The 70,526-nt window shown below is 38.2% G+C and overlaps 6 protein-coding genes and 1 long non-coding RNA gene across 16 annotated transcripts in view; 4 read left to right on the forward strand and 3 right to left on the reverse strand.

The window, feature by feature from the left end:
- Positions 1-1,055: 1,055 nt before the first annotated feature.
- LOC116255759 (serine/threonine-protein kinase PCRK1-like) lies at positions 1,056-6,145 on the forward strand. The gene is made up of 4 exons (XM_031631735.2): positions 1,056-2,107; positions 3,626-3,886; positions 4,785-4,907; positions 5,334-6,145. Exons 1-4 carry the CDS (start codon positions 1,700-1,702, stop codon positions 5,856-5,858), a joined length of 1,317 nt encoding a protein of 438 aa, XP_031487595.1. The 5' UTR covers positions 1,056-1,699; the 3' UTR covers positions 5,859-6,145.
- A 1,747-nt stretch (positions 6,146-7,892) lies between these two features.
- On the forward strand, positions 7,893-13,229 carry LOC116255761 (serine/arginine-rich SC35-like splicing factor SCL30). The gene is made up of 8 exons (XM_031631737.2): positions 7,893-8,051; positions 8,639-8,791; positions 8,912-8,989; positions 10,012-10,176; positions 10,702-10,742; positions 12,390-12,474; positions 12,580-12,771; positions 12,865-13,229. The coding sequence occupies exons 2-8, from the start codon at positions 8,646-8,648 to the stop codon at positions 12,977-12,979; spliced, it is 822 nt and encodes a 273-aa protein (XP_031487597.1). The 5' UTR covers positions 7,893-8,051; positions 8,639-8,645; the 3' UTR covers positions 12,980-13,229.
- A 625-nt stretch (positions 13,230-13,854) lies between these two features.
- Positions 13,855-20,269, reverse strand: LOC116255760 (uncharacterized). The gene is made up of 11 exons (XM_031631736.2): positions 19,968-20,269; positions 19,762-19,837; positions 19,560-19,657; positions 18,578-18,679; positions 18,253-18,339; positions 18,035-18,151; positions 17,582-17,685; positions 15,690-15,829; positions 14,690-14,826; positions 14,382-14,609; positions 13,855-14,155 (listed from the first exon to the last, which is right to left on the reverse strand). The coding sequence occupies exons 1-10, from the start codon at positions 20,187-20,189 to the stop codon at positions 14,472-14,474; spliced, it is 1,221 nt and encodes a 406-aa protein (XP_031487596.1). The 5' UTR covers positions 20,190-20,269; the 3' UTR covers positions 13,855-14,155; positions 14,382-14,471.
- A 1,493-nt stretch (positions 20,270-21,762) lies between these two features.
- Positions 21,763-26,131, reverse strand: LOC116255807 (receptor-like cytoplasmic kinase 176). Its single transcript, XM_031631838.2, has 6 exons — positions 25,723-26,131; positions 24,073-24,404; positions 23,790-23,925; positions 23,047-23,189; positions 22,820-22,943; positions 21,763-22,724 (listed from the first exon to the last, which is right to left on the reverse strand). Exons 1-6 carry the CDS (start codon positions 25,784-25,786, stop codon positions 22,270-22,272), a joined length of 1,254 nt encoding a protein of 417 aa, XP_031487698.1. The 5' UTR covers positions 25,787-26,131; the 3' UTR covers positions 21,763-22,269.
- Positions 26,132-53,037: 26,906 nt separating this feature from the next.
- On the forward strand, positions 53,038-54,309 carry LOC116255386 (uncharacterized). The gene is made up of 3 exons (XM_031631183.2): positions 53,038-53,158; positions 53,338-53,535; positions 54,042-54,309. Exons 1-3 carry the CDS (start codon positions 53,069-53,071, stop codon positions 54,204-54,206), a joined length of 453 nt encoding a protein of 150 aa, XP_031487043.1. The 5' UTR covers positions 53,038-53,068; the 3' UTR covers positions 54,207-54,309.
- Positions 54,310-56,803: 2,494 nt separating this feature from the next.
- On the reverse strand, positions 56,804-62,214 carry LOC116255379 (triosephosphate isomerase, cytosolic). The gene is made up of 9 exons (XM_031631170.2): positions 62,055-62,214; positions 60,777-60,852; positions 60,290-60,413; positions 59,861-59,945; positions 59,328-59,460; positions 58,469-58,563; positions 58,206-58,284; positions 57,154-57,236; positions 56,804-57,050 (listed from the first exon to the last, which is right to left on the reverse strand). Exons 1-9 carry the CDS (start codon positions 62,091-62,093, stop codon positions 57,000-57,002), a joined length of 765 nt encoding a protein of 254 aa, XP_031487030.1. The 5' UTR covers positions 62,094-62,214; the 3' UTR covers positions 56,804-56,999.
- A 5,640-nt stretch (positions 62,215-67,854) lies between these two features.
- The window catches only part of LOC116256428 (uncharacterized), a 46,903-nt gene continuing 44,231 nt past the window's right edge, over positions 67,855-70,526 (forward strand). For all 10 annotated transcript variants that reach the window (XR_004173124.2, XR_007573651.1, XR_007573653.1 and 7 more), the window contains exons 1-3: positions 67,855-68,064; positions 68,844-68,934; positions 69,155-69,504. This is a non-coding gene — a long non-coding RNA (uncharacterized LOC116256428). The remainder of the gene's footprint in view (positions 68,065-68,843; positions 68,935-69,154; positions 69,505-70,526) is intronic.

Consider the following 70,526-nt stretch of genomic DNA (forward strand, 5'->3'; position numbering starts at 1 on the left):
TCTAGCCATGGCATAGCCAGGCCCTCCCCTCCCTCCGCCCGTGGTTGGAAGCAGCAGGTAACATGGTCAGCAAATACTTGACCCAGCTGTGGAAATTTTGTTTATTAATAGCGCATAATTATGATATATATATATATATATATATATATATATATATATATATATAATCAACCTTTGCAAGTATTTTTATTTGGATTAGATTTATATATCTGCCCACGTCCGTAACTGTTAGCATTAAGTAAGCAACATATAAAATGTTAGTTTTTCTATCCTCTTCAGTGACTGCTAGCATTAAGTAAGAAATATATTAAATGTTGACATGAGAAATGCTAGAACAAAAAAAGAACGCGACAATTTATCTCTTCTCTTTCATTTTCACTTTGATGTTGCAAAAAATAAAATCCTTTTAACACATCGGGAGTCCGAAGGATGCAACTTTCTCTTATTTTTTCATGAGAGAATTCTTCTTTCTCACCAACAATAACGGAGTAAGCTTCCAAGTTTTCTCACCAACAACAAAAATGATTTACAAGCTTTAGATTTGTTGGTTCAGCAAACGGATTAAATTTTTATACTTGGGGCCGCGTTCAGGTGGAAAGCGAGAATGGGGGATTTCCCAAAGAGAATTGTTTTCGAGAAAGCAGCGATCCAAGCAGACCTTTGCAAACTCAGATGCTGACAATGGCAGACTCTGTCCCCTCTGCCATCGAATCCCTTGAATTCAATCCAACTCTCTCCTTTACTTTTATTTTGGTACATTTAAAATGTTCATGTATAATTTTTTCTAAACTTGAAATAGTAAAGTTCAAAATTTGCATCCTGTACTAATCTACAGAAAATATATAATTTATCGGGAAATCAGGATCGAACAACTAGATTGTGACAAAAAAATTAGATTAAACATATCTACAGCTTTTAAGCTTGTGAAATATGATTAAAAGCATCTTCCATATGAACCGCTCCAAGAAACGGACATTATTTATTTATCGATTTTGTCGTGTGGTGTCATATTAAATACATATTCCGCTTTTTCGGATCCACTAGGATGCCTTCAGACCCTCCCTCTCTTTCTCTCACATCCTCTCTTGTACGTTGGATCAAACCGCTCAAAACGCCACCCTGACACAGTTGCAGTCTTCCTCTCTCTCTCTCTGTGTTGGTCCCATGGCGTCACGTTTCCTTGCGACTACAACATTCAGGAACGGTCTGCAGAAACACCATCTCTCTCTCTCTCTCTCTCATCCGAAAAAGAGGAAGAAACAAGACAAACCAAAGAATCTCTGGGAAGAAACCCAAAAGAGAACTCACCAAATCCCGTCCTCCCTCCCAATTCTGGTTTTCCTACTCCATTTTTTGTTAAAAATACGAACTCCCAACGTCCCTTCTTTTATTATTCCAGGAGCCAATATTCTCCCATCGTTTCTCTTCTATCTATCCTTCCCTTGTTGTTCTGTGTTATTGTTTCTCTCCGTTCCTGTGTCAATCGATAGTCCATTGGCCAACAAGCCCACCCTTCTCAGCGACCAACTTCTCCTGGTTCTTCAACGCCCCATTTTTCCTACCATCTTTCTGTATCCTGGGTTGTCTTGTTTCCTGGGTTGTCTTGTTTCCTTGCTTATCATCTTTTTCTTCCTTCTCCCGACTTGGGGCTTGCGTGGGTCTCTGCCGTTTTGAGGCTCTACTCGTCGATTTTTGTAGCATGAAGTGCTTCTACTTCTCTCATGGCGAGAGGAGGGAGGCGGAGGAGGAAGCAGCGAACTGCGGGAACAACGGCTCCGTCGTCAGCGGCGGAAGCAGCCTGGTCAGAGTTTCGTGGGCGTGGTCGATCGGAGGCGGGGCGTCGAATGCGAGCAATGTGGAGGGAAGATCGTCGGGGCTTGAATCGACGTGCTCCGATTTCAGGTGGAGGAATTTGTCCAGGAGCAGGAACGATCTCCGCGTCTTCGAGTTCGCGGAGCTGAAGCTGGCGACGAAGGGGTTCAGTCGGGCGCTGATCATTGGTGAGGGGGGGTTCGGGTCTGTGTACAAGGGCGTCGTCGGCGCCACCCATGATCCCAACGCGAAGATGGAGGTTGCCATTAAGCAATTGAATCGCAACGGCTTGCAGGCATGTTTCTTTTTCTGTTCTTCCCTGTCTTTTGATTTCTATAAGATGCAGAATATGATGAATTTGTCATACTAGCTTTTTTAATGTATGCCTGGACTGTAACGACATAGTCTTTACTGATCCAAACGCCCAGCTTAGCCGATTCCAATTCCAACACGGCCCATAGCCTGCTTCTTGTTTGCAGCTATACTTTGTGACAGCATCACCCGAACATCACCTCAATACCCACCCCGATTGATCTCAAGGCACCCCAGAGACAGTCAAGCTTTCCGTTTCTCTATCCTTTTATTTTTTCAATGTGAATTTTTAGTAAGCGAAGGTTTTAGGCTTTATTTGTTGTTCTGAGTTTCAGTTGGTAATTGGTATCATTCTAGTATTAAGTCCGAGATAGGGGCTTCATTGAGGCACACCCTCAATGGGAAGCCTTCGAGTCATAGGACTGACATGAGGTAATGCATACAGGGCAAAGATTTTCGGTCTGTGTAAAATAAGTCCAATAAGATAAATCTCATCTGATCTGCAAACATTCAGAAATAAGACTTCTGCATGCCTGCGTGTTGGAGAAACCATGCACTTTTAGTACACGCTTCCTCAAAGTCCACGCTGTTTTCTCATAATTGAAGTTCTTAAATGATTAGATACCATTTACCACCTTCAAGTACAGGTCCAGTTGCGGAGTTTCTGAAATCTAATTAAACTGTTTCTTAGCATGCAGTTTCTCACATGGTATGCGCAATTAAATTTGAGATAGGTATTGAACCAATAGGAGTTACAAGATCTACTGTTAGAAGCTTTAAAGATTTCTTTTAGGAGACACTGGTAATATAATGCCTGGTCATGGAAAAGATTAGGAAAGTTAACTCTTGTACAGACGTTGTGCTACTGTATTTTTGTCTCCAAGCACTTCCATAGACAGCATTTTCTGCTTGTGAAAGACCTTATATCTGAACAGGATGTTTCTCCTAGTGGCTGATAGGCAAGAGTTTCAAAGGCCCTAGAAGAATGAGATAGGTCTTACCTTTTAGCTATTCTAGATATTTGGCATTTTATGAAGAAGACAATCTAAGGTGCGTGAAAAGTCAGATGTTGTCTGCACTCTACATAAACCTTTCAGCAGATGATTTCCATTTTAAAATATTGAAAGTGACCTCCCTAGGTATTTAAGACATAATCGGCCTACAAAAGTTGACCCTGTTGTGAAATCAAGAGGGGTTATGCCAGTCCACAATGGCTGACATAGCACACGTCGGCCTTTTTTTTTTTTTGGCTTTTGTTTTGTTTTTGCTTTTTTAATCCCAGAGTGATAGGATGGTATTAAGCTTAGAACCACATGATCAATTTCGTCGTATGTACATTGTATGAAAATTGACTGTTTTGTTTAAGTGGTAGATAATTGAACATCAAAAATTGAACTGATGCTACATTTACGGTTTTTTTTCTTCTCCATTTGCCAGTATAAGCTTTCCTGCATTTGGTCGCTTTTTGTAGCATATTTAACAGTTCTTTTTTAGTATGCAGGGGCACAAGGAGTGGATGACAGAAGTCAATTTTCTTGGTGTGGTGAAGCACCCAAACCTTGTCAAGTTAGTGGGATATTGCGCTGAGGATGGTGAAAGAGGGATCCAAAGGCTCTTGGTTTATGAGCTTATGCCAAATAGAAGCCTTGAGGATCATTTGCTGGCTCGATTTTCAGAGCCTCTTCCATGGGTTCTTAGATTGAGAATTGCCCAGGATGCTGCTCGTGGTTTAGCATATCTACATGAGGAAATGGAATTTCAGGTAGTGCATCATTGATCATGTATTTGAGGCTTATTGGCAGTTGGTAACTCATTCACCTGTTTCCCTTATGGGAACTATCACGGGTTATTGATCACTATGCATTTTCAGGTTAGGAACAAGCAAAACATTAATCATTCTTTTGGTAGTTCAGCTTAGATACCGATCCTTAGCTTGTTGAAGAAACTTAGTTCCTAAGGGATCTTTGGCAGTGACCTTGTTTTCTCCTAGTCATGACACCTTCTTGAGTTCTTCTTAGTAAAATTTAGATAGATTTATCGTATAAAACATAATTAGTTATAGTGAATAATCTTTGACTAATAAAACCTGGGATGGGAGGAAAGCTATCTGAATTTTGAGGTGAATGTGCAAAAAAAATTTCTGCCTTGCATGGTTGAGACCCCATCTTTGTAACTAGTTTCTATTTTAGGAACATGCCAATTGCTTTATGTCAGATTGAAAGTTGTTGCTTATATATTCTTGCTTGTTCTCTCAGAATTTCTGTTATACCATTCATTGAGCAAACCATTTGGAACAGGTTGTTTGAATTCCTAGATTAAGTAACTACAAGAAAAGGCATTGACTTGTGCCACCAACTTCAAAGCAAGTATTGTTTTCTAAAACCATTTGCACTTTTTAGGAGTCACCAACATGCTATTCATAAGTTTATACTGTAAATGCAGGTTCCTTTGGAATAATAAATTAGGGTTAGTATCTCTTAAGTTCATCTCAGCTTTTGAAATTTTACACCTTATTGCTGCTTATGCTGGGAACTTTTGTCAGTTTGTTTTGATCTTATGTGCTTTTCTCTTCTTCTTTTTCTTTGCAATTCTTCTTCTTCTTTTTTGTTCCCATTGATAAACTATAGAATAGGCTTACAATATTTCTATCTTCGGTGCAGCTAATTTTTCGAGATTTCAAAGCATCAAACATCCTTCTGGATAGCAACTTCAATGCAAAGCTCTCAGATTTTGGTCTAGCAAGGGAGGGACCGGCTGAAGGTTTTAGTCACATTTCTACCGCTGTATGTATTTAATTGGTTTCTGAACAAACAAATGGCTATAGTTCTTTTAAGTTTGTGAATATGGAATTTGGGATTTTGTTCCACAATTTTTTGCTTGCATTGCTTGTAGCAGAAATAGTGGGTGACTTTAATGGTTTTTAGTAGCCTATCATCTTCTTATTTTCCACTGCTTGTGAATATTAGAAGAGACGGCTGGTGGTAATCTCTAGGAAAATATGGTCAGATGTTATTTCACATGGGTCCACGCAAAGACCTGAAGGAATTGTTTTTCGAAATTCCACACACACAAACACGTGCATCTCGTTGTCTTTTGGTGCTGTCTAAATGAATTTTGTTATGCCAAAGCCATCCATCCACTCATGTAATCCATATCCTGTGCACAGGCAGTTTTTGTTGTCCATTCTTATGCCTTCAAGTTTGAAGCAGGTTGTTGGCACCATTGGCTACGCCGCTCCAGAGTATGTCCAGACTGGGAGATTGACTGCAAAAAGTGATGTCTGGAGCTATGGAGTAGTTCTCTATGAACTGATGACCGGCAGGCGGTCAGTGGACAAAAATCGGCCAAGAAGTGAGCAGAAACTTTTGGAATGGGTTAGACCATATGCATCAGATCCCAAAAGATTTCGTATCATAATGGACGCAAGACTTGAGGGGCAGTACTGTTTAAAATCCGTGCAGAAACTAATTGCTCTTGCTAATAGATGTCTGATGAGGCAACCACGGTGTCGGCCGAAGATGAGTGAGGTGGTTGAGTCCCTAAATGAGATCATTGAAATTGCTCATATTGGAAGCCAAGAAGCAGCAGATAAATCTCTATCCTCTGTTGTGACTGGATTGGAGAAGATTCGCAGCAACTCGAAGCGAATTTTTGACTTTAAGGAGAAATTAATTCACATGAGGAATAAGGAAAATAAGGGGTTGGGTGTTCCTAAAAAACAGGAGGGAGGTTAGCAACCTTACGCACAGCAGTATTCATTGATATTGTTTCAAAGGGGTTGATTGAAGGAAAAAAGGGTTGATTTGAGGTCCAATTTCTTGGCAAGCGGCAGATAGACCATGGAATGCCCATCACTGTCATCTCTCTTTCTTCGAGGATTGAACTGAAAGATCAAGGACCCGTCCATCATTCGTGGAGATGCATTGGAGGGTGATGTAAATATGTTTTTCCAGGTACATTTGTAAATTCATTTCAGGAATGCAGCTTTTGTCATTCAAATGTATTATAAGTGCCTTATTGTCATGGTTCTGGAATTTTTTTTTAAATTTTTGCCCTCTCTCTCTCTTTATCTCTCTCTCTCTCTCTCTATCCCCTCCTACCTCTTCCCCGCCACCACCTTCCCCTCACCTTTTCCTGGGCACCAATAGTACAAAGGAAAGCTTGTGCTTGGGTCTCTGGGCAATGGCGAACCTATATTCATTCATTAGATGCATGGACACAAGGTTACTGGAATCCAATACTGAAGTTAGTAAGCACAGGACAAAGTCAAAACCTATTGATCTGTAGGGAAACTGGAAGCATTACTTGTTATGTACGTGTATACTTTTTATGGTTCTGTGTTGGTCACTCAAAAACTTTGTTGATCTAAAGCTGTGTAAGATCCTCCAATTCTTACGAAGTTCCTCATTTACTCCGGTAATTTCCATCCTTTCAGCTCGTCTTAGATGCTATACCGTTTGATTGGTCACGTTGAAGCTTCTGCACTGAGTGTTGTTTCTGATGAGTAACGTCGTGGTGTTGCTCGATTTTTCTTTTTTTTTCTTTTTTGCTCTTTCTGGTTTTTACGGTTCTCCTCTGTCACACTTGTTGGGGAATCTTTTTCATTTGAAAGACGAAAGCAGAGACCGTTCCGAGTCAAACATGGTTCTTTCACTGAAAGCCAACTCGATTGGCCTCGGCTATAGTCATTGATGGTCCTTCCAGATGACTACAAAGCACGTTTGTTTGTCGCCTCTGTGATCTGTATTCTCAAAAACAAGGTGGACCGCCCTGCTCGTTATCTATCACAGAAGTTTAAAAATGGGATCTCTCTCTCTCTCTCTCTCTCTCTCTGTGAAACAAGGTAGACTGAAACTTCTGTGCGCCATCTTATCACAGAAGTTTCGGTCTTATGAAAATGGGTTCTCTCTCTCTCTCTCTCTCTCCCTGCTGCTGGGGAGGGCAGGGGGTTAGGTCCTCCCCCGTCTCATATCAAAGAGGCAGACAGGGTAATGCTGTTCATGAGCTGAATTGAGCTCGGTCGACTTGACGCGACTCTTATATTGCTCCGTTCGAGCTCAAGTCCAAGGTCAGCCCTCGATAGACTGAGTTCCTGTTAGAGCTCAACTCGTTTAAGCTCATTTGTTAACTTTTCATTTGACTTCATCCATTTTCTTGGTTTTTGTGTTTGATTTTTTTTTTTTTTAAGATAACTTAGATTAAATAAGCTGACTTGAGTTTAACATTTATAAGATCTAGTTTTCAGTTCATCTTGAACGAGTTCGAATCGAACTCAAGTACACTTGCCTAGACTAGTTCATCCACCTCCTTGTTTGGATGCTCAATTCTGTCAAACGTCATGATATATATATATAATTTTATTATTTATTTAGTTAACGCATTATGTGTATTTCTAATTTTATTATGTATATTTCTGATTTTTTAATTTATGTGGAATGTGCATAGGTCCTACCTAGGCTGAATACTGATTTTTTTTAGTTCGATGTTTCGATTCTATAAAAAGGGTTAATATGGTATTAACACTTGTGTGAATTCGTGAAATTTCATAATCAAGCCCTGCCTTGCTATCACAAATTAACAAATAAATCAAGTAAAAACCGGGCCCTCTCCGTGCTGAGATCGAGTCGATACGAATCTCACTCCAATGTTAAACTTGTCCTGTTTTTTATTCGGATGTCGAATGCATGATCCGATACAAAACGGGTTCAACAAATCCGATACGAACGGACTTAATAAATGCGATACAACCGGGTCGTTCCGGCCACTTTCCCATTATTAAAATAAAGCCCACGAGTCTCCGCTCGTTTTCTTCTTCGTCTCCGTCTCTCCACCGCTGTCTCGAAACCCTAATCCCTGCCTCCTCCCTCTCTCTCTCTCTCGCACGCCCGCACCGGCTTTCTGCGTATCTCTGTTACTCATTTGGCACGGTATGGCTTTCTTCTTCTGCTTCGATCTAGCTTCTTCGTCTCTTCCCTTTTTGTTGTTTAGGGTTTTCGTACATGCATGCTTCTTGCTACCAGGAATTGGGGCTGATTTTTGTTGGGTTTTTCGCGTTTCTCTATTAATGTCTGCTTTTTGTAGCACTATCTTCGGTTGTTTGACGATAACCCATTACTCCGCCAAATATTTGGCTGGTTTTGGGGCTTCTCCTCCTTTCGCTTTTTACAATCATTCTGTTTCTTCTGGAGATAGAAACCCTATCCTTTTGCTTCGTCATTTTTGCAAAGCTGGCGGCAGTGTCAAATTTTAAGTGGGTACTGATGTTTCCTGTTTGTCGTCGGAATCCACGATTAATCGGGAATTGTGGATTAGCTCCTACCTCCTTTGTTCACTTTATTAGGCGACGTAATTTTATCGTTTTCTTGTCTTAGTTTTTCGTCTTTTCATTCACTTTTGTGCTCTTACATCATGAGTGCAATCTTTGTCTTTGATCCAACATCCAAAAATGATAAAGTGTCCCGTGTAGAGTTATTATTGATTATTCCCCTTTATGTATTGAGGCATCTTCTTGCAGTTCCAGTATGAGGAGGTACAGTCCCTACTATAGCCCTCCAAGAAGGGGATATGGTGGAAGAGGAAGAAGTCCTCCTCCTAGAGGGAGGTATGGCGGCCGAAAAGAAAGTAGTAGTGGAAGTCTCCTGGTCCGAAATATTCCTCTGGATTGCAGGTAATGTGATTGCATTTGCCCATATATTGGTTTATCCTAAGGTAGACACTAGACAGCATTGCATATTGTTGAACTGTTGTTTGAATAGTGTTTGAGTCTACATATTTGACTTCCTTGCAGGCAAGAAGATCTTCGAATTCCATTTGAACGCTATGGGCCTATAAGGGATGTGTATCTGCCAAAGGACTATTACACAGGGTATGGTTTCCTTGATATAAATGGGTGCTAGATGTCTACGGTCCTGCTACTAGTCATTGTCGATTATCTTCATCAACTATTTTCATGTTCCTTAATGGGACATGTACTACTGTTGAACCGCTTTTCAGAGAAAAATTTTCTACCTTTCATATGCTTTATTCTTATCCGTGGTGAAATTATTAAATGGATATTTGGCAATGGTGCCCTTGTTCACTGATAAATATATTTAATGCTGCAATTGGTCTATTTTGGCTTTCAGTGACATGCTGTGTTCTTCAAATGAATTCACAATCTTTTGTTGAAAGAGTTATATCATTGAATGAATTCTTGTTATGAGGGGAAATTTGCTTTTATTTTCAAGCACATATTTTCTCTTTTCACAGTGAGTTGTTCTTTTAACTGGTTCTCAGGGTATCTTCACTTGAAGTTGAAAACAAGCCCGTTGAGACCACTGTTTTGGGTTGCTTAACGTCTTGCTTTTTCTGAGGTGTAGCGTCAAAGTTCAAAAGAAGAAGTCTTATAATGACGAGAAATAATATAACTCACAAGAATAGAAGTTGAAGAAGATAGAAGGTTGCCAATTGAAGTCAAATGCATAAGAAGATAAATTTGGAGCAAGGTTGATATCAAGTGGTTGATGTATTCTCAAGAATGTGAAGAATTTGAAGTTTCATTCAATGTGAAGATTTTGAAGTTTCATGCATTTTTTGAAGTTGCAGTGCATACTGACTATAGATAAAGGTCAGCCACTAAGCTTGGATTGGTAGCTGCTTTTTAGTTAAGTGTGGAGTTCTTGCATTGGAAGTGTTGTTAAAGGTTTTGGAGCAAAAAACCACTAAATCATCATAATGCATATGCTATATCTGGACTGGTTGTCTTCTGCTCATTTCATTGTCACATGCTCTCTCTCTCTTTCTCTCTCTCTCTCTCTCTCTCTCTCTCTCTCTATATATATATATATATATATATATATATATATATATATATATATATATATCTAATTGGATTCTTTCTCTGTGCAGAGAACCTCGTGGCTTTGGCTTTGTGCAGTTTGTGGATCCTTTTGATGCTTCAGAAGCACAATATCATATGAATGGCCAAATATTTTGTGGACGTGAGTTAACAGTTGTTATTGCTGCAGAGACTCGCAAACGACCTGAAGAAATGAGAACCAGAGCACGAGTGAGGTATTCTTGCTGTTATATATTTGTAAATTGACGGTCTCTCTCTCTCGCTCCTCCTCTCTCTCTGAGCTTGAGTTTATGCTATGCTATCAAGTATCAGCAATAGTTCGAAACTATCACATTTTTATCATTAAAATATCTCCAAATGAAAAAATGTCACTTGTCGTATTATGGAGAAACACACACATACACACATATACGTGATTGTGATGGTTTACAACTCAAGGAATTTTTATTAATTGTTTGTCTGAATTTTTGCAAGAGAATTATTAGATAACTCTTGATTTCGTTGTTTACTTTCATTCTTTTAAAGAGTTTTTTTTTATATATAATTCATTTTTCCTTTTTTTGTATCTTAATATTTTACATAATTTGTAGATATTTTTGTCTACTTGTTTATAAATTAAATTACAAATTACTATTTTTCCCTGATTCTTTAAATTTGCGGCTGAGGTTGTGTGTGTGTGTGTGTGTGTGTGTGTTTCTCACTTCTTAGATTTCAATCTCACAAATTACTTTGTGTTTCAGAGGAGGTTCGGGATATGATGGTCGGAGGCCAACTTATTATGGTAATGCTCTTTGTCTAGTCTGGTAGCTGGAGAAACTTTTCTTATTGCTTTTGGGAAAATTATACAGTCAAGTCATCAATTTGCTTCAGTTGTTTCTTCTTGAATATGTCGCGTGTGGTCTAGTATCATTTGAGCCGTAGATAATGTGTTGAAAAGTTTCTCAATGCAAATTATATATTGTTCTTGGGGAACTAATAAGAAGGGATTGTACTCGGTGTTGTGATGTTGGACAAATGAAATAAGAATAATGGGTCTTGTAAACAGCTGCTGGGGTAGAAAATTTCCATAAAATTGTCGAAGGAATACAATGGTTGTTTAATTCATCACGATGGTGCATGGATATGCTGATGACCAGTATGGGTATTTTCTACAAATGAGAAACAAGCTGTTGGAGCCAACTAGTGACTGAAGTTATATACACCCAAGACATTGTCCACTTCGTGGAGAAACTGATAAACTGCAATAGGGTGTTTGTGAACAGAAGAGTCACCTAGGAGTCCAAAGTAATGTAATCAATGGGGATATGGAATGTTTGTTGAGCATGCTTGATCTTGCCCACAAATGGGTGGTGTCTGGGGATGCAGGTACCATCACCATTTGAAGCAACCTCGAGCATGTGATCTCTCGTTAACATCATTCATAATGTGATTGCGTGTTTGTGCGTATGAATGTGTATTTCATTGACAAAATGTTCCTTGCTGATTTATCATTTGCCATTGTGTGTGTGTGTGCAATTCATTGACATATTACTTGATTTAATGGGTAAGGAGTGTAGTAGCGTGTTGCAGAAAACCTTCGCTAATGGTGTATTTGATGCAGTAGCTTCTTAGTATTCTTAAGACTGATAAGTGATAACTGATGTTCAACTCTGAAATTGGCAAGGAGAAATCTGGTGCTTATCTACTGTCTGTTCGTTTTCTGTTTGGTATTCTATCTATAGACATCAGAATTGGTTATTATTTATTTCTCTCGACCAGGAACTAAAGTATTGTTTTGAATCTTTAGTTCCATGTTTTGTTACCTGAAAAGTTTGATGTCCACAGATGCAGAATGTTGAGAGAAGAGCCTGCGCTTTTGTGTGCATGAGAAAGAATATAGTTCTATGATATTTGACTAGTGCGATGACGTGTAGAATCTATAATATGCCTTTCAAGACTGCCATGGGATTGGAGGGTTTAGATTTATGTCAAGCTATTTTTTGTAGGCAACGGCGATCATGAATTGATCTTAGTAAACCATGATAAGAAGTAGAATTGTATCGGTTTCCTTTATGCCTCTGTACCTCAATTCTTATGTTCTTATGATTAGTGATTGCATCCACAAGTAAAAATAATAATCGTTATTCAGATCTCAAGGTTGCTTTTGTTTGGAGCGGAGCAATGTTATAGGATATCAGACTGGTCTTCTGATATTTCCTTCCTTTGTGAATTGACAGCAACCTTCACATGCTTTTTCTGTTCTAGGCTTTTAATATCATTTTTTATGCCTCTTAATGTTGAAAGAATCACATTTTTTTATCGTTGTAAAGAGATGTCCCACTTGATATAGAATATCTGGTTGTGTTGAGACTGATGTTTGGTTATGATTAGAAGGCATTCTGCTCTCATGCAAAGTTTGGACTGTAAATTTACTTTGTGGTCTGTCCAGGTCGATCACGGTCTCGATCTCGATCACCATCCCGATCCCGCTCCCCTGTAAACCACTCAGGTTCTAGGGCTAGGTACCGATCCAGGTATGTGCTTATTTAGTTATAAAGGCTGAACTTCTTGTTCTATTTTTGGGCTTCATTTTTCTTTGTCTTGTTCCTGTTTTTGTAATTAAAGTGTTTCTGGTTCAGGTCCTATTCCCCTGCGCCGAGGAGGAGACCCGAGTACTCTGTGTCACCAGAAAGGAGACAAGTAAAGGGATCAAGATCCCCCCCATATGCCCGTCCTTTAGATCGGGACGATGAATTAAACCATCGCCGGAGGTCCTACTCGCCAAAGTATGACATGGACAACCGTAGCCCGGTTGGCAACGGCTATGAAGGGTGGGTCTCCAACTCGAAGCCCCATGGTTGACTGCTTGAAGTATCTTTTTAGCCTCCTGTGTAGACGGTTTGAGTTTTGTTTAAAATTTGCAGGTCCCCACGCGGTGCGGGACGTCAGGACTGGGAATCTCCGAGACGCATTTCTAGGTCGCCACCGGGCTCTCGGTCGAGATCTGCAGACTTATCTCCGAGGCCTAGCCGCCGCTGACATATCGCAGAATACTCTAGTTATTGGTCTGTGCGTCGGGCTCCTTTCTTTTATTGTTTCAAGTGCAAGTGGATACTTCGACCTATGGAGGTGTAAAAGTTTTTGGGACTGACGTCTGTGAAGTGTGCGTTTTGTGAGCCATAAATATAGTTGTGGACTCCCATTATGTGCGACATGATGCTTGTCTTATATTAAGAAGCACTTGCAAGATGCTTTGACGCATTAAATAGATCCTTGTTTGATGCATTAAGTTGGACCCTTGTTTGATGCATTAAGTTGGACCCTTGTTTGATGCACTTGCTAGGTTGAACCATCTAATTAGATATGCTTCTGTTCGCCATGATCCCCATTGTTCTTTGGTGGTTCCAATCTGCTGACCTATAATTGAGCAGTTTAAGTACATGGTCTTATGATGACGCTTACGGAAGGGACACAACAGAGGCACATTCGCTGATCCAATCTCCTTTGACCATCGAAATGTGCCGATGAATAATTGGCAGTTGTTTTTACCATCGACGAACCGAAGCTATGAAACATGATAAACGGAAGAAAACAGTGCGAGGGGCCACGGAATTATGCGCATCATATCAAGTAAACCATTAGACTTTGGTCTTTCTCATGGTTATTGGGGGGACAGTATCTTACAGTTCCAGAGAACGCTCTGATGTGCAATAGCATGTCGACTTAAACGGATGGAAAAAGGTTTGAAGGACTACGCAATTACGTGCGTCATACCAGGTAAACCATTAGACTTGGTCTTTCTCGTGGTTATCTGGGGAGCAGTATCTTACAGCTCCAGAGAACGCGCTGATGCGCTACAGCACGTCGACTTCGGATGGAAACAGGTTTGAGGGACTACGGAATTATGTGCATCATAACAGGTAAACCATTAGAACTTGGTCTTGAAAATTTGCCCAGTTCTCGTGGTTATCTGGGGAGCAGTGTCTTACAGTTCCAGAGAACGCGCTGATGTTGCTACAGCATGTTGACTACTTGCGTGAAACCCAAAAACAAATCGGGGACAGGTCTTCGCTTTATTGTCACCCATTCCAAAAACTGTCCAGAACTGCCAGGGTTCTGAGCTGATGCATCACCCAATTGCTGCACGTGGACAAAAAATATCATCCTTTGCAAGCTTCAAGTGTGAATGGCTTCATCAGAACATCATAACATCATCTGCACGGAAGAGTTGGAGATGACATAAATCAAAACAATAGCAGGAAAGGGAAGTGCGGCGAAACTGAGTCAAGCAGCCCCTATTTCATGAATGCCTTGTGAATTAACGTTCCCTAGTCATTTCTACTCTTCATTAAAGTAACATGATATTATAAAATTAGTACGTGAAGTACATCGTTAACTGAAAAAAGAAAGGGAATCTCTGCATGTAACTTATGCCACTCACGTCTTGGCTTGATGAAAACAATTGCCACATGGGATTGGCTCGCCGCATTGTTCCGGTGTGTAGTCTTCAGGCATTGCAAGATGATTCAGCTTAATCCCCCACCGCCAAAGGGCTTTTTTGAAACTGATTGCGTAGCTGACCACATGCTGCGCTTGCATCCAGTCCTCGTGTTTGTCGAACGCTTACTGTAATGCGTCGGGACTCAAGGGCAGCAGTGAATGCTAGGACCTGTTTGACATTATAAGGAGTCAGGATACTCATATCAGGTAAAAGAGCTGATTATCACAAACGTAAAGTATAAAACATACCGCTTTCTTATATGGTCGTCTGAACTCTGAATCGTCAATTGGATTGAAGGGTATGACGTTCACATGGTGAACACGGCCCCAACCATGAAGCAGCTCGGCGAGTTCTATAGCTTGCTCAACGCTATCATTAACTCCATCTGGAAAAGAAAATAAGCAATAAAAAATTAAAAAATGAGAGAGAAGAGAGAGATTTTTCCTTCACTCTTAGGTTTGGCATCTCTGGCTCAACATTTAAGCGATAAGATTGGATAACTTTTTTGTCAGACTAATCTATTTTGCATTGATCCTATGCTTCAACTTATATCAGGTATTAAATTAGCCATTTAATAGTCTCTCTCTCCCTCTCTCTCCCTCTCTCTCTCTCTGACTGATGGTTTTCGTTTTCCAAGTTGAGTTTTGTCAAGCCATTCTACAAAAACAGTTGCATGTTTGAAATTGACAAGCACAGTTAACCGTGAATTGAGTGATAGGAAAAACAGGACATGTATTAAAGAAACCACAGTTGGGAACTCTTGACAATTTATTGTTTCTAAACAAATGTCTATATACCACACTGTTGCTCATAGTTTGTTGATGGTATTGCCAAACAAATCCTAAGCAGGAAGCCCAAAATTACATGACAACTTGTTCAAGGTAGACAAACAGCAAATGTACGGTAAAAAAGAGTTTTCTTAATATAGCCATATTACCGACAGCAGTTCATCATAACACTACCCAAAAGAAAAAAAGATTGTATCCCCTTCCCTTGATTCAAACGCCGCCGATCTTGGGAAAATTAGAAAAAGGTACCCTGTGATTGGCAAATATAAGGTTCAAATACTTAAGTGTATTGAAACAGATACAGAATATCATGTTTGTATCAGGGTCATGATTACTTACACCCAAAGGGAGAGATTTATAATCAGAAATGTTGTCAAAAGTTACCGCAGAATCCAGTTTACGAACTTTGCTCACAAGGTGATAAATGCAATTTCTAGAGGCTATCAGGAGCTAAACTTACCTAAAAGAGTGTACTCAAATGAAACTCTCCGTCCTGTTTCAAGGAAGTAATTTTTGCAATCTTGCATGATGGCATCCAGCGGGTATGCTTTTGCACTGGGAACAATTGTTTCCCTAAGCTTCTGGTTGGGAGCATGCAAACTGCAGATACAGAGAGATCAGACACTGAGATTTAGCAACTTTTATAGAAAAAACATAAAGAAAAATCAAATTGAAAGCAAGAAAATTTAATTTCTGCTGGCCCATCTTAGCTCCAGAGGGCAACCAAAAATAACCTGTCAGATGCCAGAATCCTACAACAGAATTTGGACCTAACTGCCAACAGATACTCCACTAGTGAAAGGCTTTAAACTTGCTAGCGGGAGAAAAAATCTCAATGAAATGGAGAGTCCTCAAGGTGGCACTGCAGCCTGATGCCACTTCTCCACACACACACACACACACACACACACACACACACACACACAGAGAGAGAGAGAGAGAGAGAGAGAGAGACAGACAGACAGACAAAACAGAGAGAAAGAGGCACTGAATTCTTGATGATGCATCTTTGATATGCATCCATGGTAAAGGAGAAAGTATAGAATTCGGAATATTGTCTTCTAGACAGAAATCTGATTTTTTTCACCTGATAAGAATCCAAGGGATGTGGGATTTCATACTTTACAACTATGAAGGAAGATTCAGGTGGCACTACGGCCTGATGCCTCTTCTCCACAGAGAGACAGAGAAGCACTGAATTCTTGATGATGGATCATTGATATCCATACATGGTAGAGGAGAGATTATAGGGTTCAAAATGTTGCGTCCTAGACAGAAATCGTTGTTTTTTCTCATGTGATAAGAATCCAAAGTTTGTGGGGTTTCACACTTTACAACTAAGAAGGAAGATTTAGGTAATAGAAACCTTTTGGGCTGCCAAAAAGAGAATCTTTGATCACCTTGGCTTTTATTTAGCAAGGGCAATCATCGCTACTATGTGGCTGGACACTATTAATGAGCCAAGGCCTGTTCACGGTGTTCCATGTTTTGACAGGCATCACCTTGTTAAATATTTGGAATAGGGTGTTTCCCAATTTATACATGGCTTGCTCACGCTCGGAACTGGTAAATTTCTGAGGCCTTTCAAGATAAGACGATCTATATATCAGTCCTACATATGACGATAAATATTTTTGGACCCGTGTATGCTGATCTATATGTCAGTCCTATACATCACTTTACCTCCCTCTGTCACATACTATAAATGTGTGAGAAGAAAGTTAGTAGCCACTAGAGGAATCAGCAGGAACTAGTTTCTGATTCTAACGAATTTGGACTGTAGAGTTATATTTATAAGGTAGAATCAATCAAAGAATTTATAATATGTCCAAAGAAGCATTAACATTATAATGCTGATAATTCCCGAATTCCATATGATGCATTATGGAAAAGCATGTACCACTAATCTACCAACACAGGTAATTAGAAAACCATGATTCTGGATGAGAATAGGCAAGTAAAAAGTAGCTCTGAGTAACTGAGACTCAACTGATTGCCTTACAGTCCCATTAGCTCTTCAAATTCCATTGACCAAATAAAGTTTCGCCAACATTTACATGGAGATGAATACTTTCCAAATTTGAGGTAGGACCATAAGCATCATCTAATCAGGGTACCTAATTCTCAAGGAATCTAATTTTCCTTGTTGACTGAGGTTCCGAGACCCTATATATGATTAACACGACTACTAGTGCAATTGGTTCCACTTACATGGACCAGAATTAACCATGGTTAGCTTTTGTGTTGCCACAAAAATAATTAGGTATAAAAACACAAATGACATAGCAACCTATAGTTCTACATTAATAGCTCAGATGATTACATGCTTAGCTTTTAGCAACAGGACCATACCTGACTGCCAATGTAGACTGAAGCTTGTACGTTGCTAACTTCTTGATTGTATTTGGTACACCCACTGTGGAAATTGTGATCATTCTTTGACCAATTTCTATATCCTAGGTGCCCAAAAAGTAGATTATGTGTAACCAGAATATCAGATATCAATACCAAGATAAAGAAAAAAAGTGAACATATAAGTTGCATAAATTAACATGTGTGCACGACAAATGTAGACATTCCAGAAGGAAAACAACAGAAAAAGAAAATCAGACAAACTCTTTTCATGTTACAGTCCCTACCATATTGACTATCCAGAAGCCAGGATTTATTGCCAAGCCAACAAAGGGCATTGGTAGAACAAGATACAGCTCATGAACCAGAAGCCTAATGACCTAAAGGAAGACCTCATCCAAGCGCTATATGATATCTGATAACAGCAATAATCATGTTTAGGAAATTAACGACCTTGTTCAAGCATCGGTGTGCTTCTAGAACTGAATTAAGATTTAACATCGGCTCCCCCATTCCCATGAATACGACATTTGACACCCTGTGCTTGAAGAGCTCCTCTATAGCTAATACCTGAAAACATTTTCATAAAATGGTTTCTTAAAGAAAACCTTCAATTAAGTAGAAAAAGTCCCAATCCTTCCTACAAATTATAACATGCACTGGATTTTAACCTGCTCAACAATCTCATAGGACTTAAGGTTTCTTGAGTATCCTCCCTTTCCAGTAGCACAGAACGCACAGCGCAATGGACAGCCAACCTAGGTAGTTTATCAGTAAGGAAAGTCAAGTTAGTAATTGTGGTAGCTGAAAATGTGCTAATAGCTTAAGGAAAAAAAGCAGCAATAATAAGAGCATCATAAAACGAGGAAGAATAGGATTGAAATGATTGAAGAACTAAACATAAACAAGAAAAACTAAATACAAACAAGAAATGACTCCGATCAAACCAAAAAATGTTGCATATAATGAGCTGTCTACAGGAGAGAACATACCCACCTGTGATGATACACAAGCAGTGAGCCTAATAGAACCTTTCTCATCTTCAGCTGGAATCCCAACAGTCTCAACCAGTCTTGAATCTTCCAGCTTCAGCAATACCTGTAATTGTCACCAACAGCCACATAATATTAGGGAACTAACTTCAAACTTCACAAAACATTACACACTGATAAATAAAAATTTCAAGAAATTCATTGAAGGCGGCCTCAAACTTTTCTTTTCACTAGGGAAGAGGGGGCAGTGTGCATCGGAACACCAGGGGACAGGTGTTAGGACGGAGGAAAGAACTATATTATTGATCAAAAGCTACAAAAGCCTGATAAAGAAAGACCCATATGAGCGGATGCTATCCTGACTTTGCCCTTTCACAATATCTATGTTTCCTAACCAAAAAGTATTTGTTGATGATTGACAACAAAGTGTGTTTGTAAGAGCTCATATGTGTCATTTTCTAAGGCGGCATTCCTAGCAACTTGCGCACAGAAGTGCATTTCTGGGAGTATAGGATCACCAAAAATGGATTAACCGAAGAGACACAACAAAATAATATGGGTGTTAAGGCGTCACGCTTTTACAAGTCAGATTCGCAAAAGATGCATAGTAACATATATATAGCAACTTTGTATGGGAAAAATTGTGGTCATTGCTCTACATTCTGGAGCTTTAATCTGAGAGAACTATACCTAGATATTGTACAGTAACATTTGCCTGTAAGATGGTTACTGGGGCCTTGGTGCTATCAGCACTGGACAACGAAATCAAGATAACAAAACTCCTCAATTCGTTCCCTTTTCTGATATTGTCTTTGATATGTATCTGACATACTTTCCTACTATCTTTGTTACTGCAAGAGACAGCCATTAGGCCAAGTACTGACATCGTTTTTGACAAATTGAGTGAACGACACCGTGCGCATCAACACCATGAACGAAAAACCAGAGGACATCACAAGGTGTGGAAATGAAGAAGACGGTATTACTTTGACGGTTCCATCCGATGCGGTGACGATTTTATGGATCGGCGAGCGACCAACCTTCCACCCCGCGTCCTTAAGGCTATCCCTGAATGCCTGCGGCACTATACAAGCAACTTCGTATTAACGATGAAGATTAAGCCACGAAAATTGACCCGAAACGTAATAAAGAAGGGGAACGAGTAAAATGAAGAAGCAAGAAACTTACGGTGGCTGAATTCCTGAATTTCCTTCACCTTCTTCTTGTAGAGCAGGTCGTGGAGCTGCTTTCCTCTGTAACTTTGCTGTGTGTGCGCGTGACAGAAAGGGAGAGTTGTTAAGATTTGCAAAGAGGACAATCCGAAGTTGAAATCATTTATACACAAACACACACACACACACACACACACACAGAGAGAGAGAGAGAGAGAGAACCTGGCCGAAGTCGGTGGCGAGCTGGCGAAGATCCTGCTCGGACAAGCCAAGGAGCACTCGGGAGGAAAATGCTGCTGCGGAGGAGGAAGCGGTGGCAGTGGCGGTGTCAGGAAGAGGAGCACAGCAGTAGAAGCGAGCGAGGGAAGGGCGAGGGTGCGGTGGCAGGCGGAGGCGGGAGAGGGGAGAGGCGCACGCCTGGTGCAGAAGCGGCAGCAGCGCCATTGCCACAAACCTTCTTCACTCTCTGTTCACCTCCCCTGTCTCCCACGCTTCCCTCCGTTTTTCCTTCCCAGCGGAACAGATTTTTTTGTCGGCCGCGCGTCGTTCCTTGAACGATGAAAAACAAGGCGATATTTTCAAAATATCTTTTTCTAAATGACATATAGGATATTGCTAAAAAGAAAAAACTTTCTAAAACAAATTACAGTTGAAGCTTTAGCAAAATGCATTCAAATAGCGATGCAAAGGGGGAGCTTATTACTGTTGCTGTAAAGATTGAATGGGGAGGATTCATATTAAAAACGCTCAAATTTGGGGAACTGTTAGTTTTATAGAAATAGTTTTTGTTAAGATTTCGTTTTCTAATCAATTCTTGAAACTTTGTCTGTGTATTTGGGGGCACATACCCAAAAGAACCATTTTGCATTCACTCGCTCTTGAAAATCATCCAAACACACTTCAAACGATTTTTTGGAGACATACAAAATGGAGTTCTGCAGTTTTACTCAGATGTAGGTTTATAAAAATTATGTAAGAAAAAAATTGAAATTAGTAGCAAAAAACTTTTAAATAAGAAAAAAAATCAACTTGGGTAAAAAGTAACACAAATATTGATTGAGAAATTGGATACATCCTTATAATGATATAGCACATATATTATTACAAAAATATATAAAAAATGGATCGAACAAAATACAGGATAAAACTGTTGCAGATTGACTTTGTCCAAGTGAATGCCCGATAAGCTTGAAAAAGCATGTGAATACAAACTAAGTCAAGTGGAAAATTTTGCATTGTGGCAAACAAACTCAAAAGTAGTGGGCCCTTTGAAAGTTGAGTGCAGAGCATGTATACCTAGTGGCATTAGGGCATGTTCTGGAGCGCGTTTTTAGCTCGTTTCTTTCATATGAGCGCGGTCTTTGCGTTCATAATGGTAGAACCCAATACCTAAGTTGAAAGGTACACCATTCCGAATTAATCTTAAGACGCCCCAAAAAGACCCAGAGGGACGCCCCAAAAAGACCCAGAGGAACTGGAGTGAAGGGCCATGCACGAACTTTATTCCCGATACTAAAGTTTTAGAACCTGTTAAAAATTCATGGCACACTTGTTCCCCATTTGTTTCTTCCTAATTCAATTTGATGATGGCAGTGACAATTAAAAACAAAAAAAGAAGCAAGGCCATGGCCATCCAGTTGCCATCACAGGACCATCAACTTTTTCTCATAGTGATAGCCAGAATTATTGACAACGAAGGCGAGCCAATCCGCTCCCATTATTGCCTCATCAATGGACGATCGAGCCTCAATTATGTGGAAGCAGGTCGCCATTGATGTTCAACAAACCCTTCTTTTTTTCTTTTCAAACTTACTAAGATTCGTGAAAAGCTTGCTTCTGAAACACCGAAAACTTGCTTCTCACGTTAAGCTTGTCGCTATGGCGTGACATAGATTATCCATTCGTTTAAATTTTTGTGCCCTTTTCTGATATCTGATTCTTCTTTAAGGGAAATTGTCATATTCACATGTTCCAAAACAGAGAACTCTCTCTCTCTCTCTCATCAGCATACAAAGACTGCCAAGGAAAGAACATTCTTCACAATATCGATAATAGACATGATTTTACAGAAGCCAAAAAACTTACAGATATTATACCCAAAGAGGGAAGGGAGGGGAAGGGGGGTCGATGCCTCCAAGACAGATCAGAACTAGAGACCCAGGAGCAACTACTAATTGAAGTACACAGACACCTCATAAGACAACAAATGAGACATCATACCAAGCCTCTCAATCTCCTTTGTGCCTACTATGCAAATGCTGCAAAGGAAACCCCCAACCTCGTAAATCCTTCTCACTGCTACATACCGAGTTCTAACTATATCAGCAGCATGAACCCCAGAGATGTATATGAAGAAGTAAGAACCACTCATAGTTCGTACACTGTAGCTGTCCCGCTGGTGTTTCCAAGTCCAGCAAGTAGGGAGACTCTGAGCATAGACAATAGAGGAAAAAAAACTAAAGCAGCACCGGAATTTTTCATTCTTCAGGTGCCTAAATGTTGTTTAGTATAATCTCCCTGGGCCTCATGAATACAGTGGTGAATCTGAAGGCCGAGGGTATGGAACTCTGCCACCGTTAGCGACATCAGAAGACCGTTGGTTCTTCTGAGCAGGTGCTGCGTTGTGGTGCCGCTTTTCTCTTCTGTGTTCTGACTGAGGGAGTTTGGGTGTTATTGGTTCCTGTAATTGCTCTAGATCTACCACAACTTCAGCCATGGTGGGCCTAAACTTTGGCTCCAGAGATAGGCACTGGAGTGCGAGTGCTGCAACTTTGTGAACAGACTTCATGTTGTACTGGCCTTGCAGCCGGTTATCGAAAACATGAAATAGCCTGCGCTTGCTGTTCAAATAAGGTTTGGCCCACTCCACAAGACTGTGCTCTCCAGGAGGCCGGTTCTTATCCACTGAACGTCGTCCAGATAGCATTTCTAGGATGACCACCCCGAAGCTGTATACATCACTCTTTGTAGATAGATGGCCTTGAAAATTAGATAAAGCAGGTGCATCAGAATAAGATAAAAACAGCTCTCTCTCTCTCTCTCTCTCTCGTGTGCACCAAAACAGTTGAAGGTACCTGTGGCAAGGTATTCAGGGGCCGCATATCCATATGTCCCCATGACCCTTGTTGATACGTGTGTCTTACCATCAGCAGGACCATCTTTTGCCAGCCCAAAGTCAGAAAGCTTGGCATTATAGTCCTGTATAATGTTAAATAAAGGGCAAGCAAGAATAAGAAGGATGAAACAAACGGAGAAAAGGTATAGAAGCACATAAACGGAGATCTAGATGGGCAATTCATACCGAGTCCAACAATATATTTGATGTCTTAAAATCACGATAAATTACTTTAGTTTCAGCACTATGCAGAAAGGCAAGTCCTTTTGCAGCCCCCAGAGCAACTTTCATCCGAAGGTTCCAAGGAAGTGGCTGGAAGTATGTCCCCCCTGAGCATGAACGTTCAAAATGATACAATGAGTTCCAGAAAAGGAAAAGAGACATAATCGGAAATAATGATCTATGCATTGAGCTCTTGGAATTGAATTGCTAACACTGATTTAACGACTAAAAACTAAAAAGATTTTCAACATCCACAGGTTTCTTTCATGCATCCTTAATATCATAAGATACTTTTTTCTTTTTCTCTCTGTTTGGTAGTTTTATCTTACAGCAAAAGACTCGAGGTAACTGACGGGGAAATTCTTATTCAAACTACAGTTGTCTCAGATGGAGTTATTTTTAGTTTCCGACTGTTGACTAGTGACACAAATCAGGCTAATCATTTTAAAGAAGGGTTCCCAAATTTTGATGAAGATTACAAAATCCCCACTGCAAGAACACCCATGAAGTAAAGGGAAGAATTTATAAAGCAGCTTATCTACGAAATAGTCCACGCTTTGTACCAATCAATAAAACATTCCATGCAAAACATGGAGAACAGAACTATAACTCAAAGCGCGTCCTTAATCAAACTGCAGTTGCCGGTGCTGTTATATAGAACACATAGAGGGCCGGTATTATGCACTAGAAGATGAGGAATAACTCACTCCTGAAAAGATGATTTTCCAAACATCCTCGAAGCATGAACTCGTAAACGAGTAAACGCTGATCATCTTCCAGACAATAGCCAATGAGTTTCACCAAATTTGGGTGAGAGAGCTGTCCCAAATAGTTCACCTCCGCCTGCAGGCTCGCAGACATAGCACAAATAAGAAAGCCAATTTATTTAATTACGACGTTCACTGAATAAGCAAATAGATAACAAGTAACATAATTCTTTCACGCTTTTTATGAACCCTTTGCACCATGGTCGATAATGTTTTGACTCACCAGCCACTCCCTGTGACCCTGAAGCCCCTCCTGATTAAGTCTCTTCACAGCAATGGCCAAGCCAGTTCCCGGTTTGGTTGCTGCCAAAGAATTTACATCAATCCAACCTTTGAATACTGAACCAAAACCCCCTTCTCCCAGAACAGAATCGGGCCGGAAGTTCCTGGTTGCAGCCTTCAGATCTGAGAAACTGAAGCTCTTCAAGTTTGACGCTTGCAATATCTCGCCCTCGCTTCTTGGAGTCTGAGGTGGAGCAGTAGATGCTGAGGAAAACTTGCTTAAATTGCTAACGTCTGTCCCATCTCTGCCACACGATTTTGATGAATTGGCACCTTAACAGAAAACGGCAAAACGAGAGCACTCAGTGATTAGGAAGATACACGAATGACGACCCCTACTATAAAATTAAGCCAATCCTCGACCGTTGACGTAGCAAAAAAACTAACTAAGAAACTATACTCAACCATCACCAAAAAACAAAAAACCACAGTTAGGCTAGAAAGAGATTCCGTTGAAAAGAAAAAAATGCAAAAATTGCAGGACGAAAGACAGGGTAGTGAATAAGGTTAACAAAAGAATCAGGTTATTCTTAATTCACAAAGACTCTATATATTGTTTGCGAAATGTGATTGACTTGGGGAAACAAGTACTGTATAGCCTTGCCAATTTTAAACAATACGGGAAGAGAATAAGAAGACAAAGTAGACCAAAAAGTTCAGCTCTTTATAAACGTGATCACATTGAGAAGTTTTTTTTTTTTTTTTTTTAAAGAAAAAGAAACCATAGCCGTAGCCAGTTAGGGCCACAGACAGTCGCAACTAAATCTGAACAACCATGCGTAAGATGAAGAACAAAATATTCCTCTCAGAAAATGAAGCGAGTCGATTTGAAACATAAAGCGTCTAACAAAATTCCATCAAATGCGAAACTCACGCAAGTACTTATAATCTTTTTCGACATTAACCAAAAAAATGGTACAACTGAAACGAAGAAGGATCAGCACGCGACTACCTATCTGTTAAGAAGGCGACGAAAGTGACGCTCAAGTTTTGCAGAGAAACCCGTATAGCTACATAGCAGTTCCGACGGTCCCTTTGAATGAATTGGTTAAGCAAGAAACCTAAGAAGAATTGTTTCCGTAAAGGTCTCGGAGCAAAAACTCCAAAAAAATAAATATCTACAAGAGCGGATTTTTAAGCTAATAATTTTGGTAAAAAAATCCAAGCATTTAAAAAAGGCATTTTTCAACTAGTGATCTTGCTCGAAGCTCAAAAATTTCCAAAAATAGAACAGTTATTAACTGCCGATCGTAGATTTTCACAAGAGACCAAACAGTAAACAAGCGCGCGAAGAATAAGAAGTGATTCTAGATAGAGAAACAGAATAGAGCGGAATAACACAACCAGGCAAGCACTTCCTGTCTGAAGGAAGAATCGTCGGAGATCACACAAAAAAACGGGCCAAGGAAACAAAAACAGAACAAGGGGAAAATTGTAGCCGAGAACTCATTTTGAGGCACGATCGCCAAGAAAACCACTCACAGTTCGCGCAATTAGTCCAGAAACCACATGTAATTGGGGAACAACAGCCAAAGCAAACGAAGGAAAAGTAACATTAATCCGAAGCTCGACCTAAGGCGCAGCGAATTACCTGTAGCCGGGACGCTATGGGACGGGCTCACTGCCTTGATTCTGGCAGTCCAGCAATTCCCCATCGCCGATTCACCAGCAGAAGAACATAAGAAGAAGAAGAAGAAGAAGAACGCAGGATCAGAAGAAAAAGAACAAGCGACCGATAGAAAGCCGCAGAAAATCTAGGGGCTTCGGTCCGCACAGAGGAGGAAGAAGAGCGAAAGGAGGGCGCACGGGATCCGCGAAGAGGAGAGAGAGAAGGAGACGAAGAACACGCAGGCCAACATCGAGGGCTTTAACGGTCAGAGATGGCGATGAGATCCGGATCGGACGGTCCAGAATCAGTCCCTTTGTCCATTTTTTCTACGAGAAGGAGGGGCCAGGGAGGCGAAGAAGCGAGGATTTTTCGCCTTCCACCCTTTTTCTTCTGCAAAATTTTAATACTTAAATAATTCCCGAGGAGACTGAGACAGTTGACCCGCTGATGCCATCGATGGCCGCCGGCCTCCTCTTCGGTCTACTAATCCGCCCAAAAATATCAGCTACATCCTCAAATCGTCACTTATTTCAATGTTTGTCCTTTTTTTTGAAGTATTTATACAAAGTGGACAAAAACGGAAACAATTTTTCTAAAAAGTTGTCCAAACATTAATCAAAATATATTGGTCACTTATCAAACAACATATTTTATTTGATTCTCATGGCGTTACGTCTGCTGGGTCGCATTGATGTGACGCTCAAACTCTAAGTCTAAGTCATATAGGCTGGGTCACATTGATGTGACGCTCAAACCCAAGAGAAGAGAGCAGAAGGGGGACACCGGGAGAGAGGGTGCTTCGACCTTTGCCTAGCGGCTCTTAAGCTCGCAACAAAAATGAAACAGGTTTTTTCTATATGCATTTTTTTGGCATGAATGAGCCAACTTGGGTGGCTCCTTTGACGTTAATTTTTTTTTTTTTTTTTTTTAATGTGAATGCTTTTAAGGCCGATTTGTTTAAAAAGTTCAGGCCGATCTTCAGATGCCACCTTAATCATATACTATGGAAAAGGTTGTACTTATTTATTGGAAGCAAACAGCCAAATTAACGATTATTCACATCCAAATCAACTTGTTATAAACTGGAAATATCTTCGATTGTCTCATCATGGACCCCGATTTCATGTGGTTGGTGGTCATCCAAATCACTGAAGCTCACATGGATCAATGATTTATAAAAAACAAGTTTACCAAGCTTTAGCGAGTCACAGGTGGGCGTTGGCATTAATCAACAAACCTAATCTATTGAGTGCATGCTCAAAGGTGTAAGAGAAGAATGTGGAGGATTTCAAGTTTAATTAAGACCTTAGATCGGGGTTAGGTCACGTGCATGATTCTAGCTGTCCATGATTTGTCTGGTTTTCTATTAAAATTTTCAATGAGCGAGAGGTTAACAATACACCGCCCAAAAGACACCCATTCACTAATTTTTTGCATTTTTTTTTCAATTTTGTCGACTCTCTTTCTATCTTTCACTTACACTTAATTGGTCAAGTTCCTATTCTAGAGAGCCAAATGTAGCGGTAAACAATGAGCTTGAACTCGAACTCAACTCGTTAAAGCTCAGCTCATGAATGAATTAGAGCCGAGTCATTTGCTTAAGGAGTCGAGCTCGAGTTCATGAGTCGACTCGTTCAAATGATGGAGTTGAGTTCGAGCTCAACACGTAACTGCTGAGTCAAGCTGGAGTCTTAATCAAGTCGATATATTCAATCGAGTTTACGAGTTTGACGAGCCTTAATCAAGTCAAACTCGAGCTCAATGTGTAATGATGAATATCAATTCTATTCAAACGAGTTTATCGAGCTTTAATCGAGTTGAGCTCGACCTCACCACGTAACTGTCGAGTCAAGCTCAAGCTGCTTCCGTCGAGCTATTCTCGAGCTCGAGCCAAGTCAAGCTTGGGGTTTCATTAGTCGAACCAAACTCGAGGGGACTGAACTCGGATTCGAATCGACTCGTGTTCACCTCTAACAAAATGTAGCCAAGTTGACGGATCCACTTGGCGGATTTGAACCCTTTTTGCTTACCACAAAATACAAAAAAAACATGGGGAAAGCAGGCATTGGGCATTCATTTAACATGGTTGAAAGCACGGAATGCAGGAGGTTGACATAATCTTCTTTTCTAAAAATCTGGCTTTTTTGTGGTTCAGTCTGTGCCAATCAGCCGTTCGGGTTAAAAAAAAAAAAAAAAGGCACGCAATGGAATTTTTTTTGTTCTTGGCAGCGAAGTCGTAAGACAAGAACAATGTATAAACGACAACAAATAAATAATATTTTAGAAATCTGTTTACATATCGTTTTGGAAATCTAATTCGATACAATATCTGTACGCAATCAGGGCGCATCGGCCTATATTTGTCGATTTTAAAGTTGTCTTTTTAAAAAACAATTATTTTTTGTTCATATATATATGTCACGGCTCTCTGTATCAGCGCAACAAGAACGTTTTTGAGTATTTTATGAATTTACCTCAATTTATGAAATATTCAATTAACAAAAGTATCAAACTGTTACTGTTCATATAAATCTACCCTATTAAAATAATAGCAATGTGTTACAAAATGGATCTCTTCTATTCCCTTATTAAGTTATAGAAATTAGAAACTAGTCGTTAAGTTTGCAAGTTCAATATTTCAAAAACTAAATGAAATTTTGTAGTGAAACAATAATGAGTTGAGTACTAGGAATGCACATCTTGGTGGGGATCTGCCTAACCCAAACTTATCCTATTAAGTTATTATCAAACTCAGGCTACCTACCTACCTTTTTATGATCAGTTCCGCCAGCCAACCCCACATTGTTTTGACAAGTGCCTCAATTTTATTCGCGCTCCCCTCTAGTTTTGCGTGCCATTAGCCGGAATCAAAGGCATGACCCCAGACGCCCCATTAATATACTAGAGCAGTGGTAGAGCTAGAAATTTATAAATTGAGAAAAACACACATATGCAATTTTTGAATAAATTAATTGAGGAAGAAGGGCAAAAAGGTCATTTTCATGTATATAAACATTGTTAAGATTTTCTTGCATCGAATTTTAAGCATGTGAATCCGATATTTGGATCTGAGACTCCAACCAAGGTTTCAGTTTGGTACTTAGATGAGTTTTTAAGAAGGAAAAGAGGTTCACTTTTCCCTAAGCAAGTGTTTCCTAGTCAGTTTGAATGAGATGGGTTCATGCCATGAATAATGCATAGGTTTTGATATATATATATGGTACTTAGATGAGTTTTTAAGAAGGAAAAGAGGTTCACTTTTCCTTAAGCAAGTGTTTCCTAGTCAGGTTTGAATGAGATGGGTTCATGCCATGAATAATGCATAGGTTTTGATATATATATATGGTACTTAGATGAGTTTTTAAGAAGGAAAAGAGGTTCACTTTTCCCTAAGCAAGTGTTTCCTAGTCAGGTTTGAATGAGATGGGTTCATGCCATGAATAATGCATAGGTTTTGATATATATATATATATATATATATAAACAATCTAAATCGAATGAATAATCAGGTATAATCCACCACCAGGGCGGAAGGAGGGGGGCCTGCCTAGGCCGTGACCCCGCCCCATGTTTAGTTTGACCCTATCCAAATAAGCTCGTTCGACCATTTGGCCCGCCCCTCAAAAAAAATCCTTGCTCCCACCAGTGCTTAATATGTGGATCTAGACATCCATCCAGATCCAGCCCAAAGACTTCTCCCGCTTCGCTTGCCCATGCATTTCTCCATCAACATTCCTTGCGAAGAAAACGCCCGAAGTTTAAAACACACAAAACAACTAAACAAGTGGTGAAAAGAAAAAGAAAGCAAGTCAAACGCGCTACCTTTTGAAAATCATAAAAGTTGGACCACTTTTCCAAATTTGATAAAAATTACGGTACTCTGTGAAATTTTAATAATTTAGTAAAGCAACTTGTTGACGACGCTGACGCTCCTCAATAGTGGCTTTGTCGGACCTCCAACATCGGGCTCATTCCAGCCGTTGATTTCGCCCCTCTTGTGTCGATCAGGGCCGTCCGATCTTGAAGGCTCTAGTCTCCGCTTCTTCATCGTCCAAAAGCGAGAGTGCATGCGGTTCCGAGATGAGACTGAACCGGAGCAGATCTTATCAGATAAGAAACTAAGTTCAAATCTAAGTAAAACAAAATCCAGATCGGATATCCAAATCATAAGGTCCACGATCCAATTGACCAAGTTGGTGGCGAGGGTTAGGCTCAAGACCAGGTCTCCCTTTTTGGGCTCGGTTCCAGAAAGAATTGTGGACCCATATTCGCCTGTATCGGGTCATGACAAAGTCAAGGGAAAGAAGTCAACAGCTTTTTTCTCGGGGCACATGAAGCGGGCCCCAGGGTTAGGCGAAGAATTCGGTCAAGAGGCCCACGCTCAGCAGGAGTTGGTATTCACTGGCTGGTTCTAAATCCGGACCCTACACTGGATTAGGCCATAAAGATCATGGATCCAGATCCAGATCCATAACCATAGCCATCAAAGTTTTGATCTTTTGTGACTTAAGAAGATTGAAAATAAATAGTAAATTTGCTAGGACCACCATACCTCATTCTTGTGGGAAGTACTCCAATGCTATTTCTAGAAATTAATGAAGCTTATGTTACGTTACAGGCATACATATTTTCAATTGAAATTGAATAAGAAGCAATAGTTTGAATCTTATTGAAATCAAGGAAACGATTTTACTGAGAATTATGGAACATATATAAAAGGTTCAAGATGTTACCATGTAACATTCTTGAATCAACAATGCAAAGGCATATCATTGAGAAATAATATTAATGTATCCTGGTTATGATATAAGCGGAAAAATAATGTGATACATTTAGTACAATGAATTTTGCAATTCCATCAAGTTGGCACACCATGCTTTGATTTCTTTATGATATTCAAAAAACACACTTTACATTTTACAAGCTTAACACTAATTCTACGAACTTTTGAAATTTCATCGACCATCTTAGACTTTGAGATTTATAATCGGTACATTGCAATGAACCTGAAAGTGCTGCCCTCTCAATGGAATAAAACAACTTCCTCCTAAAATTCCTCTCCAACATCAAAATTGCACTTTCTTCCGTAGAATGGTCATCTGTAGTAATAAAAGAAAAATCTTAACCGACATATATGCTACATACCCTAAAAAGTAGTGGGACATATATGATATTCTTATCACATTTTTTTGCCAAAATTGTTTCATTTTATGATGTACTTGAAGTATTTAGCTTCTTGTCATTTAATTTTAAATTTCAGACTACCCATGTTGGCATGTAAAATGGGTATGGTGAATCCATTTGGGTCAATACGAACATGACACTAAGGAATCCTCTTAGTTGTAGTTTTAATAACTTGAGGTGTTGGATTGGTGTGTAGTAAGATATGTGCCATTACAAGTGGAGAAGATGGGAGAAATCATATGTTTCCATTTGCTACATATTCTTTATTAGTAAAAAGAAAAAAGAAATACCACAATTTTCACATGATGAATGAATATATATTGCATTGTATTCCAGTCTCATGCTTGAATTTTAACCTTTCCGAAGGACATAATCGAATGTCTCAGTTCGCAGACATATTGCCGGGAAACTCGTAAGAGGGCTTTGCTCGTGAAATGACAGACCGGTGAAGCCGATGGGCAAAAAAAACAAAGGGAAAAGCAAAGCTGAAGAAGTACGTCCATTCTACTCTACTGGTTTTGTTCTTAGTAATGATGCTTTCATTTGCAGAGTATCATCTCATTAATTTTGCAGTATTATGTTGTATAGTTGAGCAAGATTATCTAAAATGAACTTCCGTTGCATTTGCATAGATAGGCTGACACGTCCAGAAGTGGTAATGAAGAGAAGCAACCTGATGGTGATGACCCCTATATTATGCTCTAGCAATGGAGCATGTGCAGTGATGTATTGCAGACACTAAATGGAGGAGCAAAATTTACGAAGTAGCAGCAGAAAACACTCATCAACACCCCGATGTGATCAAATACTGCCATCGACTTGGTAAAAGTCATCTGGTAAGAATTTCATATCTCTTTCATATATATATATATATGTTTTTGGTAGGTTAAAAATAAGATCGATTCGCGTGAGCCGAATGCATGGATGGTGCAACCAACGATTGCACCCTGTGGCCATGTCGCCTGACCGCTGCATTTCCTGTGAGATGTTTGCTGAGTTATATGCAGCAGAGGAAGGGAAAGACGAGCCTCCTCAGCAGTAGATTGATCCGATGCTTTGTCATCTCATGCTGAAGAGTTTCTCAATGACGATAGATTTGCACCGCATTTAATACGTTCCTAGTCATTTGCTTTGCTGGTTTCAGTCAAAAACCGAGAAACAGGAGTATTTCCATGAGGAAATGAACTTTGATGTGTACTGGATGTGTTTTTATTATCTTGCTCATTGACAGCGTTGCTATCAAAATTGGTTTTTCAATCGAACACGGGAAAGCCAAATGATTCAGCGAACTGGAGATCAATCGAATAGTAATTTGTGAGTCCGATTGATTGAAAGAATGTGTTATTAATTTCAAAAAGTCAAATAAATATCAGCAAAATTAGAAAGAAAAGTGCAAAAACAATGTAAAGGTTGGAACGCTTTAAAAGAGAAGAAAATACGATCAAAATAAGGTAAATTTACGCCGCTGAAAAATAATAGCTTATATTTGTGACGAAATATGGTGAGAATAATGCGATACGTACAAAAATAATGCGATGACATACGATATGGTAGACAATTGCGATAATGGCGTGCTTTTTAGAAGACGTATATGTACAAAAAATAATGCGATGATCATATACGATACGATTGATAAATTGCAATTTCCGCCGAATCATTATCTTTTATTATTTAACATATTTGGCTTCTTCTCGTTAACTTCAAATTTTGAACTTTCCATGTAAACATGTAATGGCTACACTTGGTTCGACAAAGAGAAATCAATTACTTTTTCTTCATATATATGTCACGGCTCTCCATATCAACTCAGCATGAACGTTCTTGGGTATTTTATAAATCTGCCTCAATTTATGAAATATTCAATTAACAAAAGTATCAAATTGTTATTGTTTCTAATAAATCTTCCCTGTTAAAATAGAAGCAATTTCTTAGTGTAGGCAAAATGCCCCAAAATGGATCTCTTCTATCCCCTTATTAAGTTATACAAATTAGAAACTTGTTGTTAACTTTGCAAGTACAATATTTCAAAAAGTCGGTTCATTTTTCAAATCATCTATAAAACAATTCAGCTCATTCGATCGTGAATCGGCCAAAAAGTATCTAAAACATTATTTTCCGAAAAACAAAAATATTAATAAGTTAGGAAAAACCTTAATACATTTTTTTTTTAAGAAAAGATAAAATATCACATGCAGAACCCTTGATAAGGCCGAAAACTAAGAGCCCAAATCAACCTGATTATGACGAAATCATTCAAGCTTGTCACACTGAGAGCTCAAGCCCTGAAAAAGCCCCACTAACATATTAGAGCAGTGGTAGAGATAGAAATTTATAAATTGAAGCGAGAAAAACACATATATGTAGCATATATTTAATTTATGCATAAAAAAAAAAAACAAAATAGGATGAAGGGCAAGAAAAAAGTCATTTTCATGTAAGAATTTTATCGGATCATTTTAGGCACGATTCTCTAAGCAATTTTCGTGTTGAGCTCGAGGTCGACTTGATTAAGGCTCGACAAACTTGTTTGAATAGAATTGATGTTCATCTTTACGTGTTAGGCACGAGTCTAACATGATATTGGCTCGACAAACTCGTTTGTATAGAAATAACATTCATTGTTTCGTGTTGATCTCAAGCTCGACTCGATTAAGGCTCTACAAACCCGTCTGAATATAATCGATATTCATTGTTTCTGTTGAGCTCAAGCTCAACTCAATTAAGGCTCGACAAACTCATTTGAAAAGAATTGATAAACGGGTTTCGTGTTGAGCTTGAGCTTGACTCGATTAAGGCTCGACAAACTCGTTTGAATAGAATTGAGTTTCATTGTTATGTGTTGAGCTCGAGTCTAACTCGATTAAGGCTCAACAAACTCGTTTGTATAGAAATAATATTCATTGTTTCGTATTGAGCTCGAGCTCAACTCGATTAAGGCTTGAGAAACTTGTTTGAATAGAATTGATATTCATTGTTTCTTGTTGAGATCATGCTCAACTCGATTAAGGCTCGACAAACCCATTTGAATAGAAATGATATTCATTGTTTCTTGTTGAGCTCAAACTTGACTCGATTAAGGCTCGACAAACTCGTTTGAATAGAATTGATATTCATTGTTTCTTGTTGAGTTTGAGGTCGACTCGATTAAGGCTATACAAACTCGTTTGTATAGAAATAATATTCACTGTTTCGTGTTAAACTCGAGATCGACTTGATTATGGCTCGACAAACTTTTTTGAATAGAATTGATGTTCATCATTACGTGTTGAGCTCGAGTCTAACATGATTAAGGCTCGGCAAACTCGTTTGTATAGAAATAAAATTCATTGTTTCGTGTTGAGCTCGAGCTCGACTCGATTAAGGCTCGACAAACTCGTTTGAATAGAATTGATATTCATTGTTTCTTATTGATCTCGAGCTTGACTCGATTAAGGTTCGACAAACCCGTTTGAATAGAATCGATATTCATTGTATCTTGTTAAGCTCGACTCTATTAAGGCTCGACAAACTCGTTTGAATAGAATTGATATTCATGTTTCTTGTTGAGCTTGAGCTCGACTCGATTAAGGCCCGACAAACTCTTTTGTATAAAAATAGTATTCATCGTTTCGTGTTGAGCTCGAGTTCGACTCGATTAAGGCTCGACAAACTCGTTTGAATAAAATTGATGTTCATTGTTACGTGTTGAGATTGAGTCTAACTCGATTAAGGCTCGACAAACTCGTTTGTATGGAAATAATATTCATAGTTTCGTGTTGAGCTCGAGCACAACTCGATTAAGGCTCGACAAACTCGTTTGAATAGAATTGATATTCATTGTTTCTTGTTGAGATCATACTCAACTCGATTAAGGCTCGACAAACCCGTTTGAATAGAAATGATATTCATTGTTTCTTGTTGAGCTCAAGCTTGACTCGATTAAGGCTCGACAAATTCGTTTGAATAGAATTGATATTCATTGTTTCTTGTTGAGTTTGAGGTCGACTCGATTAAGGCTCGACAAACTCATTTGTACAGAAATAATATTCACTGTTTCGTGTTGAGCTCTAGATCGACTTGATTATGGCTCGAGAAACTTTTTTGAATAGAATTGATGTTCATCATTACTTGTTGAGCTCGAGCCTAACATGATTAAGGATCGACAAACTCGTTTGCATAGAAATAAAATTCATTGTTTCTTGTTGAGCTCGAGCTCGACTCGATTAAGGCTCGACAAACTCGTTTGAATAGAATTGATATTCATTGTTTCTTGTTTAGCTGAAGCTCGACTCGATTAAGGCTTGACAAACTCGTTTGAATAGAATTGATATTCATTGTTTCTTGTTGAGCTTGAGCTTGACTCGATTAAGGCTGGACAAACTCGTTTGTATAAAAATAATATTCATTGTGTTGTGTTGAGCTCGACTCAATTAAGGGTCGACAAACTCGATTGAATAGAATTGATGTTTATCGGTACGTGTTGACCTCGAGTCTAACTCGATTAAGGCTCGACAAACTTGTTTGTATAGAAATAATATTCATTGTTTCGTTTTGAGCTCGAGCTCGACTCGATTAAGGCTCGACAAACTCGTTTGAATAGAATTGATATTCATTGTTTCTTGTTGAGCTCAAGCTCGACTCGATTAAGGCTCGACAAACCCGTTTGAATAGAATTGATATTCGTTGTTTCTTGTTGATCTCAAGCTCGACTCGATTAAGGGTTGACAAACTCGTTTGAATATAATTGAGCTTGAGCTCGACGAACTAATAAACTCGTTTAAATATATCAACTCGATTAAGGACGGCTAACTCGATTAGGCCTCGAGCTTGAATCGGCGGTTACGTGTTTAGCTTGAACTCAACTCGATTATTTGAACGAGTTGACTCGTGAACTCGAGCTCGACTCGTTAAGAAAATAATTTGGCTGGAACTTGTTCACGAGCCGAGCTTTAACGAGTCGAGCTTAAGTAGATCGACTCATTGTCCACCCCTAATTTCAGGTAACCTAGTTTTAGTGTGCATGAATTGAAGCATTTTCAATGGTTAACGCTGTTAATTATTCCTTCTTAGAGCCGTATATGTTATACCCAGTCCAGGAGCAATTGTTGAGTGTACATAACATTTAATAATCTTACTAAGAAACTTATGGTGTTGCTAGGACCACGATATCTCACTCTTGTGGGAAGTACTCGAATGTTATTTCTATATATGGGTGCTTATTTTTACAGGCTTAACACACTCTACAAGCGTAACACTAAGACTTTGAGATTTTTTAGGTATAGAAATATCAGAGATAGCATAGGCACACGAATCAAGCAATGCAATTCACATGCAAGAAGTGTAATGCCATAAATGTCATCCAATTTCACATCTTTAGCAAATGATTGTAATTTTATAAGTCGTTTAGTAGCAGAGATACTGAGTAAGTGTTTCATAAATCTGTCTTAAAAGATCAGTATGTTCATCTGACACAAGAATTATTATTTCATGAACCTATTCCAATGTTTTGGGCAGATTCATGAGATACTCGTAATGCATCCCTACCACCAGACAACCGTTTAATGTACATATAATGATATTTGAAAAGTAATTAGGGATGCCCACTTGAAAGACAATTGACATAAAACTAATCGGCGAAAATATAACCAAGAAATCAAAATTAAGATTGTTAGAGCCTATACATACCACAGGCTACTACTGCGTGCGTACTTTGGCTAATTAATTCACCATTTCCTGAACGTATATGGCGTTTCTGATTGTGGCTGGTGTTTAAAGGCTTCAAAAATGGATGTCCTTGAGATAGCTTCACCGAATTGGCAATTTACGATCAAACCATGATTGTGATCGTCCACTAACAGTCCCTGGTCCAAGCAGAGCGGAACAGTTCAAAATATTAACTTATAATATGTGATTAATTTATATGCTAAATGATCATAAATACCGTCATTGAATAGATTACATTAGTCATTGTTTTGAGACATGCGCATGGCTTCGAGAGTTTGGATTTTCTCTTGTTTCTTGTGTGCCTATGCTGCCCTCTCAATGGAATAAAACAACTTCCTCCCAAAAGTCCTCAACAGTATCCAAATTGCACTATCTTTTATAGAATGATCATCAGTAGTAATAAAAAACAATCTTGACCGACATATATGATACATACCCTAAAAGAATGTGACATACATGATACTCTTACCACAATTTTTTGCCAAATTGTTTTATTTTATGATGTGCTTGAAGTATTTAGCTTCTTGTCATTTAATTTCAAATTTCAAACTTCCCTTGTCGGCATGTAAAATGGGTATAGTGGCTTCATTTGGGTGAATACGAACACGACGCGAAGGAGTCCTCTTGGTTGTAGTTTTAATAACTTGAGGTGTTGGATTGGTGCGTAGAAAGATGTCGGCCATGACAGTATAGAAAAAGAGGGTTCCCCTTGATTTGTTTTTGTTTTTGCTTTCTTTACAAGTGGAGAAGATGGGAGGAATCATGAGTTTCCATTTGCTACCTATTCTTTATTAGGAAAAAGAAAAAAAAATACCACAATTTTCACATAATGAATGAATATATATACGTTCATTTTGTTGCATTGTATTTAAGTCTCATGCTTGAATTTTAACCTTCTTGAAGGACATAATCGAAGGTCTAAGTTCTCAAGACATATTGCCGGGAACTCGTAAGAGGGCTTTGCTCGTGACGTGACCTACCGGTGAAGCAGATGGGCAAAAAAAACAAAGGGAAAAGCAAAGCTGAAGAAGTACGTCCATTCTACTCTACTGGTTTTGTTCTTAGTAATGATGCTTTCATTTGCAGAGTATCATCTCATTAATTTTGCAGTATTATGTTGTATAGTTGAGCAAGATTATCTAAAATGAACTTCCGTTGCATTTGCATATATAGGCTGACACATCCAGAAGTGCAAACGAAGCAGCAGAACAAACCGATGAACCGCACCCCGATTTGGTCAAATACTGCCAACGACTTGCTAAAAGTCATCGGGTAAGAATTTCATATCTCTTTTATATATATATATATATGCATCATAGTTTCAAACAACGCATTTTTTTAGAAAAAAAGATCTAAAAAAGTGATAAATTAAATTGCTGTTAAAACTTCAAAAAAGAACATGTTTGTTTGAAAAAAAATTAAGAATGAAAAAAACTGTTTTTAACCCCTTTTAAACGTTTTTTTAATTTTTTTTCTTTTTTTCATTTTTTAATGTCAAACAGTTATTTTTATTTTTGATTTTTTTCATTGTTGCAAATCTATTTATTTTTTTATGTTTGTGTTATTAGTTTCTCATTTATTTTATTTTTCTTTATTTTTAGTTTTTCTTAATTACTGTATTTTTCATATTTTTCAAGTGCCGTGTTGCACCCGAAAAAAAAAACCTTCTCATTCAAAATTTTGAAATGTTATTTGTTACTATGATATATACACACCAAAGGTTGGTGCTTAGGCTTGTGACTTGAGGAACAATGTAGGAAACATTTACAAGGTTCAATCGCCAATTTTAGGGTTTTTTTTTTCATTAGTTGTGGATGGTAAGTAAAGCTGAAATGCAGCTTTAGTTTAGTTCAGGGTGGAGTTGCTACTTTTTTTTTTGTCGGGTTCTAATTATAGTTTCAAAACTTTAACATGAACTAAAATAGTCATTTTTCAAATTTATTGTATATGTTGATCCCAAAATTTTAAAATTTACATGTAAAATTTTTATTTTTTAACGCGGCCATGGCCTTTGCATATAATTTTTAAAAAATCATTTAATCTGTAAAAGAGTTTTGAAAAGTTATATGTTGATTCATGTTGAAATTTTGAAATTGCAGCTCCACTCTCCTAATAAAAAAGATTATATCTCCACCCCCTAGGTTAGATCACCATGGTTGCACTTGAGCTCGGGATCCCAGCTCAAGCATAATTAAATTTTCTTCTTAAACCTGTCTTCAAGTTATACTTTTAGCTCTTGTTCATATTATATATATATACATTTTTTTTTTGGTAGGTTAAAGATGAGATCGAATCGCGTGAGCCGAATGATTGGACGGTGCGCCCTCATATTGCACCCTGTGGTCATGTCTCCATGGCGCCTGACCACTGCGTTTCCTGTGAGATGTTTGATGAGTTATCTGTAGCAGAGGAATGGAAAAATGATTCTTCCAAGCAGTAGATTGATCCGATGCTTCTCTTCCGTTGTCATCTCATGCTGAAGACTGAAGACTTTCTCAAATTTGGTTTCTTTGCACCGCATTTAATAGATTCCTACCGAGAAACAAGTGTTTCTTTCATCATGAGGAAATAAACTTTTGGTTGTTTGCACCGCAATTAATTCATGAGCTGACTTCTGCTATATGTTGGAAATGTTTTTTTATGCTTCTTCGTCTTCCCCATTGACTGCGTTGTTGCTCTTTCAATCGAATGGGAAATCCAGACGATTCGGCGAATTGGTGATCAATCGAATCGGAATTTAAATATGTTTTTCAGTAATAGCTTATATTTGTGACGAAATATGGTGAGAATAATGCGATACCTACAAAAATAATGCGATGACATACGATATGGTAGACAATCGCGATAATGGCGTGCTTTTTAGAAGACGTATATGTACAAAAAATAATGCGACGATCATATACGATACGATTGATAAATTGCAATTTCCGCCGAATCATTTTCTTTTATTATTTAACATATTTGGCTTCTTCTCGTTAACTTCAAATTTTGAACTTTCCATGTGAACATGTAATGGCTAAACTTGGTTCGACAAAGAGAAGATACCAAGCAATTCTCCTTAATGTGGTTTTAAGTAGACAGGTGCGATGGTTGTATAAAAAATGGCATCCACCAGAGATATCTTTCGATTGAAGCAAACTTGGTTCGACAAAGAGAAGATACCAAGGAATTCTCCTTAATGTGTTTCTGTTTTTTCCTTTTATTACAAAGTAAGAAGATGGGAGGTATATAGATAGATATATATATATATATATATATATATATATATGCTTTCATTTTCTTTATATATATGCTACCAATGAAGCGTGGTTTGCAAAGCCATGAAACATATAGAAGCATGATAAAGTTGGCATATGGCAATGTTTTTTTGCCTAATGGAACATATATAAAAAGAAAATGAAAGCATATCCATATTAATACCTCCCATCTTCTTACTTTGTAATAAAAGGAAAAAAAAAATAGAAACAAATCAAGGGGAACAGATTTTGCTTCAATCGAAAGATGTCTCTCGTGGATGCCATTTTTTCTTTCCACAGTTACAAAAATAACCAATATACAACCTTGGCACCTATCTGTACGCAATCAATGCGCATCGGCCTATATTTTCTGATTTTAAAGTTGTCTTTAAACTAAAAAATCAATTACTTTTTGTTCATATATATGTCACAGCTCTCCGTATCAACTCAGCGTGAAGGTTCTTGAGTATTTTATAAATCTGCCTCAATTTATGAAATATTCAATTAACAAAAGTATCAAATTGTTATTGTTTCTGATAAATCTACCCTGTTAAAATAGAAGCAATTTGTTAGTGTAGGCAAAATGTGAAAGAAAAGATGCAAGACTAAGATTTTTTAAGTGGTTCGGAGTAAAATCCTAAGTCCACTGTCTCTCACACCTATTATAGGCGATAGATGTGAGGTTCCCTTAATGTGAGAATTTATACGTGATTTGTTGAAGAGATTGTTAAACAATCCTTCCTTGATTTTTTTGTTTCTATAATCCTTTCTTTCTCTTTTGATAAAGGGACGTTGCCACTTTTCTTGCCTTTGTGATCTTGATTGATTTCTCCAGATTTAACAAGTATAGTTGCCTTTTTGCTGGATTTGTCACGATCTTCATGATTTTCTTCAATCGCCTTGTGATCTTGATTGATTTCTTCCAATCTAGCGAGTACAGTTGCCTTGTTGCTGGATTTGTCATGATTTTCTTCATTTGTTGAACTGGCATGATCTCCACAATTTCCTTCATCCGGTGGACAGCTGTAACTATCAGCAGTTTGTGCGTTAACATCCCCCTTCAATCTCGAGCGTAGGTTGTAGCGAAGACCGAGATTGTGGCCTAGAGCTGTCAACCGATGATGGGGAAGAGGCTTTGTAAACATGTCAGCTAGCTTATGAGTGGTCGAAATATATTGAGTAACTAATGATCCAAGAGCCACCTTTTCTCTTACGAAATGAAAATCAAGCTCAATATGCTTCATCCGAGAGTGATGTGCCGTTTTGATGGTGGATTGCAGGGCAGACAGATTGTCACATAACAACAAGGGAGATTGAGAAAGAAACATTCCAAGATCTTGAAGAATAAATGTGATTCAAGTGAGCTCTGCTGTTGTCGTTGCAAGGGCATGGTATTCAGCTTCACAAGAAGATCTTGCAACACTTTGTTGTTTTTTGGATGCCCAAGAAATACAATTGGGGCCTAGAAAAGTGCAGTAGCCAATGGTAGAACGACGAGTGGAGGGGCAGCCGGCCCAATCTGCATCAGAATAAGCTCGGATTGATAATTTTCTGGGCTTAAAGAATTGCATTCCAAGAGAGATAGTGCCCTGAATATAGCGAAGAATGCGTTTCAGTAGCTAAAAATGTCGCAGGGAAGGAACGTGCATAAATTGTGACACATAATTAACAGCATAAGTGATGTCTGGTCGAGTGAAAGTAAGATATTGCAGAGCTCCAACAAGACTGTGATACAACGTAGCATTGGGATATGCTTCTTCTTCTACAGTGTTGTTGTTATAGACATTAGTAACTATTGGTGTAACAGTTGATCGGCATGATTGCATCTGAGCACGTTCTAGGATGTCTATAGCATAGCATTGCTGATTGAGAAACAGGCCGAAAGCAGTGCGTTGGACTTGAATGCCTAAGAAGTAATGTAAGTCCCCAAGATCTGTCATAGCAAAAGTACGAGATACTTCATTCTGAAAGGATGCAAGAAAAGTTGGACTGTTGCCGGTGAGAATGATATCATCCACATAAAAGAGAAGAATGGTTACAGTCGATTGTTGGAGTCTCACAAATAACGATGGATCTGAAGAGCTGGCTTGAAAATTGTGAGAGAATAAAAATTGAGCAAAGTGATCATACCAAGCTCGCGGGGCCTGTTTGAGACCGTATAGAGCACGATTTAATTTGCAAACATGGTGAAGAAACCGAGCATCTTGGAAACCTGGAGGCTGCTCAATAAAAACAGTTTCAGTCAAATATCCATTCAGAAATGCATTTTTGACATCAAGTTGTTTAAGAGGCCAGCTATTCATAAGAGCAACAGAAAGTATGATCCGAATAGTTGCTGGTTTAACAACTAGTGAGAAGGTTTCAAGAAAATCCATGCCTTCAATTTGAGTATAGCCCTGTGCCACCAGCCTGGCTTTAAGTCTGTCAATGTGTCCTTCACTATTCAATTTTGTTTTGTAAACCCATCGGCTGCCAATAATATGCATGGAGGGGTCAAGAGGTACAAAGGTCCAAGTATCATTTGCAATCAAAGCTGCCATTTCATCTTCCATAGCACGCCTCCAGCCGGGATGTTTAAGGGCAATGGAGAAATGTTTAGGTTCAGCGGGAGCAAGGGTAGTTAATATGTATTTGGGATTGGGTTTGACAATACCATGTTGAGAATGTGTGACCATAGGGTGAGACGGTCTGGTCATGGTATTAGGTAAGGCATTAGATGGGATAGGAGAAGGAGGACTAGGTGGCGATGGTGAAGGAGGAGGTGGCGAGCTAGGTGGTGATGGTGAAGGAAGAGGTGGCGAGCTAGGTAGCGATGGTGAAGGGAGAGGTGGCGAGCTAGGTGGTAATGGTGAAGAAGAACCGGCATCTCTGGTGATGGCAGAGGTAAGGGAGAAATGGCTGGTGGTGGTAGAGTAGAGGTAGAAAGGGAAGGTTCAGGTTCACTATTGTGAAGTCTGGCAACATCATGAGGGTTCACTTCAATGAGAGCAGGCTGATTAGATTGAATAGCGACCGGAGAGAAGGACACAAGATCATGAGCAAAATTGTATTTCAGTTGTGTGCTAGCCAAACCTTGATTGAAGGGAAAACATTGTTCATCAAACACTACGTGTCTGGAAATATAGACCCGATTTGTCAAGGGATAAGGGCAGCGATAACCTTTGTGTTGGTCACTATATCCTATGAAGACACATGGTAAAGATTTGGGTTCAAATTTGTGTTTATTGTAGCTTTTGATGTAGGGAAAACATCTACACCCAAAAGTCCTTAGGCAAGAATAGTCGGGAGGTTTATGAAATAAGCTTTCATATGGACTTAGCATTTGGAGCGTGGATGTCGGCAACCGATTTATGAGCCACACAGCAGTAGTGAAGGCTTCCACCCAATGTTTTGCTAGAACATTACTATGGAATAGTAGAGTTAATCCAAGTTCAGTAACTGACCTGTGTTTTCGTTCCACCAACCCATTCTATTCAGGTGTTTTTGGACAGGCCTTGAGATGTTTGATTCCACATTCTCTTAGATAAGAGAGAAAAGCATTGTTATTAAATTCACCACCTTCATCACTTTGAAAAAATTTAACAGATCTTCCAAATTGTGTACTCACCATCTTATGAAACTCCATAAACTTGGCAAAAAAATCAGACTTAGATTTTAATGGGTAGATCCAAGAATAGCGAGAATGATGATCAACAAAGAGCGCATAATATCGAAACTTTTGACATGAATCAACCGGTGCTGGTCCCCAAAGATCACAATGAATTTTTTCAAAGGATTCATAATATTCATCATCTAATGGAAAAAACGGCAAGCGTGTTGCTTTGCCCAATTGACAACTTTGACAAATGGAAAACATAGACATTTTTGCTGCTAAATTTATTCTACCCTTGGATGACAAAAAATCAATGATCTTAGCTGATGGATGCCCGAGCCGACTGTGCCAAATCTCTGAAGTTGCTATCCTGAAACGATCAGAAAAAAATACTGCCTTTGGTCTGGTCTTGAGCACATACAAATCTCCCTTTCTAGCTCCCTTGGCAATCGTCTGATTGGTTTCCTTATCCTTAATCACAAAAGAATCAGATGTACACTCAAAGACATAGCGCATAGACGGGGTAAGCTGACTCACGGAAATAAGATTTTTCTTTATAGCAGGAACAACCAACACATTATCAAGAGTAAGAGTCGTATTTCCAAGATCAAGATTAGTAGAACCAATATGAGTTATTGGTAAATGCTTCCCGTTTCCAACCATAACTGAATCAGTTCCATGATATTTAATGAGATGATTGAGAGTACCTGGATCATCTGTAATATGAGAAGTTGCGCCAGTGTCCGGATACCAGTCTGCATTATTAGGATCGGCAACTTGAACAGTGAAAAAAATTTGTAGAAGATCTTTGGGTTGATACGCCTGATTGAATCTGTGGTAGCATTTGAATGTCGTGTGGTTACTCAGTCCACAAATTTGACACGCTGTTTTAACTGAAGGCTGAGTGGTACTTTGATCGGCGTTGGCTGGAGTATTGGTGGGACGAGATTGAGAAGCATGTGGAAAACCACGTCCTCGCGAGTTGAAGCGAGGGTTGCTGTTTTTCCTGGTATACTGAGCACGTCCTCTGTAGTTGTGAAAGTAGGAGGGTTGAGCTGGAACTTGCTGGCTTATGAACGCAACATTTGGATTAAGTTGAAACCCATGGATGTTTTTCATGTTGTCATGGCTTTCAAGCAGAGAGACAACATCAATATATGCAGGAATAGGAGGCCGAAGTATCGACATCATAAACGATTCATAACCTGCTCCAAGCCCATTTATGAGCCAATAAACTTTGTCTTGATCCGACAGAGGTTTCCCAATGGCTGCCAATTCATCACATATGGTTTTGAAACTTGTTACATACTCAGTAACAGTTTTTTCTTGCTTTTGAAACGTCTGCAATTTTCTGTTTAACAGAAATTCTCGGTCTTTGGATTCTCTAGCAAAGACCTTTGAAAGAGCAGTCCAAACTTCGGAAGAAGTTTGGAGTCCGACCACAAGACCTAGCACTTCTTCAGATAGTGATCCAGTGATCTACCCTCTAAGGAGTCGGTCTGATTTTTTCCAGGCAAGAAATTCTGGATTTGGGACAGAACGGGCCTCGCCATTTTCAATAGTTTCAATGGTGGAGGTCGGTTTGGAGATTTGTCCTTCTATAAATCCCATCATGTCTTGGCTTTGAATGAGTCCAAGCATTTGGGTCTTCCAAAGCAAGTAATTCTTGTGGGAGAGTTTGATAGAGACAAAATTTGCAACATTAATGTTGGAAGGATATGGATACTTAGCTGCCATGATAAGCGAAGGAGATGCTCCGGTCGAAGAGGATGCACTGGAAGCCATGGAGAAAACGAAAATCCTCACGGAGATAGCTCTGATACCATGAAAGAAAAGATGCACGACTAAGATTTTTTAAGTGGTTCGGAGTAAAATCCTACGTCCACTGTCTCTCACACCTATTAGGCGATAGATGTGAGGTTCCCTTAATGTGAGAATTTATACATGATTTGTTGAAGAGATTGTTAAACAATCCTTCCTTGAATTTTTTGTTTCTATAATCCTTTCTTTCTCTTTTGATAAAGGGATGTTGCCACTTTTCTTGCCTTAGATTCTTGCCTTTGCGATCTTGATAGATTTCTCCAGATTTAACAAGTATAGTTGCCTTTTTGCTGGATTTGTCACGATCTTCATGATTTTTTTCAATCGCCTTGTGATCTTGATTGATTTCTTCCAATCTAGCGAGTATAGTTGCCTTGTTGGTGGATTTGTCATGATTTTCTTCATTTGTTGAACTGGCATGATCTCCACAATTTCTTTCATCCGATGGACAGCTATAACTATCAGCAGTTTATGCGTTAACATCCCCCTTCAATTTCGAGTATAGGTTGCAGCGAAGACCGAGATTGTGGCCTAGAGCTGTCAACCGATGATGGGGGAAGAGGCTTTGTAAACATGTCAGCTAGCTTATGAGTGGTCGAAATATATTGAGTAACTAATGATCCAATAGCTAGCTTATATATGTTATTTACGAATAAAAAAAAAAAACAAAATAGGATGAAGGGCAAGAAAAAAGTCATTTTCATCTAAGGATTTTATCGGATCATTTTAGGCACAATTCTCTAAGCAATTTTCGTGTTGAGCTCGAGTTCGACTTGATTAAGGCTCGACAAACTTGTTTGAATAGAATTGATGTTCATTTTTACGTGTTAAGCTCGAGTCTAACATGATATTGGCTCGACAAACTCGTTTGTATAGAAATAATATTCATTGTTTCGTGTTGTTCTCAAGCTCAACTCGATTAAGGCTCTACAACCCGTTTGAATAGAAACGAAATTCATTGTTTCTTGTTGAGCTCAAACTCGACTCAATTAAGGCTCAATAAACTCATTTGAAAAGAATTGATATTCGTAGTTTCTTGTTGAGCTTGAGCTCGATTTGATTAAGGCTCGACAAACTCGTTTGTATAAAAATAGTATTCATTGTTTCGTGTTGAGCTCGAGCTCGACTCGATTAAGGCTCGACAAACTCGTTTAAATAGAATTGAGGTTCATTATTACGTGTTGAGCTCAAGTCTAACTCGATTAAGGCTCGACAAACTCGTTTGTATAGAAACAATATTCATTGTTTCGTGTTCAGCTCGAGCTCAACTCGATTAAGACTTGAGAAACTTGTTTGAATAGAATTGATGTTCATTGTTTCTTCTTGAGATCATGCTCAACTCGATTATGGCTCGACAAACCCGTTTGAATAGAATTGATATTCATTGTTTCTTGTTGAGCTCAAGCTCAACTCAATTAAGGCTCGACAAACTCGTTTGAATAGAATTGATATTCATTGTTTCTTGTTGAGTTTGAGCTCGACTCGATTAAGGCTCGACAAACTCGTTTGTATAAAAATAATATTCACTGTTTCATGTTGAGCTCGAGTCTAACTCGATTAAGACTCGACAAACTTGTTTGAATAGAATGGATGTTCATCTTTACGTGTTGAGCTCGAGTCTAACATGATTTAGGCTCGACAAACTCGTTTGTATAGAAATAATATTCATTGTTTCGTGTTGAGCTCGAGCTCGACTCGACTGAGGCTCGACAAACTCATTTGAATAAAATTGATACTCATTGTTTCTTCTTTAGCTCAAGCTCGACTCGATTAAGGCTCGACAAACTCGTTTGAATAAAATTGATATTCATTGTTTCTTGTTGAGCTTGAGCTTGACTCGATTAAGGCTATTCAAACTCGTTTGTATAAAAATAATATTCGTTGTTTCGTGTTGAGCTCTACTCGATTAAGGCTCGACAAACTCGTTTGAATAGAATTGATGTTGATCGCTACGTGTTGACCTCGAGTCTAACTCGATTAGGGCTCGACAAACTTGTTTGTACAGAAATAATATTCATTGTTTCGTTTTGAGTTCGAGCTCGACTCGATTAAGGCTCGACAAACTCGTTTGAATAGAATTGATATTCATTGTTTCTTGTTGAGATCAAGCTCGACTCGATTAAGGCTCAACAAACCCGTTTGAATAGAATTGATATTCATTGTTTCTTGTTGATCTCAAGCTCGACTCGATTAAGGCTTGACAAACTCGTTTGAATAGAATTAAGCTCGAGCTCGACGAACTCATAAACTTGTTTAAATATATCAACTCGATTAAGGACGGCTAACTCTATTAGGCCTAGAGCTTGAATCGGCAGTTACGTGTTTAGCTTCAACTCGATTATTTGAACGAGTTGACTCGTGAACTCGAGCTCGACTTGTTAAGAAAATAATTTGGCTCGAACTTGTTCACGAGCCGAGCTTTAACGAGTCGAGCTTAAGTAGATCGACTCATTGTCCACCCCTAATTTCAGGTAACCTAGTTTTAGTGTGCATGAATTGAAGCATTTTCAATGGTTAACGCTGTTAATTATTCCTTCCTGGAGCCGTATATGTTATACCCACTCCAGGAGCAATTGTTGAGTGTACATAACATTTAATAATCTTACTAAGAAACTTATGGTGTTGCTAGGACCACGATATCTCACTCTTGTGGGAAGTACTCGAATGTTATTTCTATATATGGGTGCTTACTTTTACAGGCTTAACACACTCTACAAGCGTAACACAAAGACTTTGAGATTTATAATTGCAATGAACCTGAAATCGCTGCCCTCTCAATGGAATAAAACAACTTCCTCCCAAAAGTCCTCAACAGTATCCAAATTGCACTATCTTTTATAGAATGATCATCAGCAGTAATAAAAAACAATCTTGACCGACATATATGATACATACCCTAAAAGAATGTGACATACATGATACTCTTACCGCAATTTTTTGCCAAATTGTTTTATTTTATGATGTGCTTGAAGTATTTAGCTTCTTGTCATTTAATTTCAAATTTCAAACTTCCCTTGTCGGCATGTAAAATGGTGTTGTTTTAATAACTTGAGGTGTTGGATTGGTGCGTAGTAAGATGTTGGCCATGACAGTATAGAAAAAGAGGGTTCCCCTTGATTTGTTTTTGTTTTTGCTTTCTTTACAAGTGGAGAAGATTGGAGGAATCATGTGTTTCCATTTGCTACATATTCTTTATTAGGAAAAAGAAAAAAAAAATACCACAATTTTCACATAATGAATGAATATATATACGTTCATTTTATTGCATTGTATTTAAGTCTCATGCTTGAATTTTAACCTTCTTGAAGGACATAATCGAAGGTCTAAGTTCGCAAGACATATTGCCGGGGAACTCGTGAGAGGGCTTTGCTCGTGACGTGACCTACCGGTGAAGCCGATGGGCAAAAAAAACAAAGGGAAAAGCAAAGCTGAAGAAGTACGTCCATTCTACTCTACTGGTTTTGTTCTTAGTAATGATGCTTTCATTTGCAGAGTATCATCTCATTAATTTTGCAGTATTATCAATGTTGTATAGTTGAGCAAGATTATCTAAAATGAACTTCCGCTGCATTTGCATATATAGGCTGACACGTCCAGAAGTGCAAACGAAGCAGCTGAACAAAACGATGAACCGCACCCCGATGTGGTCAAATACTGCCAACGACTTGCTAAAAGTCATCGGGTAAGTCTTTTATGTATATATATATACATCATAGTTACAAACAACGCATTTTTTTAGAAAAAAAAAATTTTTTAAGTGATAAATTAAATTGCTGTTAAAACTTAAAAAAAACATGTTTTTTTTAAAAAAAAATAAGAACGAAAAAAACTGTTTTTAACCCCCTTTTTAACGTTTTTTAAATTTTTTTTCTTTTTTCATTTTTTTAATGCCAAACAATTTTTTTTATTTTTTATTTTTTCTTTGTTGAAAATCTATTTATTTTTTTTATGTTTGTGTTATTAATTCTCACTTATTTTATTTTTTTTATTTTTAGTTTTTCACACATTTAAAATTTTGAAATGTTTTTTGTGATTATGATATGTACACACCACAAGGTAGGTGCTTAGGCTTTGGGGAACAATGTGGAAAATGTTCAATTGTCAATTTGAGACTCTTTTTCATTAGTTGTTGATGGTAAGTAAAGTTGAAATGCAACTTAGGCCCAGGGCAGAATCACGATTTTTTTTTGTCTGATTCAAATTATAGTTTCAAAACTTTAACAAGAACCAAAATAGTCATTTTCCAAATTTATTTATACGTTGATCCTAAAATTTTAAAATTTACACGTAATATTTTTATTTTTTAACGCGGCCATGGCCTTTGCATGTAATTTTAAAAAAAAAATCATTTAATCTGTAAAAGTTTTTTGAAAAGTTATATTTTGATTCCACTTGAAATTTTGAAATTACAGCTCCACTCTCCTAATAAAAAAGATTATATCTCCCCTAGGTTAGACCACCATGGTTGCACTCGAGTAATTAAATTTTTTTCTTGAAGTTATACTTCCAGCTCTTGTTCATATTAATTATATATATATATATATTTTGTAGGTTAAAGATGTGATCGAATCGCGTGAGCAGAATGATTGGACGGTGCGCCCACATATTGCACCCTGTGGTCATGTCTCCATGGCGCCTGACCGCTGCGTTTCCTGTGAGATGTTTGATGAGTTATCTGTAGCAGAGGAATGGAAAAATGATTCTTCCAAGCAGTAGATTGATCCGATGCTTCTCTTCCGTTGTCATCTCATGCTGAAGACTGAAGACTTTCTCAAATTTGGTTTCTTTGCACCGCATTTAATAGATTCCTACCGAGAAACAAGTGTTTCTTTCATCATGAGGAAATAAACTTTGGTTGTTTGCACCGCAATTAATTCATGAGCTGACTTCTGCTATATGTTGGAAATGTTTTTTTATGCTTCTTCGTCTTCCCCATTGACTGCGTTGTTGCTCTTTCAATCGAATGGGAAATCCAGACGATTCGGCGAATTGGTGATCAATCGAATCGGAATTTAAATATGTTTTTCAGTAATAGCTTATATTTGTGACGAAATATGGTGAGAATAATGCGATACCTACAAAAATAATGCGATGACATACGATATGGTAGACAATCGCGATAATGGCGTGCTTTTTAGAAGACGTATATGTACAAAAAATAATGCGACGATCATATACGATACGATTGATAAATTGCAATTTCCGCCGAATCATTTTCTTTTATTATTTAACATATTTGGCTTCTTCTCGTTAACTTCAAATTTTGAACTTTCCATGTGAACATGTAATGGCTAAACTTGGTTCGACAAAGAGAAGATACCAAGGAATTCTCCTTAATGTGGTTTTAAGTAGACAGGTGCGATGGTGCTACCAATGAAGCGTGGTTTGCAAAGCCATGAAACATATAGAAGCCTGATAAAGTTGGCATATGGCAATGCTTTTTTGCCTAATGGAGCATATATAAAAAGAAAATGAAAGTATATCCATATGAGTACCTCCCATCTTCTTACTTTGTAATAAAAGGGAAAAAAAAAAACAGAAACAAATCAAGGGGAACAGATTTTGCTTCAATCGAAAGATGTCTCTGGTGGATGCCATTTTTTCTTTCCAGAGTTACAAAAATAACCAATATACAACCTTGGCACCTATCTGTACGCAATCAATGCGCATCGGCCTATATTTTCTGATTTTAAAGTTGTCTTTAAACTAAAAAATCAATTACTTTTTGTTCATATATATGTCACCGCTCTCCGTATCAACTCAGCGTGAACGTTCTTGAGTATTTTATAAATCTGCCTCAATTTATGAAATATTCAATTAACAAAAGTATCAAATTGTTATTGTTTCTGATAAATCTACCCTGTTAAAATAGAAGCAGTTTGTTAGTGTAGGCAAAATGCCCCAAAATGGATCTCTTCTATCCCCTTATTAAGTTATACAAATTAGAAACTAGTTGTTAACTTTGCAAGTACAATATTTCAAAAAGCCGGTTCATTTTTCAAATCATCTATAAAACAATTCAGCTGATTCGATCGTGAATCGGCCAAAAAGTATCTAAAACATTATTTTCCGAAAAACAGGAACATAAATATTAATTAAGTTAGGAAAAACCTTAATACTATTTTTTTTAAAGAAAAGTTAAAATATCGCATGGAGAACCCTTGATAAGGCCGAAAACTAAGAGCCCAAATCAACCTGATTATGACGAAATCATTCAGGTTTGTCACATGGAGAGCTTAAGCCTTGAAAAAGCCCCACTGACATATTAGAGCAGTGGAAGAGCTAGAAATTCATAAATTGAAGCGAGAAAAACACATATATGTAGCATATATGTTATTTACGAATAAAAAAAAAACAAAATAAGTTGAAGGGCAAGAAAAAAGTCATTTTCGTCTAAGGATTTTATCGGATCATTTTAGGCACAATTCTCTAAGCAATTTTCGTGTTGAGCTCAAGTTCGATTTGATTAAGGCTCGACAAACTTGTTTGAATAGAATTGAAGTTCATCTTTACCTGTTATGCTCGAGTCTAACATGATATTGGCTCCACAAACTCGTTTGTATAGAAATGATATTCATTGTTTCGTGTTGATCTCGAGCTCGACTCTATTAAGGCTCTACAAACCCGTTTGAATAGAATCGATATTCATTGTTTCTTGAGCTCAAGCTTGACTCACTTAAGGCTCGACAAACTCCTTTGAAAAGAATTGATATTCATTGTTTCTTGTTGAACTTGAGCTCGACTCGATTACAGGATCTTCGACTTCACTTACCCATACATTTTTCCGTCAACATTCCGCCCCAGTTCCTGAAGTAAAAGGAACTGTCAACTTTATCATGGTCGGAGGAGAATTAAACAGCCCAGGTAGCAAAAATAAAATTGGTTAAGTATTCAGAATATCCAGCAATTTTAGTATGAAACTTATACTACAATTGATACAAGTAGAACCATCATGACTCTTGGGAGAAGCACTCGAATGTTCCTAAGATAACAATGTTTTCCAAAATGCATTAAGTATGTTTATTTTCTTAATCAACCTAATGATGAATACAATTCCATTCAAATGAGTTTGTCGAGCACCATAAGAAATTGAATCCAAATTTATGTTCCAAATCCAGACTTGATATCCAAATCGTAAATTTGGCTCCGTTAAGAGTAACAGTTGTGTATGAGTACTCAGAATATCCAGCAATTTTAGTATGAAACTTATACTACAATTGGTAGAAGTTGAACTACCATGACTCTTGGGAGAAGCACTCGAATGTTCTTTCAATTAATGGAGCATACTGGTGCTTTATCTTTTCACACGTTTTTTCTACTACATTACAAACATACATATTTTTCAATTGAATAAAAAAAATACATTTTTAAATTTTTAAAAGTAAAATTTACTTTAAACCATTGAAATGATTTGCGAAGTATTATTATAAAAGTTCCGGAGATAATAATGTTGAACCAGATAGATAGGTGCGATGGTTGTATATTGGTTATTTTTGCAACCAAAGTGAAGGGAAAATGGCATCCACCCGAATATCTTTCGATTGAAGCGAAAGGGTTCCCCTTGATTTGTTTCTGTTTTTTCCTTTTTTTACAAAGTAAGAAGATGGGAGGTATTAATATATATGCTTTCATTTTCTTTATATATATATGCCCATTAGGCAAAAAAGTTGCCATATTGTTCACATAAAACCGCCAACTTTATCATGCATCTATATATTTCGTGTCTGTGCAAACCACGCTCGAACATTTTGATCTTTGCGAAGGAGATCATAAGAGGTCTGGGTGTGGGAACATGTCGTCTGGAAGCAAGCCGCCGCCTGCCAACGAAGCCCACAGAGGTAGAAACGAAGGACAAAGCCACATGCATCGTCAAGTTGAACACGTAAGTAAGCTTTCCCTTCTTCACCTCCCCTTTTCTTCTTGTTGATTATACTGTTTCTGTTCTTAATGGAGCCATCGTTTTCATGATATAATACCTGAGAAGGTTTGCAGTATGGATTCTTTTCTGTTGTTGTATAGTTTTAGCAAGGTTGTGTGAATGAATTTTCTTTGCATATACAGGCCGATATGTCAGGGCATGGAAATCGAGACCAGCAACGTAGTCATGACCCCTATTTTTCACTAGCCATGGAGCATATGCAGAAAAAGATTCTAGACCCTGAGTGGAGGAACTCAATATTTCAGCGTTCGTCATCCTCAGCCTCTCATCCCTCCATCCACGAAATCAATATCCACAATCGCTTTGCTAGAAGTATTGCGGTAATCATCTTATCTCTCTTTATATATATATATATTTTGTTTCTGCCGTTTGTTTTTGTACTTAGGAACTTCTTGTTCCCAAATTTTGTTATATATTTCCATTTTATCGGCTCATTCTCTCTTTTTTTTTTTTTTTCTCTCTCCCTCTCTCTCTATATATATATATATATATATATATATGTTAACTTTAGCTTTTTAGAGTCATATGTTAGCATGATGATCATGAACAGTTAAAAAAAAAAACAAGAAAAAATTTTTGCTATCTAATATCCATTTACACTTTTTTGTGTTTGTTTTTCTTTCAACCATTTATGTGTTTGATATGGGCGGTCATGAGTGATATATATATATATAAAAGAGAGAGAGAGAGAGAGAGAGAGAGAGAGAGAGAGAGAGAGAGAGAGAGAGAGAGAGAGAGAGAGAGAGTGTGTGTGGTAGATAAATATTTGTGCCTTTAGCCAAAGAGAAATTCATTGGGTTGTTGTTCCTAAAATTGATACTCGCAGCGGCTGAATAAGCTCAACTCGCGTGAGCCTAATCCGTGGACGGTGAGAGGTACCATTGCACCGTGTGGCCATATTGCCCTGTCGCCGGACCGCTGCTTTTCCTGTGAGATGATCGCCGAATTACCAACGCCAGGGTTATCGAAAGATTGGCCTGTTGAAAAGTGAACTGATCTAACACTCCCGTTGTCGTGGGGTTTGTCATTGTGGAAGACTTGGTTTTCGCACCGGGCAATACATTTGGAAATGATGTGCTTTGCTGGATTTTCTCGCAAATTAAACTGCTAATAATGGTGCATGCTTTTCTCTTTTATATAATGAAGCATTTTCCACAACAGTTTAGTTCCGAATAGTTGGTCTAAATTATTCACCTACGTGCTACGAAAGTGAAACTTATGAACCAGAAACCTGCCTTTTCTATAACATGCTTCTTACTATGGATGTAAACTGAGTCAGATTTGGGTCAGATCCATGCTTTAGGGTTTGGAGCTGACTCTTGTTAGTTGGGTTTTCGGTTCGAATGCATATATATGTTCTCTTGAAAGAAAACGGGTACCGACTTGTTTGTTTCATGTCCAGCGTTTGCAACCAAACAGGTCAATTCCTTCTTAGGCATTGATACTCAAATCTGAGATCGAATTGTTGCTGCGAGTGTAACGTGTTGCTAGTAGATCGCTACTGGCTTGTCCTGATTTATTTATTTAATGTAAGTCTTATTCCTCGATAAACCGTTAGTAAAGCTCCTTATATGTAAAAATTAATTCATTAAGTTGGTGATAAAATCCATGGACGTTCCAGTGGTCATTATGCACTTGTAACCCCTTCGGAGAAGGGCTAAGCAAGGTGGACAATGAGTAGGAGAAATGGAAGTTTGGGCTCTAGAGGGATTTGGTGTAACTCATATTTTACAAGAGATGCTCACTTATAAATCCGATCATATTAGAGCTCGTTAGGAAGTACTTGGTGCCACGATCGCTGGTGGAACAATACCTAATCTTGAGGGTGTGCCAGAATCCTTTCGATTGCTCGTTCACTGAACGAGTACGATCTTTATTTCTTGAACTGAATTATTTCCTTGTATATGAGAAAAACTTCCAGGTTAATAGGAAGGAAGTTTGATCTCATGGGATTGAAAGGCATGTAGCAAAATCTCGAGACTATCACAGTGTGTAACCTAAATGGGTACATCCTTAAAATAAATTGGACAGTATGGATTGGCTTTTGTTCACTCCTTAGAATAAATCATGTCTTTAAAAGGACAATATCTTTTGCTGGTGAACTAGTCTCCGCACATGAGTTAGAGAACTCACGCTTGTTCTACGACATTATGCAGCTAGACTTTAAGTTGGATAAGTTTAAAGTTCTGTAGTGATAGTATGAGATCTTCAAGACCAAAATATTGATATCGATGAGGCGTTTAAATCCCCATTAGCAATATCGGGCAGGACCTGTATGTATGCGTGCATTGGTGATTCTCACACGTGCCTGAAATAGTTTAACTCCAAAAAGAATCCTCACAAGGGTTGAAAAACAGATTAACCTCCTAAAGAATCCTAAAGCTCGATGCAGTTTTCAGTTATCGAGGTGCTGTAATCAAATTGTAAGTCGTGAAAGACTTACTGGAGGTTCCCGAGCGAGACCCTGTGGCTGTGAAGCCCCACGAACTCAGAATAGATTTCCTTGCAAATTAAAACTAATGAGTGCCATGAGTCTCCCTCCGTTGAGACGATGCTTCAAAGGTGATCTCTCCTCTACCATTGGTTTAATTTCTGACGACTGAGTATAAGTAAAGGAACTTCTGTTTGTACTACAGAATCCAACTTCCCAGAAAGAACAGGACAGGGAGACCCATCTCCCCGCAGGTTTCCGGAATACCTCCTGAAGGCTTCTCTATTCCCCGTCTCCGGGATCCCATTATTGAACTCCGAATCCGAGGACCCTTTAGACCCCTTAAATCTAAAAAGATGTATGGCGCAAATACATTATTTTCAGTGGAGCACCAAATATCCATCCATGAACGCCATTGTTGTGGCACACCCACAAAAATATTTCTAGTTCCTACGAGAAAGCACGGCTGTCTTGAGTGTCGTCAAGATTCATGTGAAGAGTCGAAATTGAAAGAGGATCCAACTAGCCATCTCAAATCCAAAGGGAGATCACTTCTCCAAATGCTCGTACGCTTCTGCTTCAGCTTCGACTCAGCACTCGACCTTTGTGTGCTACCAGCCTATAACGACAACGACAGGGAGTCCCTAAAACTGATTTTTAATACCCATTTCAAACACAAGAGTTCCTGCCTCATCAGTTTTTCTTCTAAAACTTGGACGCCTCCAGTTTCAACTGCGTTTTTTTTTTTACTTGGTTTTTTTTTTTTCTTCCTTTAAGATGACCATAGGTAAGCCTCTCAATTATGATCAAACAGGCACGAGTTACCAAGACGCCACCATAGATTCAGATACCCCAGTTGCGAAAGCATCTTTCCACGAAATTTTCCAAGGAAATCAAGGCCTTGTTTCTACAGTGAAGTTGTCCAGGACGCCGTCACCCAAGACAGCTTCACCAGGGCTAAAAAGCAGGCTTAATATAACGACGTGTCAAGCTTAAGATCGACTATCATCAATAGATCAAAGAGCACAGTGAAGTCATTCACAATTATAGATTATTTTTTGTAAAACAACGGCACAATTTTTTTATTTTCTTTTAAGATAGAACCGAGAAACCAAAATTGTAGGCAAAAATACAGCCCACCATCATCCTCCTAGATATTGGAAGCAAAACTTAAGGTTATTTATTGCAGGTACCAAAAGTAGGAGTTGCCAATTCATAATCTCATAGCCTGAAAACTCTACCGACATGTAAAGACAAAGGAGTAGGTCCGATTTGCCATGGCGTAATAGTCGGATACTTGAACAAAAGAACGAATCCAGCAGCTAAAAGCCGAGAAAACTTCCCAAAACTAGCTCAAGCCGCCTTATTGGTTTCTGCAGACTTGATGATGTCAACAAACTCGGGCTGTGCACCAAAGAGCGAGAATGTCAAGATACAGATATAGATGCACAAAGAACTGTAAAAATAAGAAGAAAAGCAAAATAATATCGTGAAACAGAAATAAAACCTTCAGCGATGCCCCGCCAACCAGGAAGCCATCAACATCAGGCTGGGATGCCAATTCCTTGCAGTTTGCACCATTAACTGATCCTGCAATTTTTTTAAGGGAAGCATTTTATTCCAGTTTCATATTAAGCAACCACAGAAACATGGTGAAATCCTAATCTCCCATGGAAATTTTAAAGAAACTACAACAAAAACCTACTAGAATCAGCATTGCTCGAGAGCATGGGATGTAAAAAGCGAAGGCACCGAAAGAACGCGATGAGAAATGGAACCAACCAAGATTCCTGGCGGGCCTTTTCAACAACTTGATGGAAACACGAAATTTGACAAATCTCAAACACCAAGCATTTTTGCACAACCATTCTAACAGAACCTAGGTAATACCAATAGGACTAGGCTGTAACGGTCACCCAAAACCTAAACCGTCAATAGCATCCAAACATGTCAGAGCTGAAGAGCAACGACAGGATTTCCAAATTACTCTGAAGCATTATCAGGATTCAGAACCAAAACCTAAAAGGAAGGGAGTTATACCAGTTGGACTAAGCTGAGGGCTCTGGATAAGCCTGAACCCTCAACAGCCTCCGACATGTCAGAGTTGAAGAGCAACAAATAGGATTTCAGAATAACTCTGAAGCATTATGAGCTCCATAATAATTTTCCAAATGTGTGTGTGAAATGCTAAAAGTGAAACAATTAAGCCCAAAAAGAAAACCATGCGGTACTTAGACATCATGCAACCTACATGGTAGAATGGATTTGCTTTTGTAGGATCAAACACCAAAATTAATTTTTAGTTATTAACGATAAAGAGAAAACCAGAAAACATGTAGATAGCTCATAAAAGGTGTAGTTAATTGCATGTAACGACCATATGGGACAGGCAGGCAAAGACAGCTGAGGTACATCCATCTTGAAACTCGACACCGACTAGGACAATAGCAATTTTTGCAAACGCCAACAGATTGACAAGATTAAAACATCTACGACCAATTTTTCAGATTTAATGCACAGGGACAAGAAACATAAAACCATTATATGACGAAAACTTACCACCGTAGATAATCCTTGTGGATTCAGCAACTGCAGGGTTAACATTTGCTGCCAGCCATTTCCTCAACTCAAAATGCACCTGGTTCCAGATTAAGGAATGAATTACCAAATGCAAAATGAAGGATTGTCAAAAGTAAAAGCTCATATTAGCATTCTATAGGGAAATTTTGAATAGATAGCCGCAGCATCATGCCTAATACATCGCAGAATCATTGGAAGTGGAACCTCAACATAGATCATTAGCAGTTGCATTAAAAACTTACTTCTTGTGCCTGTGCAGGTGTTGCAACTTTGCCAGTGCCAATTGCCCAAACAGGCTCATAAGCAATTACAACATGGTCCCAGTTTGACACTTTCTCTGAGGAAAGAAAAACAGTAACCCACTGGTCAGTCCCTTTTCCAATGACTTTTTAATAGTAAAGCTCCGTGTATCCCCATTTTAGTTTGAAACCAAGAACCTTGGTTACAATTGTGTGACCTAATACTAACCAATCTCATTCAAGCCAAAATGTTCAATCTAACCATAGAAATGACATAATCTGGAGGAATAAGCATGAGCTTATAGCAGAATTACCAACACCCAGTAAACAATATCAAAATAGAACATTTTAAAATTTTCAACATGATAACTGGAATGTAACTCAAAAACCAAGCAACTACTCTAACATTGCTTGAATGCAGAATCATTTTCTGGGCAAAATTAAGGAGGCATTCCAGTTTCTTAAAACCACATTTTGTTATTCTAACAGCTATACAAAATCACATATTTCTGACTCAAAACGGTAATGACCATATACAGACTTAGGGCCCTCACATGGCCAGAGAAAAACGCCTTCCAGTTCTAATCCTTGGGTCTCAAATTTGCCTTTTGAAACCAAGAACCTTAAGGCCATAATAAAAGCTTAGGTGAAATACCAACAAGTCAATCTAACCAACAGGCTTTTTCAGACAAGCTACCAAGGGGATGGGGACGAAGACAGGAAACATCACTATGGTACAAAAACAATCATGAGATGTTGATTCAAGAATGACAATCAGACAGGACAAGAGGATAAGAGAAAATATATAACGTAAAAGGAGTAACATAGAAAAAAAAAACAATCACAATGGTACTCTAGTTACCTGCAATTGCCTTGGTCTGTGCAGCAACAACCTCCATTGTGGACCCAGACTCTCTCTGTTCAAGGGTTTCTCCCACACAAGCAATCACTTTCAAGCCTTGAGAAAGAGCATAAGCCACTTTGTCTCCAACAAACTGGAAGGTCACAAAAAACAACAAACAGAATGAACAAAAGATCACAAGATCAGCAAAATGACACATATAAGGGCATAAAATTTCACACCATCATAAAAGAAAGTAAGAAACACTGTAAGAGAAAGCAGAAAAAGATAGAGATCGTTGACAAACAGATCAATGAAACTTGAACTGAAAAAACTACATGCATGTGGTATATCATCAGCTACATCAGATTATGCATAAGTCATTCATCTTACATTAAGGACATGGAGCACACGTGTAAACCAAAAAAAAAAAGTTTTAAATCAAATTCCCTGTTTTTCCATCAGATATCATGACCATTATGACTTAACCAATTACATGTAACATCTTCTGAAATGATGTTACCAGGAAATACGAAGTCATGCAGTAGATGTACCTCATTTGCCTCGTTCAAGATGAGTCTTCTTTCGGAATGGCCAACAATAACCCATGGGATTCCCAAATTCACAAGCATTTCAGCACTGAAACATCCATATAAATATGTTGAGTAAACAGTGGGAGTTTTTTTAACTGATAGAATTACAGTTAAAAGAAAACCATAGAAAAATAACAAAATGTACTTATATAAAGGTCACTATTTCCAGGGCATTACTTCCAGCAAATAGGTAGTAATGGTTTCACCATTACCAGCCACATACATCTTTAAAAATTAATTAAGAAACAAAAGGATCCAATTTTCCATAAAATAAGCATCGTATAGAAAAGATCTTACTGATATCCATATGCACACCTTTGACAATATTTGTACTGAAAGCCAAATGCACACAAATCAAAACCAGTAGGTTACAGATCATCCAGACTGTACCTGATTTCACCAGTGAAGGCACCTCCTTTTCTAACCCAGCAGTTCTGAGCAGCAACAGAAAAATCAGCACGCAGGAGGCCCTTTACAAGGGGAAGAAAGACAAATGGAGGGCTCACCACAACCTCTGCAGAAAATGATAGTTAACAAGGTTCAATTCTCGTGCACTCCGTACAGAGGAACATAAAAGCAATAAATGGCAGATAAAGTGCCCAAAAAAAAAACATGTAAGGTTTGCATCTGAGAATGAATGAAACTTAATAATTCATTGGAGAACATGCTAACTAATTATACATCCAACGGAACAGAAACAGAAAGACACTGCACTTGTCTACCGATCTAGGTAAATGAACTTTAAAAAAAAAGAGTCATTTTCAAGCTATTGAGCCAGCAAAGTAAACATGCAAATCTACGATAGTCATCCTTCCTCAAATTCCTTGTGAGAGCCTGGAACGAAAGAGTCCTAATCATAGAGATTTCAAGAACATACCCACAACCTCCTCGGATGGCACCTCAGCTGCATTAAGTGTGGAAACAATCTTTTTGACTTCATCGCTTGTTCCATTCTGTTCAAGCACGGAAAAATAAACAAAAAAAAAGCAGGTTATGAAAATTTACATCGAATAAATAATGTGACTTGAACGTGGGTTAAAAAAACACAAAAACAACCAAAAATGAAGTGAACAGCTTCTGTACCCGGTAAAATGAATAACATAAAATGGATCCTGCCGGCTACAGGGATCTGTGGAATCTGGGTTCCAAGAAGATAAATGACCGAAAACCCATAGAAACTGGCCTACGGCAATGGTCATGGTACCAAACGTAGAGACTATAATGAGAATACCCAATGAGGAGACGATCAGATGCCACTAACAAGTGGTAAACTTAGAAGAGAAGAAGTTGAAGATCGGATAGGAGATCAACAGGACACATAATATCCAACAGAGAATAGATCCAAGACAAGCAAGATGATAAACCAACAAAAAAAAGAAAAAAGAACACGAAACCACAAAAGGGAACAGTGATGCAAGGGGAAGCCAAGCAAACAATGAGCCACAACTGACTGTAACACACACGAAGACAGTGTTTTTACATTTTTTGGGTTTTCTGCATTTCAACTCTTATAATATGATCTGGATGATTCCATTATCCGAAACAGGTTTCAGATCAGAGCATCATAGGGCCTCATCAGATCCTTTAAAGGCATCAAAAACATATTCACCACATAAAGAACGAAATCCATGCTCCAAAAACGAAAACCGCATGCTCTTTTAATATAGAAGTTGGTTAAAAAAAAGAGCGATCTCCTCTCAAAGAATGCCGAATAGAACTGACAATCCGCACTAATCACATAAAGCCACCTACATGCTCGCGCCAAAGTTAGTACCCTACACTCGAGAGTAGGCCGAATTTTTTCCCAGGAAAATCCCTCAGCCACAGGAAGAATCTAAAGACAATGAGCAAACCGAACATATGGAGAGACGCATTAACTACCTTCTTCCTTCCTTAACACATTATGTGAGATACAAACGAAACCCTCATTAAGTATCTCATACACATGGAAAGCAAGCCCTGTAGGCTTAGGTGAAATGGTCGAAAAAAGGAGGAAACAAAAGAAACACCGATCATCCTTCGTCAAGCTGACGATCTGATCGACCCAAACGAAATACAAGAAATCGAACCGCATAGTTGAAGAAGAAATTTAGGCTGAAATGAGAAAATCAAAAATTAAAAGAAGCGAGAGAGTGAGAGGGAGAGAGGCACTTACGCATTTCCAGTTGCCTCCGACAAAGAACTTGCGCCCCATTTTCACCGCCCTTTTCTTCCTCTCCTTCCGCTAGTTTCTTCCGCTTCTCGTCCGACAATTTCCTCCAGATGAGAAACGGACGAAGAAGGAGCGAACGGATCGTGGGCTTTTATAGAGCGGTGGCTCTGTGGACAGGAGAAACGATGGGTACTTCCCGCGGTATTTGACGGCGATGCCCTCAAAAGGAAATATCGGATTCAGCCCCTCCTTTTTCTCCTTAATTTTCCAGATGTCCCTTACAGTTACTTGGAGCAGGGTGCGATAAAGGGAATATTCCTTGTTTATACCATATGCTTTTCGTTTGAAGATTAGAAATTCGCCTATCACCATCTACTTTTTCCAATAATTAAATGCCCATACATATTTTTTTTCATTTTTTTAGAATAGATATCCGCAGCTTAAAGTCGATGGGACTACCTATAGTCTAAGTCTAAACGATGATCACAAAACCCTCATCTTTTTAAGATTCATAGCTTTAATGTTATACCCCTCTCTGATTGAAAATCAGACCTGCAAATGTAAAATGACGCAGTTAAGTACAAATATCACTAAATTCAACTTTTAAGTCTTCGTAGTTTGATAAACCCAAAGTTTTGACTGGAGATCTTTCGCCACACCAAATTCATAAATTTGAGATATTTGCTCTCATAAGCACCCTTCAATACCCCAACAAGTTTTGCCTCACCAATTGCAAACGGATCATATGGGAATTTACTAAAATACGTAGCAGAAGGAAAAAGAACATTACTTGAAACCTCGTTCTGTACTCTACGGCCCATCTAAATTTTGCAAAGCCTTGTTGTTTTGACGAGTGATTAACTTTTCTTTTAGGCGCATTTATAAAAATAAGGGAGTAGCAAAGGGGCTTAGTGTAATTTAAGCGGTGGTGTAAAACACCAGCCCCTGGTTTTTCATTAAGAGGATTACAAAAAAGTACCCGGCGAGGGACGACCCTTGATGATATTTCAGGCACACCCTCACGTTTATGAACATTTTCTGTTCGGTGCACAGATATTTTTAGATGGAAGCTTCTGGAATCAGAAAAAAAAAGGAAAAAACAAACGGGCACCACTTCTTTTTTGTCTCTTGGCCCTTACTTGCCTTTGTGCTCACACTGTCTTTTTTAAATTTAATCAAAAGTTTTAAATTTTTTAAAGTGCTCAGCTTCTATATTTATGCATTTTGCTTTGGTGACAAAACTTTTATTTATTGAGATGTGGTTTTCTGACATTGTTTTTGATTTTTTAAAGTGCTCAGCTTATATGCTTGCTTAGCTTTGGTGACAAAAATAAATGGGGATGTGGTTTTCTGACATTTGCATGGGAAAGCGAGAGCAGCTCCTCCTAAATGCGCAGGCTTGCCTTCATCATCCCTAGACAATTTTTACCGGTCGGCGCAAAACTGGATTCATCCCGCCCCTTGATTCCAACGCTGTTTCTTTCGATCCATATTGTTTAAATTTTGGTCTATTTAAACGCAGCCTTAAAAGAAGCTTCTTCAACAAAAATACCGAGGAAAAACGGGAAATCCATTTTTTGATTTCTAAGTTACCTTTCTGTTTATAGATGTTTAATGTCTAATAATCAGTAGTGAAAATAACAAGAAATGCAATTAATGTGATATCGTCGTATTTAATGAAAGTCGTAATCTACTTTTTTAGTTAATTTATGTGAAAATGTTGTGGATCATGGAGGCAATATGATTTAAAATTCAGAAATATGCTTAACCTTGACGTATGCATGATTCAGCTTCTCCTTGTGCGTGGAGAAAAAGTGTTTGACATGGAAGAATCCTACTTGCCTTTTAACAAATGCAAATGGGTCACATCTAAAAAATTTTAGCTTGGCCCGAATGATAAAAGATGAGGTCACTAGTGCCAATTCTTCTCCATATTTGTTGATGTTGATGTGCTAGTCTCTAACTAGACAACTACTCCACTTGAAGTGAACCGGCGTTTAACTAGAGAGTGATTTGGGTGTTAAAAGCATTTTACTTGTTAAGTCTTTGACACGGAATGTCAAGTGATTGGGTGATTCCATTGTCCCAGGTGAAGTGCCCTAACAAGTAAGTAAAAACAAATTTGATTTCATTGATGAGTCCATTTCAAAACCATTCAATGCAAGTACAGTTTCTTTCATGCATAGATTCCGAGTTATATCAGTCTTTTTGACATAATGCTTTCTTAGATCTCGAATATGGAGATTGTTGACCCATTTACGGAATCAAAATTATGGGCCCAATGCTATCCGAACATGAGATGAATGAATATAATAGATGACATTTACTAACAAGAATGTTGCATTTTATGGTGGAGCATAAATGTGCATACCGTGTTTCAAAAGAATGCTGTGTTCTTATTAGGACATAATCTGGAGATCAAGAAGATTATCGATATTGATGTTGAATCTTGAACCATTTGCACCAGAAGCAAAGTTATGTAAGAAAAGCATCAATGAAGTCGGACAAGGATAATTATGAAAAAGTTGTGCATGTTTATATAAATGCGAATTCCCAACCAGTCGATGGGACTTCCAGGAAAATGGTAATATGACATCCCTCAGGCACGCGTGCTCATTTTATATTGACAAACTGTTAATATCTCGCGTAGAAGATTCTCTCTTTTGTAACTTAATATAAAACCGAGATGGCCAAATTTTTATACAAAGCTCACCTGCTACAATCCTTCGAACTAAGGACCTCACCTCTCTGTTTTATAATGTACGTTGACAAACGCAGAACAAAGGGAAAAGTAAAGGAAAAATAATGTGAAAAATGCAACATTTTGAATATTATTTTTTTGCCAAAAAATGTTTTTAAATATATTTTAAATATTCCGAGGTTCTTTTTACCATTTTCATAATTGTTTAAAATTTTTTTATGTTCTTGTAAGAAGAAAAGCTGAAAACTCTAATATTATATATATATAATATTTTTTAACTTTTTGATTACTTCGATCTTCCCCGGAAAAATCTCCCTGGTGAAAAACCCAATTACTATATCACTGTCAATGTGTGAAGCTATTGTATTCTAAGTATTTAGTACTTTTAACCTTTTAAATGCCCGTTACCATACTTTAGTACTTCTTCCTTAGGGCCACCAATATTTTTTACCAACTTTAATATGTGAATTTGTGTTGCATGGGCACGGAGACAAAGCAAAAAAAAAAAAATCTTGGGCACGCGAACATGGCTTATACATATACGCACAGATATTAAGAATCTTAAATTTTTGGCAAACAAAACAATGCATTCATAATTGATAAATTATATAAGTTATGAACAAACCAATAGTAAAGTAAGAAACATACCAAGATATATAACCTCGGATGTTTGTGAGAATGATCCACAAATTTACCGTTGAAAAAAAGTTTGCCTGGAGAACAAAAAAAATTGTAAAATAAGGAAGTAATGTAAAAGTAATAAAGTTATAACTTATAAAACAATAAAAGTCTAAAATGGGTCAACAAAATGACCTGATTTTACAATGGACATTCATATTTATAAATTTATATGCTTCTTAAAGGTGAAAAACACTAAAATAAAAAAAACTTGATACGATCTGATGAAAAGAACAGATGATTAGACTTCAAAATCAGATTACAAATACCAAATCATTTCATATCCATATGAAAAAACTGCCACTATTTGATAAATAATTAAAGTATGATCAAAACAAGTGATCACGTATTCAAAAATTTTGATAACGACTCACGAGTGTCAAATCAGATCATATTCATATGATAAAAACACTAACAGAGTTCAAAATTACATATTGGGCTGATGAAGAGTAAAAATGTAAACGAAAAACCTTATATGCACTGAATACTGAGGTAGTTTACAAGTCACATGATCATATCCTTGTGTTTCCAGAGTCCACCTTATACGTGTACGCAAACACAGAGCACACACAGTTCCTACAGTCATATTCAACTAAAAAAATGAGTGGAGTTTTGAAACTGTGAAAAGCGACCGAGAAACAGAGGTAGAGAAAAAGAAAAAGAGAGGCAGAGATACAGAGAAAGAGTGATGAGGCAAAGGAAGAGAAAGAGAAAGAGAGAGGTAGAGAGAGAGAGAGAGAGAGCGCAAGGCAGAAAGAAAGAGGCGGAGAGGCATACTTGTTGGTAGGGAAGAGATACTTGTTGGTGCAGAAGAGTTGCGACGGATTGAATATGCATTTTTCTCTTCTGGGTTTTTGAGCAGATGAATTTAGATGCAGAAGTTTAAGAGAAAACTGCCGCTATTTAATTATTGTAGTGCTCTCTGCCATCGTCACGCACATCTGTATAACCATTAAGTTAGTTAAAAGAGGAAGATCAGAATGAAAGTCATCTGAGAAACAACTTTAGTTTAGTTCGATGCACCTCTTGCTGTAAGTAGACCAACGAAGAAAGAGATCTTAAGAACATAAAGAGAAAAAGGTGCAGTCTACTCAAATAGTTTTAGATTCTTGGGGCATTAATATATAAAAAAGTGCAATCTATTGAAGGTATCAATGTTGAATTTTGTGGACTGTTATGGGGATGAAATGCCCACACGTGGCTCCCCCGTGCATATGAAAGACTTAAATTTAAATTTGGTCTATTCAAATGCAGCCCTACAAGAGGCATCTCCAACAAAAGAATAATATTTGGTGATTTTTAAATTACCTTTCCGTTTTTTGATGTCTAATGTTTAAGAATTAGTAATGGAAAAAAGAAAAAACACAACTAATTTGATTTTGTCAGGAGGAAAAGGAAGGGATGAAAAGGGAAAGAAAGGAAAGGGAAGGGAAGAAAAAGAGAAGGGAAAAGAAATGAATGAAATGAAAAGGGAAATGAAGAGAAAGGGAAGGGAAAGAAATGTTTGAATATAAAGGAAAGAAAAAAAAAAAAGAAAGACTAAATAAATAGCACATGAATTTATGAAGGAAGGAAATGAAAAGAGGGGTAGTATAGGAATAAAAAATTATTCCACTTACATTTCTTTCATTTTCTTCACAATTCCTTCGATTTGGGAGGGAAAATATTTATACTATACAATCCCTCATTTTTTTTCCCTTCCCTTGCAGTCAAACACGCTTTGCCCCTTTCACTCTTTTTTCCTCTTTTCTAATTTGCCAACCAAATAAAAGAGAGATTGCTCAATCCCTTCCTTTTTCCTCATACCAAATAGGCCGTTAATGAAAATCATAAGCCAGTTTTGTGCATGAATGCATTTGAAAAAAGAAAAAATAAGTGCAAGAAATTTAAACTAGTGTCGCATTGCAATTAAAGCTATTTTTATTTGATTACCTCATTATTTTATATTCTAATCAATGATCAACCTACGAACCACGTACAAGAGAGAGTTGGGAGCTAGAGATTGGTAATTACTTGCATAGTTTTCTTTCTTTTATTTATCTTATAGGTGAAAAAGTTTTGGATGATGGAGACAATGTGATTCCTGACATATCTCCCCTCTATCCTCCTATAATTTAACAGAAATCGGGTCAGGAGGCATCTCGGTTTCAAGAACCGAGTCAGAAAAGCATCTCGGTTTTAAGAACCGGATTGAAGAGGTGTGTTTCGGTTTCAAAGACCGATTTAAAGAGGCGTATCAGTTCCAATAACCGGTCAGAAATGCATATCGGTTTCAAGAACCGATTTGGAGACATGTATCGGTTTTAAGAACCGGGTTAGAGATGTATCTCGGTTTCAAGAACCGAGTTGTTTCAGATACCGTTCCTAAATCATTTATACTGAGCTTTCGACCTCTTTCTATCGTATTTATCTGATGGTATCGGCTCTCTCTCTCTCTCTCTCTCTCTCACTCCGCGAACAGCTTTCGAAAGATGATGAGGTGCAGTTTTCCCCTCGCGGTCTTGTTTTCCCGCTCTTTCTTGTTTTGGAAGAAAGAATCCCCCCCTCCGATGGTTCTCAGATGACACGGCATGCCAGGGTCGCCGGATATGCCGGAGTGTCCTCCTCGTCTGATCAATGATCAGAACACAGCAGGTTTCTTTCTCTCCCTTTCTAATCTCTCTCGGTAGCCCCTGATCTTTTCATTAATCTATCGTCTATCTTGTAGGAGAGAGTCTCGTTATATTTTCTGTGACGCGGAAACGTGCCTGCTCCATTGAAGAGGAAGGTTCCGTGCATTTCTGACTTTGGGGCTGGTTGGGGACATCGGCGTCCATGGATCGCCGTCGAAGAGATGGAAATTTTTATGTGCTCGTATTTATGATCATGTTCCTCCCAAAAAAAGGGCATTCCTCTCAACAAGCCTAATGAATGCCTAGGGAGAGAGTTTTGTTGATGGAATTTTTTGAGAGGCATTCATTAGGCTTGTTGAGAGGAATGCCTTTTTTTTGGGAGGAACATGATCATAAACACGAGCACATAAAAATTTCCAACTCTTCGACGGCGATCCATGGACGCCGATGTCCCCAACCAGCCCCAAAGTCAGAAATGCACGGAACCTTCCTCTTCAATGGAGCAGGCACGTTTCCGCGTCTCCCTTACCAGTCAGCCTCCTGAGGTATGCTCTTTCAAGCATGTTCTGTATCGTGCTACCCATCATATACCTTTCATTCATGGCTGGTGGTGTTTCCATTGCGCTTACCTCAACTTAGTTAAGACAGATTCTTGCATTTATATATTGTAGTTGTAATTACTTTCAATGTCATGCTGTTCGCATTCTTTCCCCTTGAGATTTTGTTTCCCAGCTGCCTCCTGGCTTGCACGTGCTTTAGGTGCCTTTCTTTCCCAACGTCAACTTGTTTTCCACATGCCAGGGTTATTGATATTGGTGTTGGGATTAGCGATGGCAACACAAAAGAAGAACAAGAGATTCACGTGGTTCGGTGACCAGCACCTATGCCCATGGTAAAACAACTCTCAAAGCTCTCATCGTGAGAGATACATAACTTAATTCCATCTTTACAATGATTACAACTTTTTGATAAGGAGAGAAAGATTTTCTTAGTGCAACAAATGTTAAATATGAGAACATATTTGGGCAAATTTTATTTTCATTCATAATGTTGGCAATGATAATGATCTGGAACTGATAACCATGACTAAATGTCGTATTTTCTCTTCGCAGGCTCCTGTGTGTCAATACAGACAAAATTGATGCATGATGAGGAACTGCATGACTTGGAGGATGGGGTTCAAAATGTCATAGAAAGTGAAAAAAATTTTAATAAGCCAGTAATTAGGTGAAAAATATTGTTAAGCAGACAAAGCCAGTGGTTGCTGTAGACCCTTGTTCAAAAGCTGAGTTGATTAAAAGGGCAGAGATATGGAGCCACACAATAGCTGATATTACTCTCCTGGCTTTTGTAACAAGCTTTCCTCGGATGTCTTTTGCTATAATAGATGATTTCTAGAACCTTGGTTGCAAATATGCCGGAGGTGGCATCCCTCTTCTTGTTTCCTGAACCAGTTTATTAGGTATGTAAATTTTTGGGTGTAATTTTGATGTTTCATTTTAACTGTATCAAATTTGATCCAAATCCTATTTCCATGTGTTTAATAATCTATATCTGAATTGTTACATTTTTTACATGTTTAGCATCTCTCCTTCCCATGTCATTTGCAGATCGGAATAGTCTTTTCTTTTCAGTATGCTAAGGACATAGCAAATAAATTTGTTATTGTGTTTAATTGAGGCTTTTACATACCTTTTTGCTCCAATAGACATATTTCAGTTGAAATTTAGAAGGGCTGGCTTATACATTTAGATAATTTACTAAATTCATTGAGAAGCTCTTTTCCATCTATTTATTGAAATTTCTGTTTTTCCTTTTTTGAAATTGCATATTGCCATCATTGTTCCACTTTTGATATCATACTTTTTTTTGGTTATTTATGTAACACTTCCCTTTGTTTAAGCAAAACAAATAAAGAACGGAATCTATATGTACACTCAACTGTTTTTTTGGAATACTAGCTTCTAAGTCATGCAACTTAATCATGAACATGGTGATGAACAAAATGAAGCTTTGATTATCAGCTAATGGATGTAGGATAATTATATATCTTTCTCCCTTACCTGTACATGTGGAAATGAGGAAGAACTAACGCTGGGTTCTGTTGATCTATATATGACGGTGTTCTTACTCCTTTGCAAATGGTGTTCCTCATATTGTCCTTTCCCTTTGGTGTTGAACTTAATGATGCCCTTGTTTTGTTGCTGTTAAACTTTTAAAGGACTTTCTTCTTTCTTTTATGAAAATGATCATGGACTTGATTCTTGAAGTGGCAAGTGAGCCTTTAGTTGCTTTGCATCTTTACGAGGCCTGACTAGATTCCTTCAAATACCCTGTGCACGGTGCTGCTACTTGAGTATCGTTGGTGATCAGTCCTTAGTTTTGTATTTTTCCATGTTTGCTGCTTCCAAAAATTGGTGATTTTGTTTTTTTTGTTTTTGCAAAAATGCATGTTTTATACACAATTGTTTACTTCTGAACATT

This window comes from Nymphaea colorata, chromosome 6 (assembly GCF_008831285.2).
Source record: "Nymphaea colorata isolate Beijing-Zhang1983 chromosome 6, ASM883128v2, whole genome shotgun sequence".
Lineage (NCBI taxonomy): Eukaryota > Viridiplantae > Streptophyta > Magnoliopsida > Nymphaeales > Nymphaeaceae > Nymphaea > Nymphaea colorata.

Coding starts and splice junctions, on each gene's coding strand:
- LOC116255761 (XM_031631737.2), top strand. CDS start 8,646: ATGAGGAGGTACAGTCCCTACTATAGCCCTCCAAGAAGGGGATATGGT. Junction 8,792..8,911: donor AATATTCCTCTGGATTGCAG/GTAATGTGATTG, acceptor ACTTCCTTGCAG/GCAAGAAGATCTTCGAATTC. Junction 8,990..10,011: donor CCAAAGGACTATTACACAGG/GTATGGTTTCCT, acceptor TTCTCTGTGCAG/AGAACCTCGTGGCTTTGGCT.
- LOC116255386 (XM_031631183.2), top strand. CDS start 53,069: ATGTCGTCTGGAAGCAAGCCGCCGCCTGCCAACGAAGCCCACAGAGGT. Junction 53,159..53,337: donor TGCATCGTCAAGTTGAACAC/GTAAGTAAGCTT, acceptor TTGCATATACAG/GCCGATATGTCAGGGCATGG. Junction 53,536..54,041: donor GCTTTGCTAGAAGTATTGCG/GTAATCATCTTA, acceptor TGATACTCGCAG/CGGCTGAATAAGCTCAACTC.
- LOC116255807 (XM_031631838.2), bottom strand. CDS start 25,786: ATGGGGAATTGCTGGACTGCCAGAATCAAGGCAGTGAGCCCGTCCCAT. Junction 23,190..23,789: donor GGAAAATCATCTTTTCAGGA/GTGAGTTATTCC, acceptor GTTCATGCTCAG/GGGGGACATACTTCCAGCCA. Junction 22,725..22,819: donor CCCTGAATACCTTGCCACAG/GTACCTTCAACT, acceptor CTAATTTTCAAG/GCCATCTATCTACAAAGAGT.
- LOC116255379 (XM_031631170.2), bottom strand. CDS start 62,093: ATGGGGCGCAAGTTCTTTGTCGGAGGCAACTGGAAATGC. Junction 59,946..60,289: donor GCCTTCACTGGTGAAATCAG/GTACAGTCTGGA, acceptor TGGATGTTTCAG/TGCTGAAATGCTTGTGAATT. Junction 57,051..57,153: donor TTGGCGGGGCATCGCTGAAG/GTTTTATTTCTG, acceptor TTTGGTGCACAG/CCCGAGTTTGTTGACATCAT.
- LOC116255759 (XM_031631735.2), top strand. CDS start 1,700: ATGAAGTGCTTCTACTTCTCTCATGGCGAGAGGAGGGAGGCGGAGGAG. Junction 2,108..3,625: donor TGAATCGCAACGGCTTGCAG/GCATGTTTCTTT, acceptor TTTAGTATGCAG/GGGCACAAGGAGTGGATGAC. Junction 3,887..4,784: donor ATGAGGAAATGGAATTTCAG/GTAGTGCATCAT, acceptor TCTTCGGTGCAG/CTAATTTTTCGAGATTTCAA.
- LOC116255760 (XM_031631736.2), bottom strand. CDS start 20,189: ATGGCGCTGCTGCCGCTTCTGCACCAGGCGTGCGCCTCTCCCCTCTCC. Junction 19,838..19,967: donor TCGCCACCGACTTCGGCCAG/GTTCTCTCTCTC, acceptor GCGCACACACAG/CAAAGTTACAGAGGAAAGCA. Junction 14,827..15,689: donor ATTTGAGTACACTCTTTTAG/GTAAGTTTAGCT, acceptor TTTCTTTTCCAG/ATGGAGTTAATGATAGCGTT.